Source organism: Microcebus murinus, chromosome 11 (assembly GCF_040939455.1).
Source record: "Microcebus murinus isolate Inina chromosome 11, M.murinus_Inina_mat1.0, whole genome shotgun sequence".
NCBI classification, from domain to species: Eukaryota; Metazoa; Chordata; class Mammalia; order Primates; family Cheirogaleidae; genus Microcebus; species Microcebus murinus.
Window position 1 is genome coordinate 79658012 of NC_134114.1, and position 72089 is coordinate 79730100.

The window sequence follows — 72089 nt, forward strand, 5'->3', positions numbered from 1 at the left end:
TCACTCACCAAACTGAATCATTTATAGCTTTTGATTTAAAGTGAGAGACATGCAACTGTTCTTTTCCCTTGAACACTTAGAGGCCACTTTAGGTTATTAACTGACCTAATTTCATTATTATTCTGTCTCAGGTTTTAGGAAGGATTGGAAAGAGAGACAGTGATAGGGGAACAGCCCAGTGGTGGGGAGTAGTCAGAAAACAAACAACATTTATCAATTCAGTTTGCTGTTTTACATGGATATGATTCATGTCACCCCAAAACAGTTGCAATAGTACCATCAAAGAGCACTAATAATAGATCACCATATTAGATATAATAATAATAAAAGTTTGAAATACTGCAAGAATTACCAAAACGTGACACAGAGACACAAAGTTGAGCACATGCTGTTGAAAAAAATGGTGCCAATAGACTTGCTTGAAGCAGAGTTTCCACAAACCTACAATCTGGAAAAAATACAGTATCTGTGAGGCATGATGACACAAAGCACAATAAATCCTGGTATGCCTTTATGAGGTAACTTGATCGTGGGAGTGACATCTCATGATATTTTCATATTGTACTGCTTAGAAGCTAGGGTCAACACCAGGAGGTGGCAATAATAAGGGCAACTGTAGAATGCATCTTCAACACCATTGAATCTAAGCTTCTAATTTAGAAAATAAGAACAACAAAAGTACAAAGTCTTTCCTACTTTTTCAGTTAGTCTGTTTTATAGTAAGCATATGTATACCATATTTTAGATTGTGTAGTTTTAGAAAAATTCTCTCATTTGGAATATATATAGGTCATTTACCAGTAATCATTCGGGGTGTCATGAACTTTTATATCTTTTCTAATCTTCAAAATTATTACTGGTAGAAGTTGTTAATGACTGCATAGACACTTTTTCGCCAAGTGGCATGTTAAGGAAGTTATCTCTACTTGCAGTCATTTTAAATGTAACATTTCATTTCAAACATCTTGTGAAGAGGCAGTATTTTCCAAAGTCAGCTTAGCAGAGGTAAATTCTTTTTAGACAAGAACTGCTTCAGCATGATGGTTTGAATCCAAAGACATCATCATGATATTGTAACAGAATTGCATGACAAAATGACCTGTGCTTACTAAGGTTTGCCAAAGCACACTCATTATGCTTAGAAGTTACCTTGACAAGGCTAGTTCACTTATGCTCATATTTCAAGTTATTGTAGCTCTGGTACTTACTAAAAAGGCAAATGACAAAAATGTAAGTCAGAATGATTTGGCTAAATTAAGTTCAAGGATAGGTAACTGGCAGTTACTAAAACCTGAATCAGGTATCTATTGATTTCATGTTCTTGAATCACCATAACATTCTTTAAATTGCCTAGTTTGCCATTATTTAACAAAATAGAAATTTTCTGATGAATGTAACTTATGAAGCTTTGCTCTCTTGGTTTAGAAATGTAAGGCAAAAGATACATGATATCTGCAAATTCAGATTCATATGATATTCCATTCATCCTCTCATCCACTTACTAGAAGTAGGTTCAATTTATTAGTCTGAAACTTTATCCTAAATGCATTAAGCATTCATTTAAAAATACATGTAGATTATCCACAATTATTATTTGATAATCTTTCAATATTTATGTTGTTATTTCAAAAACTTTTTTCTGAAACATAAAGTTTATCTTACACATATATTCTTAACACCTTCTTGTTAAAATTTTACTACATTAGTTGGGTCTTTCATATTTAATGACTATTAAATATTAAGTCTTCTTTTATTAATATTTTGAGTATTTTAAAACATTATTTTGAAACATATTATACATCCTTAAAGACTAAAAAGTACTCTAAGAGACCCATGCCTCCTCAATTCAGTTTACACATAATGCTGAAACCACCAACGTCACCCTCCTCCTCTCATCATATTAACCCCTTTTTTTCCTCAAAAGCTTATGTATACAAAACTTGTATTGTTTTATATAAATACCCTTTATAAAATATATCCTCATTTATGGAACATTATATTAATACAACTGTCTTTTTGTTAAATATTACATTTCTGAGATTCACTTGTATTATTATAATAATAAATTATTTTCATTTCTGTATATAGATCCATTATATAAATAACTGTAATTTATGTATTCATTCTTTTTTTTTTTTTTTTTTTTTTTTGAGACAGAGTCTCACTTTGTTGCCCAGGCTAGAGTGAGTGCTGTGGCGTCAGCCTAGCTCACAGCAACCTCAATCTCCGGGGCTCAGCAATCCTACTGCCTCAGCCTCCCAAGTAGCTGGGACTACAGGCATGCGCCACCATGCCCGGCTAATTTTTTTTTGTATATATATTTTTAGTTGGTCAATTAATTTATTTCTATTTTTGGTAGAGACGGGGTCTCGCTCAGGCTGGTTTCGAACTCCTGACCTTGAGCAATCCACCTGCCTCGGCCTCCCAAAGTGCTAGGATTACAGGTGTGAGCCACCACGCCCAGCCTATGTATTCATTCTTTTGCTGACGGAAATTTCAGTTGTTTTCATTGTTCCTTTCCCTATTTAAAAAACACTGCTGAAAAAATATAAATAAATAAATACATAAATAAATAAATAAAAACACTGCTGCTAGAAACAGTCTTACCTATCTATGTCTCTTGGTACAGAAAAGTTAAAGATTTGCTGTGGTCTATAACTTGAGCTAGCATTACGGTGCTATATGGTGAGTACATCTTCAAAGTTGCTAAAAATCCCAAATTGCTCTTCACTTCATACCAATTTTATGATTAGAATTACCAATTTTTAAAGATATTTATTTTTGTATCATCTTATAAAATTCTTCCACTACCAAAGGCATATATTCTATATAGTTTTATTAACTCATTAAAGTTTGTTATTTATGATATGAGGTTGGAATTTTACTGCTTTTAGTATGGGTAACTAATTGCTACAAAACTGTTTTTGTGTAAGATACTTAGTTACTAGAGTTTTATATTACAACTTAATATTTGCTAGAATAAGCCTCACCAGGTTGTTCTTCTACAAAATTTTGTTGGCTGTTCTTAGCCATTTGCTTTTCCTTATAATATCAAGAATTTACTTGCCACATTAAAAATAAATTATTTTGAGAGGTTATGAGGAATTTATGAATTAACATGAAGATAATTGTCATATTTAGGTCATTTATTTTTCCCTGCCATGAATATGCTATATATTTCAATATAGTATTTATTTTTAATGTCCTTCAATAAAGTTTTTAATGTTCTCCATAAACAGTGTTGCATAGCTATTGTTGAAGTTATTGAGACACTTTATAATGATTGTTGCTATTATAAATGGCATTTTATATAGAAGCAAACCTCATTTTATCGAGCTTTGCTTTATTGCCCTTCACAGATACTGTTTTTTACAAATTGAAGATTTGTGGCAACCCTGGGTCAGGCAAGCCTATTGGTGCCATTTTTTCTAACTGCATGTGCTCACTTTGTGTCTCTATGTCACACTTTGCTAATTCTCATAATATTTCAAACATTTGCATTATTATTATATTTTTTATGATTATCTGTGATTAGTGATCTTTGATGCTAATATTATAATTGCTTTGGAGGACCACCAAACATGTCCATATAAGACAATAAATTTAATCAATAAATGTGTGTTCTGACTGTTCAACTGACAGGCTGTTCCCCATCTTTTTCCCTCTCATTGGGCTTCTCTATTCTCTGAGACACAATAATATTAAAATCAGGCCAATTAATAAGCCTACAATGGCTTCTAAGTGCTCAAATGAATGGAAGAGTAGCATGTTCTACATTTTAGTCAAACGCTAGAAATGATTAAGCTTAATGAGGAATACATATAGAGAGGTGAGACAGGCCAAATGCTAGGCATCTTTTATCAAAGAGTTAGCCAAGTTGTGAACACAAAGGAAAAGTTCTTAAAGGAAATGCTACTCCAGTGAATGAATGAATGATCAGTAACCAAAATAACCTTATTGCCAATAGGAAGAAAGTTTGAATGATCTGGATAAAAGACCAAGACAGCCATACATGCCCTAAAGTTAACGTGTAACCAGAGAAAGGTCTTAATTCTATGTAAGCTGAGAGAGGTGAGGAAAAGCTACAGAAGAAAAGTGGGATGCTAGCAGAGATTAGTTCATGAGGCTTAAAGAAAGAAGCTGTCTCCATAACATAAAAGTGCAAGGTAAAGCAGCAAGTTCTAATATAAAAGCTCCAGGAAGCTTTCTGGAAGATCTAATGGAGATCATTGATGAAAGTGGCTACACTAAACAACAGATTTTTAATCTAGACAAAACAGCCTTATATTAGAAGAAGATGCCATCTATGACTTCCATAACTAGAGAGAAGTTGGTGCCTGGTTTCAAACCTTCAGAAGACAGGTTCTCTTGTTAGGGGCTAATGCAGATAGTGACTTCAGTTGAAGCCAATAGTCATTTACCATTCTGGAAAATCCTAGGGCCCTTAAGAATTATGCTAAACTACTCTGCTTATCTTTAGAAATTAAAGAATAAAACCTGGATGACAACATATCTGTTTACAGCATGATTTACTGGATATTTTAAGCCCAGTCTTGAGATCTATTGTTCAGAAAAAAATATTTCTTTCAATATTACTGCACATGGTAATGCATCTGGTCATCTAAGAGCTCTTATGGCGATATACAAAAAGATTAATTTTGTTTTCATGACTGCTAATACAACATTCAATCTGCCGCCCATGGATCGGGAGTAATTCAGAGTTTCAAATCTTACTACTTAAGAAACACATGGTGTAAGGCAGTAAGTGCCATAGATAGTTATTTTTCTGATGGATGCGGTCAAAGTAAATTGAAAATCTTCTGGAAAGGATTCGCTATTCCAAATGTCATTAGGAGCATTTTTGATTCATAAGAAGAACTCAAAATATCTGCATTAACAGGTATTTATAAAATGTTTTATTCCATCCCTCATGGATGACTTTGAGGAGTCGAAGACTTCCATGGAGCAAGGCACTGCAAGTGTAGTGGAAATAGCAAGAGAACTAGACTTAGAAGTAGAGCCTGAAGGTGTGACAGAATTGCTACAATCTCAGGATAAAACTTGAAGGGATGAGGAATTACTTCTTAAGAATAAGCAAAGAAAGTGGTTTCTTCATATGAGATGGAACCTACTCCTGATGAAGATGCTGTGAACAATGCTGGAATGACAACAAAGAATTTAGAATAAAAACAGCGGCAATGTTTGAAAGCACTGATTCCAATTTTGAAGAATTCTACTGTTGGTAAAATGTCATCAAGCAGCATTGAATGCCACAAAGAAATATTTCATGAAAGGAAGAGTCAATTGATGCAGCAAACTTCATCATTGTCTTATTTTAAGGAATTGCCACAGCCACCTCATCCTTCAGCAAGCACCATCCTGATCAGTGAGCAGCCATCAACTTCAAGGTAAGACCTTCCACTGGCAAAAAGGCAAGACATCAATGAAAGCTCAGGCTATTGTTAGTTTTATATAGCAATAAATTATTTTAATCAAGGTATATACATTGTTTTTTGACCATAATGCTATTGAACACTCAATAGGCTACAGTCTAATGTAAACATAACTCTTATATGCACTTGGAAACCGAAAAATTCAGGTGAGTCATCTCATTGAGATATTTACATTATTGCAGTTGTATTAAAATTGAGTAGATTAATAAAATGTGGTGTATGTATACCATGGAGTACTATTCAGCTCTAAGAAACAACAGTTAGAGTTGGAACCCATACTACTAAGTGAAGTATCCCAAGAATGGAAAAACAAGAACCACATATACTCACCAGCAAACTGGTATTAACTGAGCAGCCCCTAAGTGGACACATAGGAACTATAGTAATTGGGTATTGGGCAGGGGGGAGGGGGGAGGGGGGCGAGTATCTGAATACATAATGAGTGAGATGTGCACCGTCTGGGGGATGGTCACACTGGAAGCTCAGACTAGTGGGGGGAGGGGGGAAAGGGCATTATTTGAAACCTTAAAATTTGTAACCCCATAATATGCTGAAATAAAAAATAAAAAAAAATTGAACCCACAAATCTCTAAGGTATCCCTTAAAGATAAAGGGCTTTTGATCACTTATAAAAAGTGTAATTTATTTTTTTAAATTTAGTTTTATTATATTTAGAAAATGTACAGGTTACTCCTATTAATAGGATTAACTTATGTTTTTTATGAAAACTGTAATAATTGTGAATGGCAAAGTTAATTTTTTAGGTATTTTAGGTCTTTGAAAATATTAGGAACAAACAACTACAAATATTCATGGCTTAAAGAAAAAAGTTTGTTTTCTTTTGTTTGGTCTCATACATTCTGCCTTGTCCAAAATAAATCCCCTAAATGGCCCCATTCCACAGAGTAATTCAACAATCCAGACACTCCAATCTTTAGCCCTACATCTCAACACAAGGTGTTCTCCAAGATTGTCACAAAGTGGGAGAGAGAAAGAGAAGTACTTGTAGACTTTCCACTGCCTTATCCTGGAAGTAACACATGAAACTTCCTCTCTGATTTTATTGTTAAGAATGAGTTTGATGGCCCTATTTGCAAGGCGCTGGGAAAGGCAGTTGCCCATGGGCCTGAAGTGGGTGCCATAGCAATTAATGGTGAGCACCAGTCATTTCAGATAAATCCTGACAGCATTTTTAAATGTCATAATATCAATTATGCAATGTAACAAGAGGAATAGACAAGATGAAGTTCAGACTTCCATTCTAAGAATATAGCTAGACTTTCCATTTGTTCATACCTTTCTTTGTATCATTCAGTAATCTTTAAAACATTTTTAATGTAGAATTTGAACATTTGTTGCAAAATTAACTTTCCTCCCCATTTATCTTATTTGTTTCTGATATAAATGGGATGTTTCCTCACCATATTTCTTTTTCTTATGCTGTAATATGCAAAAGTTATGGTTTCATATTACAGAAGGTCCTCAAGTTATGATGATTCAACTTATGATTTTTCAACCTTACTATAGTATAAAAGTAATAGGCATTCAGTAGAAACTGTACTTTGAGTACCCAATCACTCTGTTTTTTGCTTTCAGTATAGCATTTAATAAATTTCACACGATATTCAAAACTTTATTATAAAATAAGCTTTGTGTTAGACGACTTTGCCCAACACTAAGCTAATGTAAGTGTTCTGAGCATGTTTAAGGTGATCTAAGCTAAGGTATAATGTTCAATAGGTCAGGTGTCTTAAATGCAATTTAGACTTACAATATCCTCAATTTATGAGGATTTACTGGGACATAACCCCATTGTAAATCAAGGAGCAATTGTATAAGCTATGTTCTACTACCATAAGTTGTTTTTACTCGATTTTCCAGGTATAAAATTTAATCTTTTGTAAATATTAATAATTAACCTCCTTCAATGTTTTTACCTTTTATATTTCTTTTTTCTAATTTTGTCAGATGGAGGATAGCTATAGCAACTTCTTGAATAATTAAGGTAATATACAATATGCTCTTTTGTGTGTGTTTTGGTTTCTTTCTTTATTTACTTAGAGACGGGGTCTTGCTATGTTGCCCAAATTGGCCTCAAATAACTAAGTAGCTGAGATTACAGGTATACGTCACTGTCTCCATCTTTCTTTTTGCCTTAGTGAAAATGCTTCATGTGTTCCCATTATGAATAATTCTGGCTTTTATGTTGAGATTAACACATTTTATTATGTTAAGAAAAATTTTTATCAATTCCCATTCTGTCTATTTTTGTGCATATTTTTAATAAACCAAGGAATCGAATTTTGTAAAATGAGTTCAACATCTACAGAAATGCTCTGGTGATATTTTGTTATATTGTAATAATATGATAAATAATTTAATAATGTATTTTAATTATGTAAATATATATCTTAATATGGAACCAATTTAGCCCTAGAAACACCACTAATTTCTTGTAGGGAAATAATCTGGTCAACTATAGGGGCCCTTGGAATCCACCTTTAGTCCAGTGGTTAAGGCAGTCTTGATCAATCACTTGATTTGGACTCTAACAGTCTCTTCTCCTCTGTCTCAACATTCTGAGAGGGTTGGTAATTTTTTACCCTTAATTTTACCCTTACATCCCTCATATGTAAGGAATGGTGCATTCAATTCTGCCATTGTCTTGCTGAGTCATACAAGAAGAATCCAAAGGCTTGGACCTCAGTTCCTGATCATGCCAAGGGAAGAGCTGGTACCCCACTCCTTTCCAAATCCAATCACAGTCACTGGTATAATGTTATGGTCAACATATTGGTTTTTGTCCTCAGTTTCATATACACATCCCACATGCATATGTGCTTGTTTATGTATTAGATTTCCTTTGCTAATTTTCTTCTTCAAATAGAAATTCAGTATCCTTACTTATATATTTTTGCCAACTTTATGTTAAATAAACAGAGAGATTAAGTTAAACCCTCCTAATACTATAATGCTTCTTTTCCAATCTCCTGGATCTCTTTTTATATCATTATTTTTGCTTTCTGAATGTTGAGACTACATTATTTGGTTCACAGATATATTAGTTCTTCTTCGCCTGCTTTCTTGTAATTCTCTCCAGTCCTTTTTCATATTTTATTTCTATTTAATTTTGTTTACTTTCTTATTTCTCTTCTCTATCTCCTATTTAAAACACTTCATGCGTTCTGTTCTCTCTTGTGCTCCTGCCAATTTCTTCTTTACTTACATGATTGTTTTATTTTTTACCCTCAATTTACAAGTCCCACAGATTTTTTAATCTCTTTTTGTTATTGTTTTATCCATGATTTCTGACATTCTACTTTGTGTTCTGACTACATGGAGATGATCGCCCCTCCTCCTCCCCCAGCCTCCTCCTCTTCTTTCTCTTGTTATCACTATTACCATTACATTGATTTGTATTAGATAGTAGGACATTACCAACTTAGACATACTTTTAAATGATTGTACTTTCTCCAGGTTCACACTGGCAACATAAATTTGAAGCGGACATACAATTGAAGACAAAATGTGCTTGATCCAAAACCTAGGAGAAGGCAGATAAGAGTTTCCTAAAACAAAAACAGTAGGGCAGACTTTTTTTCTAGTCTATGCTTTTATTAAGGGTGTACTTCTACAAGAAGCTTGTGTTGAATGGGATGGTTCTTAATAACAAATATCCATCTTATTCTGGTGAAGATGTTTTTACTGTCTTCTCAAACATCAAATAAAATACAATTCTTCCTATTAATCACATGAACATGATCCAAATGTCACATGTTGTTATTGGTTCCAATCAGCTCACCACTTTGGAGTCTAGCTCTGTGAGATTTTAGTCCCTTATTCCTAGTAATATTAGATACACATTTAAATGAAAATTTTCTACACTTTCACTATCTTTTCTATGTATTCTGTAAGGAAGTTTTTCATACTATGTAATATTGCTTGAACAATAAATCTCATTATTCTGAAGGCTTTCTTACTTTCCATGTAAACACTACAAACTTGTAGAATATTATTAAAATATATACCAATGCATTTATAGATAATGATACTTAGATCATTTTAAATGCTTTTTAGTTCACTTGAAATGTTATTTCTTTTTTCATGTTAACATCTCGTTGCTTTATAATGGAAGTTTCTAGGACAAGACCAAAGCCTCTTTCACATTAAACATAGTTTTACAGAAAAGCATCAGTACATTTCAAAGTATAAAAATAATTTATACAGGCTGCATGAGTGACCTTGATTTAAAAAAATAAGGAATGTCTAAAGTATAAACAAATGTTGGTGCTTAAAGAAATACTTTCACAAATGATTTAGAAGAAATAAAAAATTAAAATTGTAATTAAATATAATCAAACACCAAAAATAGTTAGAACATTATATATATGAAGATTCATAAAATACAATAAAATGTCACATAGATAAAAATTCATAGCAATAACACTAAGAAAAGTATGAGAAAAAAGGTAATAAAAATATTATTTTTAAAACAGTGAAATTTAGAAAGAAAAAGGTGTTGTAACTTAATATTTAATCTGAGTTAGAAAAAGGAAGAAACTTTCCATTGTTTGAAAATTATTTGAGAACACTGCAAAAAGTCTCCTATATTTATTCAATAAGACATATTATTCACTTTGTATAATTATAAATCTAGTCCATACACAAAATCAAAAGTTTTGTTATCATAGAAGAAAAAATAAACAAAATGTTTTCCCCCTTATAAAAGGTAGTTGGACCGTATTATCTAGTAGTTTCTTAGGAAAAAATATTCCCTGTGTTTTCATATATTCAAAACTGCTTGATTATAGCAACTGTACCTAAAAGACATCTTCATTGGCTATAGAACCCTTAATTCCTGATGCATATTTACTTTCCTTGAGTGTATTACAGGTTCTTCACCCTTTAATCTGGGAGCCACAGCTGATGTGACTTTCTTATTCTGGATGAATTTCGATCAATTCCTCTACATAAAACAGGGTTACGTTCAATAAATGCATTCAATTCTTCTCTCCTCTGAGAAAAGAGTTTCTTGAATTATGGTCTTAAATATCCATTTGTTTCATTGTTTTGCCTTGACCCCTTTGAAGATTCTAGTTATGTATATTTTGAATCATCTTTGCTTATCGTCTATAGAATTTTTTTCTCTAATCATTTATCTCACTTATTCTGCTTGCTTTCCATGGTATCTATCCTCCTCCTTCCTGTTTGTTGGAATTTAGTCTTCATTTCTATACTAGAATTCTGCCATGCTGTTCCACATCCTCTTAAAATCAATCTATCACCTCCTGTTATCTGATTGTGTTTTTCATTTGTTCTGGTACTTTTGTTTTAGAACATTCCTTTGTAGACATAGATGGTTCACTGATGGTTTGTTCTGTTTTTGTTGTTTTTCTTCAAGTTGGTGGTACAATTTTAGTCTGCTTTATGGTAATGTTTTTCTTGTCATTGTCATCATCTGTGCAGAAGTTGTGCTATTTCTCACATACTTTTTACTAGTAATAGTTTTAATGGAAACTTAATTTTTTATTACCCATATTTGAATGAGATATGTTTTTCTCTGGACTAGTAGCAGATCACTGGGGCAGTAATGATATGGTAAGAGGAGGGAAGTTTTCTAGACTTCTTGCTTAAGGGTTCTATTGCCTCTGGCTATAGTAATAAGTTTTTATAAAATATGGTATTTCTGTGTAGCTAGGCCACATGAAACCTGATCTTGCTTGTGACAACTTTTCTTAACAATCCTGTCTCTCTCTTGTCTCTCAACAGACTTCTCTATCTAGCGATTATAGCACTTGTCTTTCTAGGTCCTGCATTCATTTGATCTTGCTCAGAGTTGTTTCTTCTCAGGGTGGGCCTCTCATGTGAGAATGAATATTTGCTGGAGATTTCTGTAGTCCACCACCACCGGTCCCTCCACATTCTCCTCTTCCCTACAGAACCATTATGACTTGCACAGGCTTCCTAGTGGTTCCTTTGGTCTCAGATGCTTTCAGTATTATTCGATGGTAATCGGACTTTTGTGTTTTCTCTAACTTCTCATTGCACTGAAAATGTAGTCAATGGCTTTTTATTGTTATTCTCCTCTGGTTCTCTGAGTCGGGCTTAGCATTTAGAACTTAGTTAGCATTGACATTTATGCTCCTAACCAGAACCAAAAGTCCTGTGTGAATGCTCTAAAATGAGGTATCTCAAAATCAAAAAGCTAATAGAATCATGTCAGGAAAATAATAAATGAAGAAAATTGGCTGGATTTACCAAAATGTTATCTTGACTCTCTGGGCACACATATTGCATATATTAAAAAGTAAGAATATCCATTTCCACTAAAAAGCACTTCTCTCATTTTCCTTAAAACATGAAACCCTGTCTTTCATTTTTCACTTTTGATTGTACAAAGAGAAGAAAAGCAAGCGAGGAAATACTATGCTATGTAGCAACTAAGACTTGACATCAGGGCTAAGGGTAATTACAAGTTGACAAAGATGCTGGCAAGGTAGAAAATGTGCATCATTCCTTGGCTTGGGTCCAATGTGCCAGCTAATCAGATTGTTCAAGAAAACTCAAAATTTTGGATTTGTATGTGAAATCCCTGCATTTTAATTGACAGCATATTTTAAAAACCGTGTTCTAGTCAAACAAATATTTTCTGAGCTGTGTCTGAGCAGCAGACTTTCAGCATATGAAGTCTTACACTTCAGTATTATGGTTACATTTGACATCGTCTTGATTTCTCTGTTTCTGAAAGTGAGCACCTGAATAGCATATTTCATTTTTGACATTTATTTCTAAAACTCTCACTGGAAAGTGTGGGCTTAATTTTCTTTTTAATTAACGGAAAGCACATCGACTTCTGTCAGGAAAATCTCCCAGCCATTTCTCATTTACATACATTTTCATTAAGCTTTATATATTATTTTCCATTCCGTGTTTCAGTTCACTTTAGACCTTGATACATGGAGCATTTTTACTTTTTCTTCTCAGATATTTGTGCTTGATGCTCCTTTTACTATATCAACATAAAGGATAGATTAATGATTTTTCTGGGAGACAAGGACATCCATTCACAATGTCCTCATGGGCATCTCGGGGCTGCATAGTGCTCTAGATAATTACAACAAATACCCAAAGGAAACATCAGAAAATGGCAGAGGGAGAAGAATGAAGTAGAATCAGATTGTGTTACTTTAAAAAAATATTTCTACAAGTCTGAAGATATATGTGTTTAAGATACATTTAAGATAAAAAAAAAAGAAATGGTCTGAGTTTTCTTTTTTGTTGGCTTTTTGTTTTTGTTTTTGCTGGCTTTGTTTTGTTTTGGTTTGATTTTGCTGGACAAGTATGTCTTTCAATAAACTTTCAGTATATAGTAAAGCACCAACCTCTCCTGACTCACAATCAACCTCAGCTTTTTCTACTTTGTAAATTTGAAAATTTGGTAAACTCATTAATAATATCGTTAGTATTTTTTATTGTAACCATCATCTACCAGTACATAGTAGGTACTCAACCAATATTTGTTAGTACAGTAAATTTATGAAGGCGCATTGGTATATCAATGTTTATTCATTCGTTCTAGCCTCATGCTAGAATCCTTACCAGTGTTGTGAAATGTGTTATCCTGATTTTCTGGCAGAGTGAGCAACATGCTAAGTTTTAGATTTTTATAGACTATGACAATTCAGTAGAATCTGTCAAAATTTTTAAAAGTGGATTAATAAAATGTGGTATACATATACCATGGAGAAGTGAGTAGTGCTCACCTCTTGTATTTTCCTGGATAGAGCTGGAACCCATTCTACTAAGTGAAGTATCCTAAGAATGGAAAAACAAGCACCGCATGTACTCACCAGCAAATTGGTTTAACTGATCAACACCTAAGTGCACATATAGGTATAACATTTATCAGGCGTCAAGCAGATGGGAATGGGGGGCAGGGAATGGGTGTATATATACATAATGAGTGCGATACACACCATCTGGGGTATGGTCACGCTTGAAGCTCTGACTTGGGTGGAGGAAGGGCAATATACGTAACCTAAATATTCATACCCCCATAATATGTAGAAATAAAAAAAATGCATCTTGAGGGCACAGTCCTTTTAGTGTCAATTGGCACTTAACGGTAGAGAATTTAGAATTATTATGTTATTTTTGCATCCCCATTTGATCATGATGAATTAATTTTTTAATGTTTCATTGAATTAGGTTTGCTGGTATTTTATTGAGGATTTTTGCATCCATGTTCATCAGATACATTGACCTATAGATTACTTTTTCTGTTGTTTCTTTGTCTGGTTTTGGTATGAGGGTGAGGCAGGCCTTGTAGAATAAGTTTGGGGATATATCCTCCTAACTGATTGTTTGGAATACTTTAAGTAGGATTAGTGTTAATTATTTTTTGAATGCTTGGTAACTCAGCAGTGAAGCTGGAGGGCTATTTGGTCATATCAATTGTAGTTTTTGAGTGTGCATACCCTCTGACCTAGCAATTATTCCTCCAGAAATATATCCTACCTAAGAATACATTTAAGTGCTTAAGAGAACATGCACAACAAGGATGTTCTTTTAGCATTATTAAAGAAATTAAATAATGAAAACAAACCAGGTATTCAACAAGAGAATGAATAAATAAAGGTATACAAATATATTATTTAAAACATATTGTTGTTAATAAATGAAATTAAGAAAAGAGTAAAAGTATATTCCTTTTTTTCTATCTCGTTAATCCCCTCCCCTGTATTACTGAGACTCTCATTGGAAAATATTTTACTTCAATTTGCATCATAGTGTGAAAGAAAAAAATGATTAAAGTTTTAGTGTGTATCCACCAATCCCTAATTCAAGCCAAAGCATTAAGAGTTTTCCTGTTAACTATAGACCTCTCTTGGTCTTCATGGTACTGACCTTCAAGCAATGAACATGAAGCACCTACATGTCTCTGTAATATAGTGTGTTTTTTAGTCACTGTCATTTAAGATTACTTAATGTCCAGGATCCCATCCAATATTTTGGGGCTTCAGTTTTTCTCTCATTCAGGTTATATGCTTTCTTATCCTTATTAATGTAAAAGCAGGCTTTGGATTATACTCCAGCAATGATATTAAATACTCTTCATTAATCCAGTGGCAATTTGGTTATATCTATTGTGTTTCTGTGAGAAATTATGTTCACATATTGTTTATGTGATGTCATCATATTGGATGTTAAGAATTTCTTGAGAAAATAAACAAATCTGTAAAATATTTTTCCATTTTTAATTCTGTGTCTTGGTTTACATGATAGCCTCTTTGCATCTCAGTATATTAACCTATAGAGATGCTATTAAAAATGATCAATGAATAAAAATGAAGGGCTGTGTTTCTAACAAAATATCTAATGAAATGAGTAATAGAAATGTTAAATAACACTTTCAACAACTTTTATCTGACACTGCAAACACTTTGGTAGAATGTTTTATTTAGTGACACTTTATTTCTTGGAAAAAGTTTCTATCAGAAGTGTTGACTCAAGTTGTTATTTTAATGTGAAATTAAGACTTCTGAAATGCAAACATAATTTATTTATCAGAGGTACCTCAAGATCTATGAGCAAAGTACAAGCTCTCAGAAAGTGTAGCCAAACAATTAGATGTCATTGAATGTATACACAGAGAATGAACCTGATTTCATAATTGTTGATTTGTTACCCTAGTCTTACACCTAACATTAATGAATGCATTTTTAAATAAGTGCTGTAATTTATCCAATTTTCCCCTAAATGAGATAATGTATAAGAAAAATGTCCAGCAAACATAAATAATTCAAACAAGAGAAAATAAAAATAATTATTAATATCCCACAATATTTACATATCTCTGAAAAGCTGGCAAAATAATAAAAATAAAACCCAAACATTATTATAGTGACATCAGGCAAAACCTTAGTGTTAACATCATCATTTTGGAGATTAATACTTTCAAAAATCATAGTTTTATACCTTTAAGTAGGTAATCTGATTCCAAATCATTTATTCAAAATAAATAATGCAAGCAAAGCAATATACACTAAGATTTTTCTAGTGGTCATTATATATAACCATTTTTTTAAAAAGTCTAAAAGTCTCATAAACAGTAGAGTATAGTTTAAGTATGGCATATCACCTCAATATAATATGAAGAGGTGACATAAATGATAATATAATATATGTGAAACACAAATCAATGTTTATGAACTAATACTAAGTAAAGAAGTCGTGCACCCAATGCCTGTGCACTATTAATATAAGTGCCATGCACAGAGATTCTGTGCTCGTGCACAGAGATTGAAAAGTTAATACACAAACATGGACTTATCTTTGAGTTAAGAGACCAGGGATAGCTTTAAAAGTCTTTTATTTCATAAATAAATGAATATTTAGAACAGTTCTTAAATCAAAAATCTCTGTTAATTTTTTTGTGTATATTTATTATTTTTGCATATCTGAAGTTGATTGCAAACTTATGTTGTTACTTTTCCAGTACCAATTAATGATTTTAATCTTATTTAAAGATGACATTTGATATTTATTGAATAGATTTGATATCAAAACATGGTACAGTTACAGAAGTTACAGAATCCCATAAACTATGGGTTCCATTTTCAATATTGCTTAGTGTTTGTGAATAAAATGCTAACTTCATTGGCCCTCAGTCATGATAAAATATAATTTTGGTACTTGAGCTGAGCATTCTAAATTACCCTTTCCATTTTCAAAATCTTGTTGCGTTTTCTGAATGAAATGCATTTCCTAAAATGCAGGTGTCAATGAAGTAAAATATAAGTGTTCTTGTTCTTATTCTAACTTCCCATTGTTTGATATTTTAAAATAGCTTACTCTTACCGATGTATAATTCATTTCATTCATTATCAGTACTAGTTCATAGGACTCAGTCAAACTATTCCTTGAATTGGAAATCAGGACACTAGACAAAAGAAGTTATTTTCTCCCCGTTGATGTGTAATTTATCATTCATAAATAATTTTTACAGTTATAAAAATTAAATTCTGCTACTTAAGCTTTTAAATAATTACCTTTGCTGCATATCATTTCATGAATTAAAACTGTGCCATAAATTAGGAGCCTGTAGTTGAATTATACCTATTGCTATTATTACACTTTCACCTTAAAATACATTATCACACAAATTCATACACAGTGATTCACAGTGACAATAATAACACTTGATGAAACTAGCTAAAAGCTAACATTTATTGAGCACTTGCTGTGTGAAACTTAGTTTACATGAACTATTTTATTTAATTAACCCACTCACAATATTTATACATTTTTTAAAATAAGGAAGTTATGCAAGTATACATAGCTGATAAATGGTAAAAGTGGAATTGAATCTTAAGTAGACATACTCTAGAGCTTACATGATTAGCCACTACCCCATACAGCTTCCTGTAAAATTATAAAGATATTTGGTACATCATGAAGGGCTTATAATGTTTAGTGGTAATATTCTCCACGTGTGTGTGTATGTATGTATATGCACATTTATATATTTATCTGTGTGTATATATCGATGTAGAAACACTTACACGTATTAGGTTGGTGCAAAAGGAATTGCTGTTTTGGACCATAAATTTTAAATCATTACAACTAGGCTCAAACACATCTTTATTCATCAAAATAGGAACCATTACAATCAACACCTATTTGCCAATCAGAAATGTTGGTTTATTACTGTAACATAAAAATTAATGCTTTGAGATTTCATGAAATCTTGGAAAGCATTTTCTGCGTCCTGTTAGTTGGTAAAGCATTTTTCCTGCAAAAGTTGTCGAGATGCTGAAGTGGTGGTCGATTGGTGAGAGGGCAGGTGAACATGGTAGATAAGGCAAAACTTTGTAACCCAATTCATTCAGCTTTTGAAGCATTCCTTGGTTGTGCAACATGTGGTGGGGCACTGTCATGGAGAATTGGGCCCTTTCTGTTGACCAATGCTGGCTTCAGGCATTGTGGTTTTAGGTACATCTCGATTTCGCTGGGATTAAGAAAGCTGTAGTGGGTCTGGCAGCAGACCACCAAACAGTGACAGTGACCTTTTATTGGTGCGAGTTTGGCTTTGGGAAGTGCTTTGGAGCTGCTTCTCAGTCCAACTACTGAGCTGGTTGTCACTGGTTATCATATAAAATCCACTTTTTGTCACATGTCACAATTCAATCAAGAAATGGTTCATTGTTGTTGTGTAGTAGAAGAGAAAAATGCCAAATGACCATAGAACGATTGTGGTTGAGTTATTTGGCAACTTCTCTTCTCATGCAGTTGTAAGAGGATCAGCTTTGATGATTGCTCTCAATTGGTCATTGTCAACTTCTAATGGCCAGCAGTGAACTGTATGTTCATTAACAGTTTCTGAGGCGAATGTGTTGTTGATGCTGGGAGTTGTCACCGATGCTTTACAACCCGTTTTGAACCCATTTTGAACTCGAATAAGAAAATCACTCAGTTTGCTTTTTGTGTAACATCATTTCCATAGCCTAAAATAAATATAAAATAAACAGCAAGTAATAAGTCATTAGCAAAAAACATAAAGCAAGAAATGGCATTAAAATGATGTATAACATAACCCCATTTATTTAAGAATGCATTCCAATATCAAACGGCAAATGTCAGCAATGCTAAAACCGCAATTACTTTTGCACCAATCTAATATATATTTATGTCCATATATTTATATATGTAATATATATATGGCATGCATACCTTTCTGTATGCATCATTATATGTATGTGTTCCATAAGTATATAGTTATTCATACTTGTGCAATTATGTAAACATAAAACATATAAGCATGTATGTGCATAGGTGTAAAGGCCTTAGTATAAATATATACACATAAAAGGAGCATTTAAAAAATTTTTTTCTTATGAAAGATAGTTCAAATAGCATGTGCATCAAACTGCTTCCCAGGCAGCCACTTCAGAGTTTGTAATTAAAACAATGCAAAATTCAGTGTCTTGGATACAGCGGTGTTAGTGTCAGTTCACCCTTTCCGAAATTTTTTTAAAAGGAAAAATAAAAAAGTAAAACACACATACTAAAGCATGATTGAACTTAACTCTACACAAAGCCTTCAATTTGAGAATATAGATCAATTTTCATTTGCATAAGTAGGTTCATAGCAATCAGAGTACTAAATGCGAACAGTAGTAAAGTCTGTAGTTGGTTCTGTGATAAATAGGAGAGAAATGGTTTAATAGCAAAAGCCATAATTATCCACAGCTCTCAGTTTACAATTAGTTTTCTTTGACAGTTATAGTCATAAATGCCAGCTTTAATCATGTGTTCAGGTTGAATTAGGCCCTGCCAATGCTGGAAGAGATCTAATCCGCTTTCTTTCCTACTCATAATGAAATAATAATGCAAATTCACTACATTGATGGGACGACCCACGTGAATTTATTATAGGCTTGGAGAAGTCTCTTGAAAGGGATAAATTCTTTCTGGGTACAGACTTGAGGTAATTCATACCAGACAAGAAAAAAAATGGAGCTGTCATCAGAGGCCAGGATATGGAATGGATTTAATTTGTATGAATAGGCTTTTTAATAAGTATAACAGGGCTAAGCTCTAGCTTTAGTTGGAGAATATTACTGCTGTCAGTTTCCAAATCTGGATGCACTAACTTTATTTGGGAGGATAAAGACCTTTTCCAAAACTCATTTCTTATAACAGCACAGGTCACTGTAGTTAAAAGTACACTATGCAGTAGCCCTGGTGAGGTCTAATTATGAGAGTTAAGTCAACAGGACAAATTATTTTCATCAATTGATCGGTGTCAAATGCAGATGACATTTCCAACTGTTGTTTGAATGTATATTTTAGCCTACAGAAGATATGTCAGTGAAATAGAACATATTTAGGTGGTTTGCTTTTTTTTTTGAGGAAGAAGCTTGTTAATTTAATAAATTTAATAGCCTCTAACGGGTAAACAATTCTTTTTCTAAACCAATAGAAGAAAGCATAAGTAAAGCACAGTTTGAAAACAATACTAAAAACATAGCCTTCCATTATATCAACACACAAGGAACCAAAGTTTGACCATTATAAATATTTCAGCCTGCTAAAAATTCATGTTGCTTGGCTTATATATATTTATTTCTTCCCGAGGCTATAAGACAAATTCAACCTGTTTCCTCAATTATCTTAAACAGTGTCAGTATCAGTGAAATAGGGCTATGGAAAAATCCCATTATTTCTACAATTACATTGATTAATTTGACATGACAGTTAATGAATGAGTTGAGGAGAGATTCATGATCAATGCAGCACAAAAAATTAAAAATAAAAATTTAGATATTTCAAGTAAAAAATATTTTTATTTAAACTATTGGTTGGATCCACTGAATACATTGTTTTCTGTTGCATTATCCCAAAATATAATATGTTTTATCAATTTTAAGAGCTTATGTACATAACTTTTAAGTAATACTTTTTATTCATTTTAAGATATCTAAATTTTCATGAACAAAATTTTGAAATTCATTGTTTCATTTGAAATTTCCATATACTATTTTTGATCCTGTTTGAGATATTTATGGTGGATTATGCAGTCCTTATGTAGTGGAAAGTGTTCATTTTTATAGTAATAGAGAGTCCATTGGCATTTTATGCAACACTAAAAAATGAGGTCGCTAAATAGATAATCAAAGAATAAGCCACAAGTTCAATATTTTTTCAGAAACCATTTTGAAGATGACAAGTATATCAGAAGAACTTATTTCTACAGCTTTCTTGTTTTCTCTGTTCATAAAAATGCCTTTGTTATTTGTTGACATTTAATGTTTTCACATTCGGCAAACCTCCAAATCATAGCTATGTACCTACCACACTGAAAGAGTGTATTTTACCCACTGACAGTTGCACTATTCACGTTAAAGTTATGCGTGTAGCAGTGTAAGTAATTACTGCTTTATAAAACAAAGAAATGAGTCTACCCTATCACAAGGGCTCTATGAACAATAGCTAACCTACAGATTATATAGCACAATATGTAATGAGAAATGTGGGAGAATCCAACCAGTGAATGACAGGGCTTTTGTTCATGCCAAGACTGTTTGATTTTCATTAAAAAAAAAATATGTGTTTGATGAGGAAAATGTTAAATACTACAGGGTGAAATTTACAGTAATTACATAACTGATAGGTTAAATGCCATTAGAGAAAAATCAGTAGTAATGCAGAGGTTAGATAAATTTTTCAGAGTGAAAATGCCTCGATTATTGTTTCATGAGTAACAAAAATAATTAGGTTAAAATATAATGCAATCTATATATTCCAGTGGAACTGTTGGGAATGAAAAAACTGAAAACTGAATTATTTAATTCATTTTGTAAAAGCAACAGCAATGTATTCTAAAAATATATGCATCAGAAGCAATGTGACTATCACTAATTAATATGCAGGTACCACATAATTTTTCTATGCTCCCTATAAATAATCAATAGTCACACTAATACATTCCTATTATATTGTAAAGTAAGGCAGATACTACTAGGTGTTTGCAAATGTTATTTCAAGATAACCAAAGTAGTTTGATTTTCATGCCATGGATTAAATAGTATTCATTATAGCTTAATTAATTAATTTAAAGTAAGCATTTTGGCTGGGACCGGTGGCTCAAGCCTGTAATACTAGCACTTTGGGAGGCTGAGGTGAGAGGATTGCTTGAGGCCAGGAGTTTGAAACCAGCCTGCACAAGAGCATGACCCCAGTCTCTACAAAAAATTAGCTCTAGAAAAATTAGCTGGGCATGGTGCGCAGACTTGTAGTCCCAGCTACTCGGGAGGCTAAGGCAGGAGAATTACTTGAGCCCAGGAGTTTGAGGTTGCAGTGAGCTATTATGACAACCCTGCATTCTAGCCCAACAAAGGGAGACCCTGTCTCAAAACAAAAAAATAAAATAAGCACTTGAATATTAGGTTTTTTGTTGTCATTATGTCTATTAGGTAAGTTGGGTAACTCACAAAGCATCATCAGTGTTTAGAGTGTTGAGAATAAATAAGAAATAATTACTGGACTTTATTAATTATGTACAAATAAGATTTATAGAACTAATATAAGTCATATCAACAAAAATTTGTATTGATTCAAGTTATCCTTTTTAAAGATGTGGTCTAAGAATCGATGGAACAGAATGGAACAGAATTTAGCTTTTGCAGTGTGAAAATGAAAACTGTTTTACATAACATTTCATAGTGCTTTCCTTCCACTCACTTTATTTTACTTTCATTGTACACCAAAAGGTCAGAAAGGAGCAGTATTGTGCACCTTATTTTATACTTGAGAAACAGAGATACACAGATATACACGACAGCAATTCACAAATTAATTATTTAATCATAAGATTAGGATTTTAGAGAAAATGTAATATATTCACCCAAATTTATCCCTGAGAAATGGAGGCCCTGAAATGCCAAATGACCTGCTCAAGTTCAAATATATAGATAGTTGCAAACTTAGAATTAGAACCAACTCTTTAAAATGTTTATTGTATTTATCATCACTTCAGGCTTTATTTTAATAAGAAACAGTAGACTTGAATCCAGAGCATTGTTTGTGAATCAGAAGAACTTTGGATTTGCTAGATAAATGAGAAAGGTTAAGAAAAACTTGTTTGTAGTGGCCAATTGTTTTTCTGCCCAGGGTCTATATATCCATCTTCTTCTATTTGAAAACTGTCTTCCAACTCTCACTTCATGCATTAGACAAGACTAATCCTTTTTGTTGCTGTTGTTACTAGTGATGGGCATGAAACCTATCAGCTGGACCAATATATTCACAATTCCTGGCCAAAGTGATTGCTTCTTGAATAACCTGAGCAGGAGAACATACAAATCAATCATAAAAACTTTTGTGAAACTGCAGTATGGGAAAAATGAAGCTCTCTGAGCCAATGTTTGTTATAGTAAACCATGTAAAGACCGTCTTTCCAGAACATGTGAAGAACTTTCCTGAATGATGCCAAAATAAAACAGGGGCAAGCAATACAGTAACTTCTGATAATGTTGTTTGAATCCTTGGATCCAACCGTTCATGATCCACTACTGAAAATTTTAAGTGCGTGTGCCAATAAATTCTCTTTTCCACTTGAGCTAGTTTGAATTGGGTTTTGTTCAGTGACTGAACAAAATTTGTTAAGAATCCTATTAAATCCTGTTTTAGAACAAATACTGGCATGGATAGCTCTCTTCCTCATTGAAGGTGAATCAAATAAGCAAACAACAAAACTGTGTGTGTCCTTAAAGTCTCAAAGGGAAGGGAATGTTGCCATGGAGCTCAGAAGTGCCTATCACTCCAAATGAATTTCTGCAAGGAACAGAACCGCTTTTTGTACGTAACAACTTGTTATCCCCAAAACGATGTAACAGCCTGCAGAATATTGCTGTACACAGAAAATTGGAAGAGAAAATCCAAAATTCAAGGAAACCAAAATAGAGAAAAAGTAAATGGATCTGCAATAAAATATTGGTCAACAAAGGCAATGTAAAAAGTGTTTAATGTGGTGAAGGTTTAACCAGTCTTGTGGAAAGCAGACATGAAAATTCTCTCAACCTGAAGATGGAATACATGGAGCACAAGATACACAAATGAATGATAGAGCTTAGAAAATGACCTGTCACCTAAGAATAAAGGTATGAAGAAATAGTTAATATCCAATTTATTTTTCAGTTAGGGCAATATCGGTATACTTTTGCCCTAACTAAATTGTTTAAGGTAAATTGTACATTAGGCTGTAAATGTTTAGAATTTTGATAAATTTGAAATGCCTGAGCTCTGTATTTGATATAATAATTTCAAAAAGTCTTATAAGTGGTAATATATTTCAAATGATAATATATTTCAAAATTCAAATGTGGGATTATTTTTAATACTTGTTAACAGTCTACATCTTTAAAACATCTTTTTAAAAATTCTCAGGATATTGTATATTATTGCTATTTCTGAGTGTTTACAAATATAGATTTCATTGTAATCATGTAAAGTTAAAATGGCATAATATTTATAAAACTCTAAGAATAAAAAAAAATTGAAATTCTCACCTCTTTAATATTTAGCAGATATTTATTGAGCACCTGCATGGTGTCAGGAAATATTCCAGGTAGTGGGAATATAGGATGAAGAAGACAAACCACAAGGCTCCTGCTCTCAAAAAGAGGAGACACAAATACAAAGATCAATAATATATCATAAAAATTTTAGATGTTGTTAAGTAATATAAAGAAAATAAGCAATTAATATCAGAATAGCTGGGATAAGGGGTTCCAAATAAAAACACTCACACTGATACTTTTTATGATATCAAAATATTTATTTTAATGTCTGTATCAATTTCAATATGACAGCATGTTTTATGACTTTGGAATAAAAGAACCTTGGTTCACAATCTGCGACACACTTCAGTAGTGACATGAACATGCTAATGGAATCATGGCCATGTGAAGATGACAATGGAAATAAAGTTAACTTCTTTTGCAAAAATTAACTTTACTTAACAAAACGTATATATCTAACAAAGGTTTTTGCTGTAGGAATGGACATAATTTATGTAAAGCTGTAGCATGGCCTAAGTCTCATCAAATATTAGCTCTCTCCATAGAAGGGTTTATTGAATAAAACAAAGGTGTCCAAACAAAAGCAAATTGCCAGTATCACTCTTGTAATTCTATTTCAGTCATGTGATAATGGTTCACTAGGTAATTGTTATGATGTGAAATGGAAAGAACTTGGTAAATAAGAGCAAATCTCCCATAACCTTTTTTTTCAGTTTGTGTTTTTCTGGGAAAGTATTTTCAGGATCCTCAGATAATACGTACTGGAGGCTAAAATATTACTACTACTCCCTATTCATATCAAATATGTTGAACAACATCATTCAAAACATTGTCTTGCCTGGTACTGGTTAATTCTTGTCCAAATGACTGAGGCAAAACTGCAAGATACCAGATGAGCTCTTAAAGTAGCCACTTTGAAGGAAGTGGGAGTGCCCAGGAAAGAGATTTTTCTCCTTTGTATGCTATTTTGATTCACACCTGCCACCACTTCAAAAATGGTATTTTCTTATACTGTGGTGGTGTATTAGTCAACTTCCTACATATTCTCTGTCAACCACAGTAATGGAGGCCTTTAAGATAATAATGTTGCTTGTGAAAAATTATTTGCAGAGGAAAAGCTATCGAGGAATTGATCTATCTATTCATCCAGAACCATGAGAGTGGCTGGCTCACCTTCCACTTTAGATTCTGCAACACAATGAATAATACTTAAAATATTTTAGAAATGCAATTTACTAACATGTCAGATTTTCTACATTCATTGCTATGAATCAAAACTGCAATGTTAATTTTTTTTTGTCAAATCGCTATACATATGGGCATAGTAATTTTTAAAAAAATGTATAGCTAAATATACCAAAAGATTTTAAAAGTATATTCATATAAGCACAATAATTTTACATATAAAATATAATAAACACATAATAATCAAATTCAGATTATATTTGTTTTTGAAGCTTATAAATTATTCTTCATTATCTTATGATATAAATGGGTTATAATTACAATTCTATTTCAATTTATATTTAAATAATATGCTTAAAAATATTAATACAGTGAAGAAATGGAGCAATAATTGGGACAGCTTAAAGAAATGAAATATATTACACAGTTCATGTGAAAGTTTCTTTGTCTTGTCATTTCCATTCCATTTTGTTTGCTGACCTAACTTTCATCTAAGAATAAGCAGTACAATCTATAGGATTTTCAGTAGGGACACCATGATCAGTTTTCACAACGGATATTTATTGTCAACGTCATGAAGAGGGATGTATGATAATTGTGACCTCACATCCATACAAGCCAGTTTTACTATCTTGAATTCCCCTATTGTATTAGGCATAGTCCTACAAAACATAATGTCTTAGGTTTTGAAATTTTAGAGATATTGATGTATTCATTGAAATTTAAGATATTCTCAAAAATTTAACGCTTGAACATTGTTTAAACATTCCAGAATAATTTTTATTGAAAATATGAACATAATTCTTTTCATGTTTTTTATTCATCATCTTCATCTTATTTGAATATGGACTTATATTCCAGAACTTCAAATTTTTGTTTTGAGGAAGATTTTTCTATGGTTGTTTTATGACTTACATTTAAAGTTTCTTTTTTTATACATGAGTCATTATAAAATTGTATCCAGTCCTGGAATTTATTTCAGTGTAATGATTTTTTTCAGGGGTTAGGGGTGGGTTGCATACTGAATAGAACTGTAGTGTCACTGATTTATTCATTGTGTGATCACAGACTTTCTTTAATCATGGTTTTCTCATCCCATTTACTTTTCGTAGAAAGCCTCTGAGGTAAAACATGCAATCCTAAAACAACTGTGTGGCATACAGTTTATGCTCATTTTTTACTACCATTTCCTACTTTCATGTATGTACACATAAATATACTCATATAAAGCAGATTATATCATAATATCAATTTGTATTCTGATGTTTAAAAATTTAATACTATGTTATGAACACATTTTTTATGTAGATAAATATATTTTTTCTTTTTGATGACTTCATACTTGAACTCACTTCTAAAAATGAATGTGCTTTAACTACTTCACTTTAATTGCTTGTATCAGGGTCGTCCATTACATCCATGCAACTAAATCCAGCAGGTGTTTTCCAAACACCATCTTCTTTGGAATTTCTGTACCATTTGACATTATTAAGTACTCACCAAAAACAATCTCTGATTCTCCTTATGCCATAATATTTCCTTCATTTTCTATACTGGATATTGTTTTGTGGCCAACTTTTGGTTTCTTCTACCTCATTAAATCTTGGTGAGTTTCACAATTGTTTTAGGGCCTCTCTCATCTCCATTCAGTTTCCTAAATGATCTCACATGTCCAATGCTTCAAACATTATCTTTAGTTTCACAACTCTTATACTTTAAGAGCCAACACGTGCATGACTATTGCTTACCCAACTACCACCAAGGTTTCTCCACTAGGAAGTCTTAGCAGCACCTCAAACACAACATGGACATGACCAAAATTCCCCTGAACTTATTGTTGTCACTCTACCCATCCAAAACAAAACTGCTCCTCTTTATCACTCCATATTTCATACCTGACACACACTCTGTTCATATGTTCAAATCACAATAGCAAAGTCATTCTTGACTCTACCACCCCCTTCCTCATAATGTCACCTCCAGTTAGAAATCCTTTTAATTCTCTTTAAATGGCTCTTTAGTTGTTTACATATTTATTACTAACAATTAGTACAAGCTGCCATTTTTTTCCTCTCTCTCTAAAGCAATAGAACTACTTTTTAGAGAGAGAGCCAGAGTTTCCCTCTGTTTCCCAGACTGGAGTGCAGTATTGCAATTAGGTTCAGTGTAACTGCACACTATTAACCTCAAATTCTTGGGCTCATGTGATCCTCCTGCCTCAACCTCCCGTGTAGCTATTATAGGCATGCACCACCACACCTGGAAAATTTTTATTTTTATTTTTTGTAGAGACAGGGTCTGCTATTGCCCATGCTGGTCTCCAATTCCAGGCCTCAAGTGAGCCTCCTGCCTTGGTCCCGCAGAGTGCTGGCAATAGAGGCATGAGCCACCACACCAAGCCTAAACTCACTTCTTAATTTAACTTTCTTGCATGGACTAGGAAGACCTATTGAAATTACTAACATACAACCATTATTGATGGCAGTTTCATATGGAAAAACCTTATACTAATTCTGTAAAATTCATTTTATATACTTCTCCTAAAGTGTTCTTTCAAAAACACTAAAACATGACTGTCGAAAGAATATTTATTATATGAGTAAATATGTGAGACTATACTTCATATTTTTAACCCACTACTAAATTTTTCTATAGTCTATTTGAAATATTTCACTTGGATGTGTGATAAACATTTTTTCATGCACATCCTATGTACCTGTCTAATTACTTTATCAACAAATATACTAAAGTACAACTCATTGGAAGCCTTCGTTTTGAATTTTTGGCAGACATGTCCAACCTTCATTCTGAGAGTATTTGATTTGTACATGTAGCTCTAAATAAAACCAGAGCAGCACTCAAGATAGTATCTTCAAAAGCCTATAAATTATTGCTTTATTAAGAATCTGCCAAAAAGAGTATCCACATACAAATGAAGTTCACTGGAGATTATTTTAACTAAAACAGCTAATTCAATGCAAATAAGTTGCCTGACAATGCCTTAGAAATTTTCTAAACTTTAAGAATGTATTTATTTAGTTGCAAGTTTAATATTTTAAGAAATCCCCTTTTTCATAGTTTCTGAAAATGTGTACATTGATGTTTCCAGTTTGTCTCTGCTGCTGCAATGTTCTACAATAAAATATTATATCTACTAAACATCTAGCAGAAGATTCCAACAAAAGCCAATATTATGGCTTGTTAAATAAGGATTAGACATTTAAATCTTGATATATATGTTACCTTTATTTTCTATATAAGCTTAACCTTATAGAAAATGATGGCTGGAAAAAGACTAAGATATGGATAGTAATGGAAAGTAGATTTAAAGGATTACCTGAGAATCAAAGAAGTATTAGAGAATTTTATGTGTGTGAAAAACTTTAAATCAAATTGCTGCATATTTAGAAATAGTTATCAATGTATTAAAAACAACATTAAAAACAAAAGTGAGCATTGTGGCGAGCATTGTGGGGGGGAAGGGAATACCTCTAACCCTTCTTAGGGAGAGGCAAAGATATACAATGTAACCAAAATGTCCAAAAAAAACCAAACCACTTTTATTGGATAGTGGGCAGGTGGGAGGGGGAAGGGAGGGGAAGGATGTATACTTACATAATGGGTGAGGTGCACACCACCTGGGCATTGGACAGGCTTCATGCTCTGGCATGGCGAGGTGGGGGAGGGGTGGCAGGGCCAATATATGTAACCCTAACAATATTTGTACCCCCATAATATGATAAAATAAAAGGAAAAATAAAACCAAAAGTGAGGCAGGATAAATCAGAAAACTTATCTGCCAACTTGGGGTATCGTACTGTGTAATCACTTCTGGTAATTTAAAATCTGTGACTCGGTGAATACATAAAGTAGCATATCTACTCTTTCAACCTTTAGTTTTAATTTTAATCTACTGCCTTCTCAAAAGGTACATGTTCAGTCGTCTGTGTTTTAAGTAGAAATTTTATTCAATATGACTTCTTTAATGCACTTCTTTAGTTATGGACTATAAATTTATTTGCCAGCAAAATTTGCTTATCTACATGTACTGTTAATACAGTACTAAATACCATTGTGCTGGATTTGTACATGTATTATCGAACCATTTCAACAACCATGTATGACTGTATGTTTCCTTCAGGTATCAGATACAACGAGATGTGATATCCACACTGGGTTCAGATTTTTTTCCCTAGAGGCAACTCCAATCCAGATATGGCAGAAAAGAGCTAAAGAACAAGGCATCAGACTCCCTGGTCTAAGAAGAGAAAGGTTAGAGTTCAGCTCTGTCAAAGTCACAGAAACTTGGAGAAAATTTCAGAGAGGTGAAAACCACAAGAAAGGAGCCAAAATAAACTATAAACAAATTTTTCTCTTCTTGTTGGTGGACTCTTTAGAAGTATATATGCTAGGAAGCTTCAAAAGAAACAGCTGAAAATAGCAACTGAGAGCCTAAAGAAACAAGTCAAAATTTGAGTAACTATAGAATGTTGAGAAGCAGATTTTGGAGTTAAAATTTTGTCACAAAGTATGAATTTTAGTCAATACCCTAGACAGTTTATTGAAAGCAAAAAACATTTTAAATGCCATGTCATTAAGGTAAGATCCATACCAAGGTATAAGGCTGATGCCTGGGAGTAAAACAACAAACTGAATACATTGTCCTAACAGAGACTTATATCTAACCTTAGCACTAGAACACTAAATGGTCACTGGAATATGATCACCAGCATACTAGATGCTGATAGAAGTAAACTTTACCCAAAGAGAAGAAGAAAACATCATCTGAAGCTTTCATATTTTTCTTTTTACCAACAATGTCCAGCATTCATTCAAAACTTATGAAGAATAGTAAAAAAGAAATTTAAATGGCTGAAAATCAATATAAAACAAGCACAATAGATGAGGAACCACAGATAATTCAAATGTTTCAATTATTAGATGAGGACTTTATGACCAGCATATGAATTATGATAAAATGTGAAGGAAAAGAGAATATAGAAAACAGTTTATAAGGTGAGAATGTTAGCAGAGAATTGGAAATTATAAGAAAATGGATATTCTGAAAAAATAGTATATCTGAAAATAAGAGAAAATAAGAGCATATTGAATGAGATTGGACATTAGATACGAAAGTAGAAAACCAAAAATAGAATATATTCAAACTGAAACATTTAGAAAAACAATAATTAGAAAAAATAAAATAAAACAAAATGGAAGCAGGTAAATGAGACATCATCAAAAGTTCTAACTTATGTGAAATTTGAGTCTCATATAAGAAGGACAGAGAAAATAAAACAGAATCAATATTTGAAGAAATTACAGGAAGTAATTATTTTAAACTGGTGAAAATTTCTCAGTGAATCCCATGATACAAATATTTTGTTGAATTTATGCAGGATAAATATAAATAAAATCATATCTAATCACATCAGAGTGAAATTATTAAAAATGAATGATGAAGAGAAAAATTTGACAGTAGCCAGAGGAACAAAAGATGTATTACTTTCAAAGGAACAATAAGATTGATGGCTGACTTTTCAACAAAAACAATCAAAGCCAGATGGCAGTTTAATGACATATTTAAGTGCTGGAAAAATTTCCAATATACATTCTATACTCAGAAAAAATATTTTTCAAATGTGTAATAACAGGTGTCAGACTTACCCTACCACCATAACTAGCTATAAAACTTGAAACCCTATATGAAGCAATTTTTTTCAGATACTTAAAAACATATAGTACAGGCTATTATCTATGAGCAAAGAGAAATACATTAGGTGAACACCACATTCTCTAAGATTTCTATCTAGGGAATCTTTCTAAACTATAACAGAAGGAAGGGAAGTCCCAAATGAGATAAATAGCCTCTTGCTGAAGAGAAAACGGTTAATTGCAATATGGGACTCCTAAAGCAGCTAAAATTTGGAAAGCAGGTTATGAGAATTTTTTATTTTATTGCAATAATAGAGAGCACCTCCCTTAGAAGTGGGACTCCTTTCATACTAGAGTAAGTGCTACTTCAAAACTTTCCTGATAGTGGATGGTTCAAGATGGCTGATTAGATGCAGCTAATACACTCCTCCTCATTGGAGAGGAGCCAAAATTGCAAGTAGATGTTCACAATATTGAACAAATTGTCTAAGAGAGAATGCATGGATTCAAAAGAGAGGCAATGGGAAGCACATAAGCAAAGAAGGAGAGGGAAGCGAGGCAGCTTGCTAGGCTGGGATTGGATGAGAAGTGGGGAAAATGCCCTGACACAGGGAAAGAATAAGTGAGTGATCCCTAGGGCACCATATTCCTGGCACTGACTTTTACAATCTTAGCTATAGGAGAGCCCTTCAACTCCCACAGGCCTCGAGACTATCATAAGGAATTGCCTAGAGGTTGCAGGGGCATTGCTCTAGAGAAGGATCTGATGCTGAGTCCCACAGGTTTCCAAGTCCTGAGCAGCTGCAGCTTGCCACCTTTCTGGGAACAAATCGCACAAAACACTGCATCCTTCCCTGGGGCCAAAACTGCCACTGCCACCACCAGGCCAAAGAAGGAAAGGGAGGGGAGCGTGGGCACCATCACATACTATAAGGACAAGTCCCAATGCCTACTGCAAGCTGCTGTGGGACTGAGGCACATACAACCTTACTCCCCACAACTATCTGCCTGTGCTACTCCCCGAAGAATGGTCCCACCTTCCCCAGCAGAAGACCTGTAACAGAGGGAACAGCCTGAAAGAAAATGGCAAAAATGTTTTCTGTCTCTTAAAATCTTCCCCACTCTTCTTGGGAACTGAGACCTGCACCCCTACCTCAGGCCACTAGTTGAGAGGGACAGGGGAATGTCTTTTGTTCTTTGTACTGCAGAGGATGGACCAGGAGGCCTGATGCCTGGCTGACAGAGCTATGAGTGGGCTTCCCAGGTGGATAGAGGTCACAGCTTTGTCTTCAGCAGAGATGGGATGAGTATTAATAGAATCATTACCTGTGGTTAAAGGACCATAGCCTAGAACTGAAGGCCCTACCTTTAAAAGCTCTGTATTTCTGTTTATGTACAAGAATTTGGATTTTGAGACAATAGTCTGACATCTTCCTCCTTTGCAGGAAAGTAATAAAGTTTTACTTTTCTTCTCAAATCATTTGTTCTTATTCCACTGATGTGGCCTTGAGGACAAGTTACCACTTTGGTAATAGGCCAATTCTAAAAGCCCAGCCTCCAAAGGTCTGTGTCCTGCTCTGGGGGGCCAGGGCTAATGTTGCCACTACCACCACCAGGCCAAAGAGAAAAAGACAAGGCTAGACACCTTCACATGCCTTGGGGACAAATTCCACCTATCTATTCTATTATTCACTGTGAATGATCTGAATTTCCCACTGAAGAGATGGAAGCTGACTGAATGGATTTAAAAATACAACAAAAATATCTTCTGTCTCCAGGAAACGCATCTAACTCATAAAAAGACTCATATAGACTCGAGGTGAAGGGGTAAAAAAAATACATTACATGCAAATGGAAACCAAAAGAAAGCAGGTGCTGCCATTCTTGTGTCAGATAACATTGACACTTTAAATCAACAATAGTAAAGAAAGATGAAGATGATTCTTATATAATGGTAAAGATAGCAATTCGACAAGAAGACATAGAAATTCTAAATATTTATGCACCTACCACAGGAACAAGTAAATTCATAAAGCAAACCCTACTATATCAAAGCAAAGAGACAAACAACAGTGTTGTAATTGCTGGGGGCTTCAAAACCCCACTGCCGGAACTGGACAGATCATCCATACATAAAATAAATAAAGAAACACTGGACTAAATGGGACTTTAGAATAAATGAGCCTAACAGACATTAACAGAACATTTTCCCAAAAGCCAGTGAATATACATTCTTCTCATCTGCACATGGAATATTCTTCGAGATTGATCACATGTTAGGCCATAAAACATGCCTCAACAAATTCAAAAAAATAGAAATAATGTTATGTATCTCCTCAGACCACAGGGGAGTAAAGCTAGAAATCAACTCCAAGAGAAACAATTCTACACAAAGTCATGGAAGTTAAACAACATACTGAGAAATAATTATTTGTTCAATAATAAAATTAAGATGAAAAACATAAGATCCTCTGTATTGAAAGAAAAATGGGACACAAACTATCAAAATTTATGGAATTCATAGATTTTGAAGCAGTTCTAAGGGGAAAATTCATAGCCTTAAATGTCTACATAAAAAAAGATGGAAAGATCACAAATTAACAATCTAATGACATGTCTCAAGGAATTAGAAAAGGAAGAGCAAACCAAACTCAAACCTAGCAGAGGAAAAGACATAAATAAGATCAGAGCAGAACTAAATGAAATTGAAAACAAAAAAATAAAAATAAAAAAGATCAATGAAACAAAAAGTTGGTTCTTTGAAAAAATAATCAAAATCAATAGACCTTTGCTACATTAACCAGAAATAGAAGAAAAAGTACCCAAATAAGCTCAATCAGAAATGAAAAAGGAGCTATTATATCTGATACCACAGAAATACAAAATATCAACTGTGAATATTATGAAAATCTCTAAGCACTTAATCTTGCAAATGTAGAACAAATGAACAAATTCCTGGAAACACAAATCTCCCAAGACTCAATCAGAAAGAAATAGAACTCTTGAACAGATGAATAATGAGCAAAGAGATTAAAGCAGTAATAAAAAAAAAATCTTCCAACAAAGAAAAGCCCTGGAAAACATGGATTCATAGCCAAATTTTTACCAGACCTACAAAGAGCTAATTTTCATAGAGAAGAAATTGTTCTGTAACACTAAGAAGGAAGAAATTCTCCCCAACTCATTCTATGAACCTAGTACCAACTTGATACTAAAGCCTGGAGAGGACACAACAAAAAAACAAAGCTACAGACCAATATCCTTTATGAATATAGATACAAAAATCATCAATAAAATACTCATAAACCAAATTCAATAGCATATCAAAGAAAAATCCACCATCATCAAGTGGGCTTCATCCCAGAGATGCAAGGATGGCTCAACACATGCAAATAAATAAATGTGATCTATCGCATAAACAGAAAAAACAATGACCATATTATCATCTCTAAAAACCATTCAACAAAATCCAGCACTCTTTCATGATAAAAACTCTCAACAAACTAGGCATAGAAAGAACATATCTCAAAATTATAAAAGGCATATATGACAAACAACAGCCAACATTATAATTAATGGGGAAAACTTAAAAGCATTCCCTCTAAGAACTGGAACAATACCAGGTTGCCCAGTGTCACCACTTCCATTCAAGTATTAGAAGTCCTAGCTAAAGTAATTAGGCAAGAGGAGGAAATAAAAGTATCCACATCAGAAAAGAGGAGGTCAAACTATCACTTTTGCTGATGATATGATCTTATATCTAGAAAACACCACAGACTTCACCAAGAGAGTCATGAAACTGATAAATAAAATCAGCAAAGTCTCAGGTTACAAAATCGGTATACACAAATCAGTAGCATTCCTGTACACCAACAATGGTCAAGCCAAGAGTCAAATCAAAAACTTAATACCTTTCACAATAACTACAAAGAAATTAAAATACCAAAGAGAACTATGAAACACTAAGGAAAGAAATTGAAGATGACACAAACAAATGGAAAAACATATCATGCTCATGGATCAGTAGAATAAACATTGTTAAAATGTCCATACTACACAAAGTGATTTATAGATTCATTGCAATCCCCATCAAAATATCAATGTCTGGCTGGGCGCAGTGGCTCATGCCTGTAATCCTAGCACTCAGGGAGGCCAAGGCAGGAGGATGGCTCAAGGTCAGGAGTTCGAAACGAGCCTGAGTAAGAGCAAGACCCTGTCTCTACTAAAATAGAAAGAAATTAATTGGCCAACTAAAAGTACATGGAAAAAATTATCCAGGCATGGTGGTGCATTCCTGTAGTCCCAGCTACTCGGGGGGCTGAGGCAGTAGGATTGTTTGAGGTTGCTGTGAGCTAGGCTGACACCATGGCACTCACTCTAGCCTGGGTAACAAAGTGAGACTATGTCTCAAAAAAAAAAAAAAAAAAAAAAAAGAATCAATGTCATATTTCACAGATCTAGAAAAAGAATTCTACACTTTGTTGGAACCAAAAAAAGATCACAAATAGCCAGAGCAATCTTTAGCAAAAAAACATGTCTGGAGATGTCACATTACCAACTTCAAACTGTACTGCAAAGCTCTAGTGAACAAAACAGCATGACACTGGCACAAAAATAGAGACATAGACCAATGGAACAGAACAGAGAACCCATATATAAAACCCAGATATAAAGCCATCCACATACAGCCAAGTGATCTTAACAAAGCAGACAACAATAAACATTGGGGAAAAGAAGCCCCATTCAATAAGGGCACTGAGAATCTGGGATAAATACATGCAGAAGAATGAAACAGGATCCATATCTCTCTAATCACTCTCAAAAATTAATTCAAGATGCATAAAGGACTTAAATATAAGCCATGAAACCATTAAGAATTCTATAAGAATATGTCAGAAAAATTCTTCTAGATATTGGCCTAGGCAAAGAATTTATGAAGAAGACCCCGAAGGCAACCATCAACACAACAAATATAAATCAATGGGACTTGATTAAATTAGAAAGCCTCTGCTCAGTTAAGGAAATAATCAACTGAGCAAATACAGAACCTACAAAATAGGAGAAAATATTCACAAGTTATACATCCAATAAAGGGCTAATAACTAGAATCTACAAAGAACTCAAGAAAATAAGCAAGATAAACAAACAACCACATTAAAACACGGGCAAAAGACATGAGCAGAATCTTTTCAAAAGAAAATAGACAATGGCCAATAAACATATAAAAAAATGTTCAATGTCACTAATCATCAGGGAAATGCAAATTAAAACCACAATGAGATTTACCTTACCCCAGTTAGAATGGCTTTTATGAAAAAGTCCAAAAACAGGCCGGGCGCTGTGGCTCACGCCTGTAATCCTAGCTCTTGGGAGGCCGAGGCGGGCGGATTGCTCGAGGTCAGGAGTTCAAAACCAGCCTGAGCGAGACCCCGTCTCTACTATAAATAGAAAGAAATTAATTGGCCAACTGATATATATATATATATATAAAAAAAATTAGCCGGGCATGGTGGCGCATGCCTGTAGTCCCAGCTACCCGGGAGGCTGAGGCAGAAGGATCACTCGAGCCCAGGAGTTTGAGGTTGCTGTGAGCTAGGCTGACGCCATGGCACTCACTCTAGCCTGGGCAACAAAGTGAGACTCTGTCTCAAAAAAAAAAAAAAAAAAAAAAAGTCCAAAAACATTAGATGTTGGCATGGATGCAGAGAGAAAGGAATGCTTATGCACTGTTGATTGTTCTGCAAATTAGTACAACTTCTATGGAAAACAGTATGGAGATTCCTCAAAGAACTAAATGTAGACCTACCATTTGATCCAGCAATCCCACTAGTGGATATTTACCCAAAGAAAAAGAAGTCATTTTATCAAAAAAAAAAAAAACACCTGCACTTGAATGTTTATTGCAGCACAGTTCACAATTGCAAAGATGTGGAATCAACACAAGTGCTTATCAGTTCATGAGTGGATTGACAAAATGTGGTATGTGTATACAGTGGAATACTACTCAGCCACAAAAAGGATGAATCAATGCCCTTTTTAAAACTTTTCATGGAACCATAGACCCTTATCTTAAGTGAAGTATCTAAGGAATGAAAAAAGACATGCCACATGCAGTCACTATTAAATTGGAACTAACCGATGAGCACGTGTGCACAGAGGGAGGTAAAAGTCAGTGAAAATCAAGCAGGGGGAAGGCAGGAGGAGAGGATGGGCAAAAACCTACCTAAAGAGTACAATGAACACTATTTGTTGATGGGCACACTTATAACACTAATTGAAGCATTACAAAAACAATTTATGTAACCAAAAACATTTGTACCTCATACTTTGAAATAATAATAAAAAAAGAAACTTACTCTTGACATTATGCCATGTTTCTGTTCTCCGTTTCTTATTCTGACCATGCTGACTCCATACTGTATCTTAAATGTTAATATATAATCTAAAGTTGATTAATCAGATTCTTTTTGTAAAGAAGTTAAAATTTCCCTTTGGCAAAAAGGTAGTTGTACAACCTCCCCGTAAACAATGGTCTCGGCTATTTTTATTGACTTCTTTTGTCTTACACATGAAAGAGGATATGGGTAGTTTCTTTTATCCTCTAAAAGAACGTTAATATAGTATTCTCTTTGAACTATATTGATAACTAGATTCCTAGTCATTCACTATTTTTTTCAGGTACTCATTGACATTCTTTGAGTGACAGATTATTTGCTAGGTTGAGAATAAGAGAAAGTCTCTTTCCAAAGTTTAGTAGGAAACAATAAGTAAAAATAATAAAAATAAAATGTTATGTCAATATACTCCACCTACACAGAAAGAAATATATCTCAGCACAGCAACCTTTTATAAGACAGGCTCTGTGTTTTCCTTCTTTAAACAACCAAACATTAATTTCATTAGTGGTATTTTTAAGTAGAGTGCAAAATTTCCAATCAAGTATACATACAAATATCTAATTTTCTTCTTGATTCAGAGTTTGAGGAATAACAGAACTGTATAAATTCTGGGAAAAATGGTAGTATTTACACACTTCACAATGATAGCATCATCCAATGCACAGTTAACAATAGAAGAGTTACAGAAAACCATTCACATCATGTTACATGACAATTTGGATAATTGAAAGGAAACAAAACAAGCTAAAATAAAATTTCTAGACCCGGGACACAATGGCCTATCAAAAATTGTGCATATATCATAGATTTTATTAGTATCTACCTGTTTGGAAAAGAACATGCTGAAGACGTAGATGGGCCACAGTAATCTTCTAAGAATCTATTTTACACTTCTGACAAACAATAGTTACAGAACTGAAAGAAAACATGGTAGGCTACGGAATAGTATAACTTCATCTTCAGTCTCAATCTAGAATTCTATAAGGAGAAGTGAAGTATAGAAGCAAGATTCCTTATGACTTCAAAAGCAACATAAGCAGAGAAAGTTACAATGTGAGCCTAATGAGTACAAGTGTTTCATTCTAAATAAAAACTTATCAAAGTGAGAATGTAAATCCAATTTCTGGGGAAAACAACAACAACAACAACTATTATGCAAAGAAATCATTCAGAAATAATCCCCCAATTTTATGAGCTGGTCCCAGATGCAGTCTTTTTAACAAATTCAAAGACTTCTCAACCAATTTCTTAACACTACAGACACAGTGTTATGAGACTCTTGCTTCTTATACTCTAGATTCCCCGTCTTAGTTAGGAAACTGACTACATAAAGTGGTAATTCAGGAGAACAAAAAAGAAGAGCGAGTGGATTAATTTTCTCATTTGACTTGGGAAGACTTAATGATGACTTTTCCACATTTGTTCTGGTTAAACGGAAATACATATCTAAAAGAAAAAAACACTATTTCACATTATAAACATAGCCATCAATAGAAATCAATATTTCTGCAGCCAAATATGGTAGCCACTGGCCACATGGGGTTCCTGACCACTTGAAGTATGGAAAAGGAAATTATTTCTTTTATAGTATTTGAATTTAATTTATTTAAATTTAAATAGCCACATGTGGCTATTAGCTATCCTATAAGAGAGTGCAGGCATAGATACAATAAGAATCCTTATTCATAGATCTTGCTTTATAGTAGTTAAAAAAGAAAACAAATGCGAAATTCGTAATCAATCACATAAAGTAATTTAAAAAAATCAGATTGCAATAAGTGCCACAAACTAAATAAATAGGGTAATGTTTTAGAATGTAATGTGTTTGTGTGTTGGCCATTTCTCTGTGATGGATGATGAGAAAAAGAGCTGTGATTTATTTTTAAATCTAAAAGATAAACTATGAATAGTAGAAATATGACTTTTCAGTTTCTCTTAGCCTAGAATTAGATAACAGTCTATGTTCAGATTTACCTCATTTCTTTGACATGGTCAGAATTTTGCTGATTCTCTCCTACTTATCCTGTGCTCATCATTATAAGTGACATCCGCAACAGAGCTGGTAGCATCCATGTACTGATACTCTTATAATTATACATAATATACTCATTCTCTTACCATCTGCAATTTTTTGGTTTGTTCTTAAAACAGAGTCTTCAATATGGTTCTAAGAAAGTTTGCAGCTTCTAAGCTTGCTTGTTTTCAGCTGGAGTTCTTAATTTTCCAATATTTGCACAGGGCTGGTCGCTTCTTTTCTATTTCCTGTGATGGTGATATCTGCTATGATGAGAAAAAGGAGGATGAGAGTACTCTAATCTTTAGAAGTAATTAATTACATTTGAGTAGAATAGTATTTTCTTTTTCACAGAGACTCCAGAAAATGATTAAACATTGTACTTGACTTCAGATGCAAGAGATATTCATGTGTAATCATTAGATATCCAATACCTTTAGACCTACTTTATATTAATCATAGAAGTTTACTCAAGGAATACTGGATCAAAGAGAAGAGATGAGGATTACTCAACTTTAAAAGATGTAAAAGTTTCCTCAGAGGAAACTGTTAAGGCTTTCTTGAGAGGAATTTAATAAGCAAATGTTGTGAAGAAACAAAAGCACAAAAATTAGGTAAATTTTAAGGAACTGAAAGTAGATTGAGGCTGAGTGTGGTGGCTCACACCTGTAATCCCAGCACTCTGGGAGTCCCAGATGGGAGGATCCCTTGAGGTCAGGAGTTTGAGACCAGCCTGAGCAAGAAAGAGATCCCATCTTTACTAAAAATAGAAAAATTAGCCAGGGTTAGCGGCACGAGCCTGTAGTCTCAGCTACTCAGGGGGCTGACGCAGGAGGATCGCTTGAGCCCAGGAGTTTGAGAATACTATGAGTTAGTCTGATGCCATGGCAATCTACTCAGGGCAACAGAGTGAGACTCTGTCTCAAAAAAAAAAAAAAAAAAAACAAAGAAAAAATAAAAGAAAAAAAAGAAAATAGATTGATATAACTTTTATATATACATAATAAGATGAGAACACTATAATTAAAATTATAGATAATGTGATGCTTTATAAAACAGGTATCTGTAAGGTGAATATAAACTCTTCATATTCTTATATAAGAAAAATTCCATAATAAATTTATATGGAAAATGGCTTCTTAAATCAGTTGGGAGACAAAATTTAATGTTTTACTGTCTGAAAAAATTATATATTGAATCCAAAAGAAATATGCTATTCTATCATAATAAAATTCATGGTTGAATGAAGATGTTTTGTTATTGAATTTACAGTTTACTAATCTGTTAACAAGCCTCATATTGACAATTTGGTACTTTGAAATTTCTCCGATAAAATATAAATCTGTAAATATTTCTTAGAAATATAAAAATCAGCAATCATATATGTTGAAGCTAAGATACAATTTATCGTTTCATACATTGATAAGCTTGTTTAGCCAATAATTCTATTAAGTGATTATATTCTAGTGAAGTGATTATTTTCTTGTGAAAATCGTATCACAAAACACCACGGATGAGTATTGTTTTAATGTAATCAAATGTATGATCAGGAGTTAAAACAATTGAGTTGTTTTGCTAATCTCGTATGGTGGGTGGGAGATTAACTTTTTGAGTAGTTGTTTAATAATTAATCAACACAGTTGCCTTCTCTCAGAGTCTATAGACAGAGGATACAACACAAAAAATCCATCCATTCTTCTTATTGTTAGCTTTATTGTTTTCGCATTTTATTGAATTTTTAAATAATTATATAACAAAGGATCAAACCAAGCAAATCTCATATCGCCCTTTAGCTACAATGCACACTTAATTACAAATAATCAGCATTCTTGTCAAACAACATGTCTAAGGAATGGATTATTTATTACTATCATAAAGCCATTTGTTAAACATGGAAGGGAGGAGCAGCAGTCAACTTGAGCCAAGCAAACAGAGAAAAAAATTGCCTAGGCTGTTTAATTTATAATAAAACTTTTGCCAATAAAATAATTTAAATTATTTAGTCATGTAAATCATATACTTAGCTGTTTGGCTAGTGAATTATTCGTCATCTCATTTTGCCTTGACTCATAAAACTATGAAATAAACAAAAACATTTGAGAGTCATTTAATCTTAAAATACAATTTCTTGCTTCAAAGAAATCTTATCTCTCCAAAATATCAACAGCAAGAAAGATTTTTACATACTGTGTGCAATTTTCTGGTCTGAAGTGTGTCACTACACCATTTACCTTGCTTTTTTGGCTGTCGATTGAAATATGTACATATCTAAATTTAATAAAATATACAAGCATCAAGAGTTCTGAAACATACTTAAGGAAACCCTTAGAATGAATATATTTTTAAAATTTCTGGTATGTATCATTTTAGTAATGTAAATGCCTTCTATGTTAATATTATGGGGAAAAATAGTAGCGCCAATTCAGATTGGCAATTGAGGTCCATATTGTTCTGTGTATTGGTAATACAATTAGTAATCATTATTAAGTATTAAAAATATTTCATGCAATATTCATTACTTAAAAGTAGAGGAATAGACTTAGTGATTAACTGAAATTTTAACTGTAGCATATAGTAACATGCATCTACTGATTGTTCTGGCATTCAGGAGTAGAAACAATATTTGTCCTATATTATCTCTTGTTTAATAAAACTGCATACATGTAGAAATCCAGACTGAATAATCTCTTTATTCTGAAAAACTTATTAAAATTGCATTATAAATCTGGTATAAATTCTATTAACCATTGCTAAAAAATCTTGGTAAACATTATTTATCCATATTCAGTGTAGTAAATGGCAGTTACATGCTTATTAAAAATTTATTTTCACAGCTAGATATTAGGTGAAGTAAACATTTTCTTATCCTAATCACTCTCAAAGTAAGGAAGAGGAAACGTTACTTTTACTGATATGAGTAAGCAGTTTCCATTTTCATTATCAATGAGTTATTACTAAGGAAATAAAATTGCAAATATTTTTATTCAATGTGCTGTATTGTTAAATATATTTCCTTTAAATATATTTCATTTAAGCTAATAGATTCTAAAGTAGAAATATTTATTAATTTCATTAGGAATAAAATGCTATAGGTTGAAATTTAATTACATTAACTCAGTAAACTATGTTCATGGGCATTTAGCTCCCCAGCTATAATACTGGCACCCTGAAATTGGTATCTACTTACATATATGTGTATATCCCTTTAAATAGTAAAAGTTTTGATGGACTGTTGGGAGAAATTTTTTTATAGTGTTTCTTCGTGTCTTGAGACAACTTTTGTCCCCGACTTCCTTTTCAAGAATGTGTGTACAGCAAACAGCCTTGGCAGATAGATTAGGCAGAGAAAAATTTGTTTACAAACCACTACAATAAACAATATCTTCCTCTGGTGCAAAGATTGGGCATGTTTGCTAGCAGCTTCCTTATAAGAGTGGGGGTTTCCTAAACTTGATGTTCCTCTGCAGTGACACAACCCACTGGGTACACAGGATTTATCTGGGCCAACCTCAGGCTCACCCCCCTGGGAATTTCAAGACAAAGAGAGACAATGCAAACATGAAGCTTCTGTTTCTTTCCATTCCATGATACAAGCACAACAAAATTGTCTAAAAAATAAAATATAATAAATTAGCATCAGGCTTCTCAACTGTAGCCAAAAATTCTTATAAATATTAGAGAAATATCTGCAAAGTTTAAGGATAAAAGACTATGCACACTGTCAAACAAATATAAGTGAAGGCAAAATTAAGGACATATTTGAACATTCACAAGACAAAACATTCTTTTGTACTGCCACAAAAGCTTCTTTAAGTAATTTTCCAGATAAAACATAAGTAAACCAGAATAAAAGACTTAAGTTTGGATACCATAGTTCTATATTTTAAGTTAAGAACAATTAAAAAGGTAAATTGGTAAAGAATTTAGAGAATACAATGAAGTATAAAGATCAACAACAAAAGCAAGATGACAGGAAAGATGCCAACTTCACAGATAACCAGAAAAAAAGGTTAAGTGGAATTATACTATTAAAGTTTAACTACACTGTTAAAGGAAAAAAAGATTTTAATTGAGTATAAAAACAATCCTACTGCAGTAAAAATCGTATAATGCAGTATCTCCTAGGCCAGTTATCCTAGAGTTTCAACATTTATTAAATCAAGTTTAACCCTGTGTTCTGGTATCGTTGCTTATAACAATATTATAAGCAAGGATAAAATTGTGATAAGTTTTATAAGTGATTTAGTAGACTGAGTATATCTTTTGCACCAAAGTATCATATAAAACCTAACATGAGTAAGGTTAACCTTGTTGGTTATTGATCACTTGGTGTTTTTTGACTCAATTGACCAACATTTGAGAACCTACCTTTTCCTCATTCTCAGTTGATACCTTTCTAGAAAACCGTGATTCTTGAATTAATTATCATGATTATTTTGTTCCCTGGTCACCATAATTGTATTGGAGTTTGCCATACAATCCAATGACTGTGAAGCTAAGACATTTATTGAAACACTTAGTTTCAATAGATATACCATCTTTGTTGCTGTAAATGAATTTATGTGAAATTTAGCCTATTTGGCTAATAGTCTTCATGTCACTATAAGAAGATAATTTCTTTGGAAATACAACCAACACAGAAAATGGGGAGCAGGAGTATGGATCTAATATTATCCTTTTACCATATGGGTGCCTAGATCTTGTGATCACTAAAGTGAAATGTATCCCTTAACTTTTTAAATATACAATTTAATAAATTTCTTCTATTTCTTTTCTTTAAAGTCTGTTAGAACTAGGTGTTTTTAATATAAATTATAAACAAAGGAGTTGTAACTATTATAATGCAGAATAATAAAAGCTGAAAGTAAATTACCCAGATTATATAACACATTCATCTAATTTGTTAAGTCAAATAGTCATTACAGAACTTACAGCTTCCACTAGGGAGTGAAAAGCTGGAAAGTGCCTCAAATAATCCACAAAATCATAATTTCTTAACCCATTACAAAGCTAAGGTCATAGGGCAAACAATTAGCCTGAGAAATAAGGAAAGATAGACTCTCCTAGGAGAGACAGGGAATGAGTACAAGCTTCCAGGGTGAGGAATAGGACAGGAAGAATTCAGCTAAAATGCTTAGCAAATCACTAAAGGCTAGTAATATAGTATAAAGCCCTTGATAATGCAGACACAGAAGAATTTGTACTCACTTAAGACTCTTTTCCTTAGACTCAGGAAAAAGAAGGAGGGCTGAGAAGGAAACCAGAGGATGCATCCATGGTGGGAAGGACCAGGGCAGGACATATTTGGCATGACACTGTGGAAAAGATACAAAGAACACCTGGATCCTTCTTCCCTACAGAAAAAAAACAAAAACGACTTAAGCTGCTGGACAAAGAGAAGATTAGCCTGTCATGCTCAGATAACTAGGGAGGACCCCACTATGGCTATGGCTAGGGGAAAAGCAAAAAGAAAAAAATAAACAAACAAAACATTTCTATTTTTAAATCAAGTCAGAAAATGATCCTGGGCCCAGTGCATTAGATGCCTGCTGCTGCTGCTGCTGCTTCTTTTAGTCTAGGTGGAGCAGGATCTCTGAGAAAGGCCCAGCAGTGAGACTTAGGAACATAGGGCTGGGCTAAGATTGTGGCTGAACTCATATGACAGAGAATTCACTCCTCTGCCCAGGACCAACAAGCAGGCATTGAAAAATAAGTAACAGCATTCTAAGGTTGGGGAATAGGAAAAAGCATGGAGAGAGATCATCTCTGAAATGCAGATTTAGGGAAGAGAGAAGCTGAGGGTAGTATAAGATTATGAGAGTGAAAAACATTCCTGCAATCCACATACCCCACCTCAAGCAAAAGACAAATATTAAGGAATTTTTTTTATTATTTCGTAGTTTTATAGGGGTACATGCATTTTGGTTATATAATTTGCATTTGTACAGTTTGAGTTGAAGTTGTAAGTGTGCCCTTCAGGCAGTTTGTGTGCATTGTACCCATTAGGTGTGAACTTACCCATCCCCTCACTTACTTGATTTCCCTTGAATTCTACTTCCATATGTGCACATTAGTGTTGATCAATTAGTTCCAATTTAGTATTGAATACATGTGGTGATTATTTTTTCATTCTTGTGATACATTACTTAGAATGACCTCCAGTTCCATCCCAGTTGTTACAAAATACTGGCTCACCACTTTTTTATGCCTTAGTAGTGCTCTATGGTATACATATACCACATCTTATTAATCCACTCATGTATTGATGGGCATTTGGGTTGTTTCCACATCTTTGCGATTGTGAATTGTGCTGCTAAAAACATTCAAACTCAAGTGTCTTTTTTATAAGATATATATTTTTTTCCCCTTTGGGTAAATGCCTAGTAGTGGGATTGCTGGATCAAAGGGTAGGTCTACTTTTAGTTCTTTGAGATATCTCCATAGAGATTGTAGTAGTTTGCAATCCCACCAGTAGTGTGTAAGTGTTCCTTTCTCTCCACATCCTCACCAGCATCTGTTGTTTTGGGACTTTTGATAAAAGCCATTCTCACTAGAGTTAGGTGATATCTCATTGTGGTTTTGATTTGCATTTCCTTGATGATTAGAGATGTTGAGCATTTTTTTCATGTGTTTGTTGCCCATCAATCCATTAATCTATTAATTAATCTAGAAATTAATAATCTATTAATTTCTTTTGAAATTTAGTGTTTATGTCCTTTGTCCACTTTTTAATGGGATTGTTTTATTTTTTCTTGCTGATTTGCTTGAGTTCTTTGTGGCTTCTGGTTATCAGGCCTTTATCGGGATATGTAGTATGCAAATATTTTCTCCCATTCTGTAGGTTGTCTATTTGGTCTGTTGATTGTTTTCTTGGCTGTGCAGATGCTTTTTAATTTGATCAGGTCTCATTTATTTATTTTGTTGCTGTGATTGCTTTTGAGGTCTTTTTCATAAATTCTTTGCCTAGGTCAATATCTATAACAATTTTTCCAACAGTTTCTTCTAGAATTCTTATACTTTCATGCCTTAGGTTTGTGTCTGTTATCCATCATGAATTAATTTTTGTAACAGGTGAGAGGTGTGGATCCTATTTCAGCCATCTACATGTGGCTGTCCAGGTTTCCCAGCACCATTTATTGAGTAGGGATTTTTTACCCTAGTGCATATTTTTGTCTACTTTGTTAAAGACCAGATAGCAATATAAGGATGGATTCATATCTCTGTTCTCTTTTCTAATGAATGGATCTATGTCTCTGTTTTTGTGCCAATATAATGCTGTTTTGGTTACTATAGCCTGATAGTATAGCTTGCAGTCTGATAAAGTGATGCTTCCCTTTTTTTTTTTTTCTTATTTCAGCATATTATGGGGTACAAATGTTAAGGTTACATATATTGCCCATGCCCCTCCTCCCCCCTCAAGCTTCAAGAGTGACCATCCCCCATACGTTGCATATATCACACATTATGTTTGTATATACCCATCCCCTCCTCCCCCCTCCCACTCGCTCGACACCCAATAAATGTTATTCCTATATGTCCACTTAGGTGTTGATCCCTTAATACCAATTTGCTGGTGAGTACATGTGGTGCTTGTCTTTCCATTCTTGAGATACTTCACTTAGTAGAATGGGTTCCAGCTCTATCCAGGAAAATACAAGAGGTGCTATATCACCATTGTTTCTTATAGCTGAATAGTACTCCATGGTATACATATACCACATTTTATTAATCCACTCATGTATTGATGGGCACCTGGGTTGTTTCCACAACTTTGCAATTGTGAACTGTGCTGCTATAAACATGTGAGTAGAGGTGTCTCTTTTGTAGAGTGTCATTTGATCTTTTTGGTAGATGCCCAGTAGTGGAGTTGCTGGATCAAATGGTAGATCTACTTGTATCACTTTAAGGTATCTCCATATTGCTTTCCACAGAGGCTGAACCAGTTGCAGTCCCACCAGCAGTGTAGGAGTGTTTCTCTCTCTCCGCATCCATGCCAACATTTATTGTTTGGGGACTTTTTGATAAAGGCCATTCTTACTGGAGATAAGTGATATCTCATTGCAGTTTTGATTTGCATTTCCCTGATGATTAGAGATGTTAAGCATTATTTCATATGTTTGTTGGCCTTTATTCTGTCTTCTTTTGAAAAAATTCTGTTCATGTCCTTTGCCCACTTTGATTTATTCTTACTATGTAGGATAGCATTAGCTATTTGGAGTCTCTTCTGTAAGGAATTTAGAGCCATGAATTGAGAGTAACCAAATTCCATCTCAACCACTCTCTATTTTAACTCAATACCCAATAACCAGTGGCCTAGCTAACAAAGAGTTATGCCTATTTTAAGGCATTAATATTATTTACATCAATATCTACTGTCCTATACCCTACATACAGCTTCAATCATAAGAAGTATGTAGAAAGCAACAACAAGAACAACAAGAAATAACAACACATTTAACAGACAAATCAACCAAAAAAAAAATCAAATTTGATATTACCCACATGTTGAAACTATAAAGCAAGGAATTTAAAATAATAATTATTACTATGTTAATGGCCTTAATGAGTAAGATAGGGAAAATGTATGAACAAATGAGGAATTTCATAGGGAGATGAAAATATGTCAAGAATAAATGTAAATGCTAAAATATTTTTCACAGACCCATCACTTATTTCAACAATTCTAGCAAAATATTAGTCAACTTAAATATAAATAATTGGAAATTATGTAATCTCTTACATAAACAGACAAAATAGTAAAAGAAAAAAGGGAGAAAGAAACACAGCATCAAACAGACATAATACAATGTAAATGCTCTAATATACATGCCATTAGAATCCCAGAAGGAGAAGTGACAATGGAGAAGATGAAATATTTGAAAATATAATGGCTGAAAAATTTCCAAAAATAATAATAGACACCAAAATACAGGTCTGAGAGGCTCAGAGAACAACTTGAGGAATAAATGCAAAAAAAAAAAAAAGCAAGAAAAGATAAGAGAAAGAAATAACGAAAGAACAAACGAGCAAGCAAGCTAGCCATACCCACTCTAGACAAATCATATTAAAACTAATGAAAATCATGGATGAAGATAGTGTCTTGAAGGCAGTCAGATGAAAAGAGCACATAACATATAAAGGAACAAATAACTAGAGAAGACTTCTTGCTAATGTATCTAAATCAGAAGATACTAGAGTGATCGATTTACAGTGTTAGAGATGGGGGTGAAGGAACTATCCACAGAGAATTCTATAACCTGCGAAAATACCTTTCAAAATAAAAGACAAAGACGTTTTAAGACCAGCAAAAACAGACAAAATTGATTACCAGTAGGCCTGCATTTACACAATATTCCTTCAGCAGAAGGAATCTGATACTAGACAGAAAGTTTAATCTGTACAAAGAAACAAAAAGTACCAAATGAGATAAATGAAGTCACAGTAAACCAAATGAAAACAAAAAACTGAACATCCTTTTCAACACAACAGAACAGTCTATCATCTATACTACTAGAGTACTGTAGACTAGATATAGTGTAGACTAGAGTCTACCATCTACCATCTACACTAAATATTGTATACCATAAAATGGTAAGCAATACAACATGATCCATATCTAATAAGAATTCAGAAGTAATCTACCATATAATTCCAGGGTGATGATGATGATGGAGATTATGATAATAGTTATATGCCAGACAAAATGTTAGGTACCTTACATATATTAAATTCTATAATATTCACATCTAATGAGGTATTTTATAATATTGTCTCCATTTTACTGATAAGAAAACTGACTAGCAAGAGTAAATACTTGACCAAGTTCACACAACCTGTACCTGAGGCATCTGTATCTACTACAACACAATCATCAGCTAATTCTGTCACAACTTTCCATGATGATATTTTGGAAGAAAATCTTCATGCTATTCCTGGGCCTTTGACTCATGATATACCAAAGGAATAATAGAAGAATTGGAAATATTTCTAATTAGTGAATAAGTGAATTGATAAATTAGTGAATCACTAAGTAAACAGATATTTTGACTGTTTAATATAAAAAGAGTTTTAGATGTGAAAAAATATACTGTATTTTGTTCCAAAAGCAATGTTTTTAACAAAATTTCTGTGAACAGAGTACTTTAGTATATAAGCCATTCTGTACTTTATATTCCTGTACTACACTGTATCTGTTCACCTTACAAATAGTCTCTGCAATATTGTTCAGCAAAATATACCACAAGGAATCATGTATTTATAGGCATTAATTATTATATTCTTACTTTGGTTGTTATATTCATAATAAAATGGTGCTTAATTATGCTATTTTAATAGCTATGTTACTTAAACTACTGAACATTTACAGAAAACCCTGTTGAAATGGTACATCATACAATGTAAATTCAGTTACCTTAAAATATCAATAGCACCACCTTGGGGTGTTCAGTATTTCAGAAATACTCTAATATGTTTCAATATAAATTCTGTTCTGCAGACATACCGTGGCAGAAACATAAGTAAATCTAAAATTATGAAACTAAAAAAACAAGTGATTAAATTTGTAACATTTGCACTGAAGTACAGCTTATAGCAAGAAAAAAAAAACAAAACAAAAAAGAAGAAAAAAGAAAATACAGAAAAAATTAAATGTTAATTACTGAAAGATTTATACAATAAATTATGGCCTAAGTACAGTGTGTCTATTTCTGAATCCTCACTGGTTGAACTTCCTAGGGCCCAAGAAGTTTAGCACTACCATGAATTTGATTATAAATTACCTGGGTCATTTCTGGACTGAGAGCTTAAGAGCCCAAATGTGTTTTGCCACACTAACTCTTAGCACTGACATTCAACAAGGTTGCTGCTTGGTTAATCTAAGTCCAGCAGAGAGGAAGACAGAGCCCAAAGGACACCTGCAATGAACATGCATCATAAGAAATTTTTTTAAAATCTTTGTTTTATACCAAAAAGATTTCAATTCTTTATTACTGAACAATTTTCTATCTTTACATATATATTATAATTTCAAACTGGAATAATGTATTTCTGTTTAAAAGTATAGAGTCCATCTTTATATTGATATGAAAAAAAATCTAGACTACACTTAAGCAGGCGGGTATACAATATTACAGATTAGTGTATATAGTATAAACAGTGATGGAGAAAGAAAAGTCAGGATAGATAGAAATGCTTTATTTGGTATGAGGGAAAAAATGTTTTCTGAAAATCAATGTGGTAAATCTGCAAATCACTTACCCTATGGTCACATAGCTTGGATTAGGACAAGTATTTAGCAAAATTATTTAATCTGCTAACTCTAATTTCAAAGTTTTTCACAACCTACCTACCCATAGAGATTGACTAAATGTTCAATATTATCCTATACAATAAAGAATGTCCTCAAATATATACAAATATGAAAATGAGACAGCAGACATTCAGTTTTTTGAGCCTAAATAAAAAGGGTATAAATTATTAATAAGCCACAGTATTTCTTGTTTTGCATGATTTCTAGAACACTAACTTTACGAGGTCAGGCTTTGTTTTCATGGTTTTATAAATAACAATTTTTAAAGTATCTTTATTTTTTTTAAAATAGGCTCTTGATATCTCCAGTAGTGGTCTGTGGAGTAAAACTATTAGCTTGGGATAATTATTATATACTTTAGCTCTCTTTTAAATTTTCAAAAAATCAATTACTAATCTTCAAGCTAGATTACTTGTTAAATATAAATTTCTAAGCATTGCTTTTAGAGACAAAGAATATAAAACAATATTTGCTATTTTAACTCAGAAAAGAATCTGTTATTTTAAACTCACACAAATATGAATAAGACAACTCCCCGGTAAAATGAGAACTGGAAGAATGACTTTAGCTTTGATCATTTTTATGCAAAGGAAAGTCATATTAAAATCATTGATAATTCAATTGATGTTTGTTCAAATATGTATAATCAATATAGTAATAACAAAATATTTAATATATTCTACAAAGAATAAAATTTGTTGTAATATTATGCTGGTGAGATTCAAATATTACTGCAATATACAGCTCATTTAGAAATAATCACATTTGTTTTTGTACTACCTTAAGCAATTTTTTTATTTTATTCAGAATATTACAGGGGTACAAATGCTTTGGTCACACAAATTGCCTTTGTACCACCCAAGTCAAAGCTACATGTGTGCCTATACCCTAGAAAGCAGGCACCTCACCTGATAAGTGTGAATATACCCATCTCTTCTTCTCCCCTCTGACCTGCCTGACACCATATGTGCACATAAGTGTTGATTGATTAGTAACAATCGATTAGTTGATTGATCGTGAGTACATGTGGTGTTTGTTTTTCCATTCATATGATACTTCACTTATAAGAATGTGCTTCAGTTCCATCCAGGTTAATATAAGAGGTATTAGTTCACCATTTTTTATGGTTGAGTAGTACCCCATGGTACACATATACAACATTTTATTAATCCACTCATGTATTGATGGGCACTTGGGTTGTTTCCACATCTTTGCAATTGTGAATTGTGCTGCTATAAAGATTCTAGTGTGGAAGTCTTTTTTATAGAATGACTTTTTTTTCTTTGGCAAGATACCCAGTAGTGGGATTGCTGGATCAAATGGTAGTTGCACTTTTAGTTCTTTGGGGTATCTCCATATTGCTTTCCACAGAGGTTGTACTAGTTTGCAGTTCCACCAGCAGTGTATGTGTGTTTGTATCTCTCTGCATCCACACCAACATTTATTGTTTGGGGACTTTTTGATAAAAGCCATTCTCAAGCAAATTTTTATAGTAGTTTTGCTTATTATTTCCCTATGATCAATAGAACTAATTTTTTTATTTGAATACTTACCTCAAATGAGGTATTTTATACATAAATATGGGTAAGCAAAATGAATCATACTTTGTGAAGTATAAAGTTTCCCAGAGAAATAGACTTAATGGGAAACATTTTCTAATAGAAGGCTGATCAAGATCATATTTCTTTATTCAATGCACAAAGTTAAATTGAAAGCCTGGCTTGTCAGCAAACATTTAGCTTCAGTGAAATTCATGTCTAACTCTAGTACCCTAATTGGAAATTCCAACATAATTGAACTAGAAGATATTCTACACTGTAATATATAGAAGCATTTCATTAAAATTCAATACTCCATATTTTTATTAAATGTTCATTCTGAGTATAAACTTCTTCAGAATACTTTCCCCTCTAAAGGAAAATAAAAAGAAATTTATATTTCAGAAATGAAATCCTAGATTTAATAAGATAAAATATGTATTAGATAAAGAAAGTAAAAACTCATGTTTTACCACCAAATAATGAAGTAGCACCATAAAAACCTACAAAACATAATAAGAATAATAAAAAGAAGTACTTATAAAAAGAATCTTCATCAGCATTAGAGTAAATGGCATCTGAGCAAATCTGAGCTTAATACCACAGCAATGGAAATAAAGAATAAAACTATTACAATAAAGACTTTCTATCTCATAGGTCATATAAAAGCAAAGATAATAATGTGGATTATTGTTATATTGGGGAAAAAAAAAGCAGCTTCTGTTAGGGCTTCTTGATTGTAAAAAAGAGATTAGAGTTTATGTAGTACCTGCTTACCAACTGGTCAGATCTCGCCCAGCATCAGATAGCTAAGTTGTACTGAGGCAAAACGAAAACACAATAGGATAACGCTAAGGATTCCTGGGCCACACACAAATTTTTCAATCATCTGTTCATTCATGCATTCATTCAGTGCAAATTTATTATGCATCTATGAATGTGCTAAAAATTATCCCAAGTCGCAGAAACAAAGATGAATTAAAACAATGTCCCATATCCTCAAAGGATTAAATCTAGTAGAGGCAGAAACATAGATGAACAAATTAATGCAACAGAGCATTGGAGGTGCTCTGATAGAAGTGGCGGAGTCAGTTCTCCCTTGAACTTGAATGACTTCTTGTAAATTCCCCTCCAATTAAGCAAGGCTATCTTTTATATATCCTTAGGATCCTTGTTACATATCTAGACAGAATCTGGGAGATGAATACTAATACTTAAATTACCAGAATATACATAATTAAATGACAAATTATGTGGTACGTACAAAATTTCCTGAAGAAATATATATGAGGAAGAAATAATGAGGACTGGAGAACTAAGACATCATCAAATCAGAGCCAGAACAGAATTTTAAAAGAGACAGGAAAAGAATCTGTAGTTAAAGAAATACATATATTAGATTTATACTGTAGAAAGATAACAGGTTTAAGAGAAACCAATATGTTTCATAACATACCTGCATCCATGCAAAACTTTCTAATCATGTTCCACCATATCTTCTTTTTAAATGGTTCTTCTTTAAATGGTTTTTAAATCAAAACTTAAGGTATTCATTTTTTTGTTCTTTTTTTTTTTTTTTTTTTTTACTCAGTTCCTTCACATTGGTCACCTTTTCCTTGAATCCTTTTTCATATTTATCTTGGTCACTTTGAAGTCCCTATCTGATAGTTTTAATATCTGGGTCTCTCTAAATTCAATTGTTTTGAATATTTGGTTTGTTCCTTTCTTTTTTTTTTTTATTTCTTTTTTTTTGGAGACAGAGTCTCATTCTGTTGCCCGGGCTAGAGTGCCATAGTGTCAGCCTAGCTCACAGCAACCTCAAACTCTTGGGCTCAAGCAATCCTTCTGCCTTAGCCTCCCGAGTAGCTGGGATTACAGGCATGCGCCACCATGCCCAGCTAATTTTATATATATATATATATTTTTTTTTCTTTTTAGTTGTGAAGCTAATTTCTTTCTATTTTTAGGAGAGACATGGTCTCGCTCTTGCTTGGGCTGGTCTTGAACTCCTGAACTCAAACAATCAGCCTACCTCGGCCTCTCAGAGTCCTAGGATTACAGGCGTGAGCCACCACACCTGGCTTGTTTTGTTCCTTTCTATTGGGTTGAGTGTGTGTATGTACGTGCATGTGTCATAATTTTTTATTAAACATTGACCTTGTGTGTTTTGGAACAGAAAAGACCTAGATAAATATTATCTATGCCTGGAAGTAGGCAGCATCATCTTTTTTCAGGCCATTATTGTGGCAGATTAAGTCAAAATAGTCAGAGATTGAGCTGGATTTCCATTTTGTCACCTCCATCCCTTCTATTAGTGGACCACAGGTTTCCATTTCTTCAGGGCCTGCTGTTACCCCGTGCTTACAGTGTGGCTTGCTGTTCTGAATAGTTTTTCTCAGAGTTCCTGCTCCACCTTCAGTTTGTAGCACTCCGTTCACACCTTTGCCCCTGGGGGGTTCCGCCCCACCATCTCAAACCTCCCCCAGTGGTAGACTGCCTTTCTTGTTGGTGGCGGTTGAGGGGGCAAGTAGTTCTGTTCTCTTGGCACAGCTTCAGTTTTGTTAAAAGCTTGTGCAGCTGAGCCTCAGGAATGGTGCTTTCTCAGCCCTCTTACTGCTCTACCAACAGCCACCAATCTCTACCTTGAGTCCGTGGTATTCTTGGGCAGGAGACTTTCCTGAACTCCTCCCAGAAGAAGCAGGCCTCTGCTTCTTGGCAGGTATGAAAGGTTTCTTGATCCTTCTTAAGTGTAGAGGATTTTTGCTTTTACTTTTGCTCCAGAAACAATGAGTCTTAACCTCGACCCTGTACTGGAGACTGTTTTCTGCCCCACCCCAAGGCCCTTAAGCTTTTGCTTCCTCCTGCAGTAGGTACAGAAAAAAAGTGGTGATCAACACCTGTCTCCCAGTGCCAGCTGCACACCTCCTGCCTACTGAGCACCCAAGGTGGACTCTCACCAGCTTCCTGTACTGCCCCCAATCTCTCTTTTAATTACCTGGTGGAGGTCTGGGAAATAGGTTGTGAGCTAATGCATATTCTCCAGCATCTTGGACTCCAGCTTCAAAACTAACATGTTAGCCTACACCAGGGCTTTAAGAATTTGATAATATTTTAGCTGATTTCTTCTTAACCTGATTGTGTGGTGACCACCTCTTCCTCCAGTGACCTGTCAAAGTAAAAGGAATGCTACATCTCATCTTTCCTTGCAGGTGCTATCACTCTTTGTCATTCAATTTACTTAGTTACCTTGCAACTGTAGCTTTCTAATGGCTTCAATAGAAATTACAATTTTTGGAAATTATCTGGGTTGCTTATTCTTGTTGTCAGGTGGTAAGTGACATTCTCTTGCTACTTTCTACATCCTAACCAGAAAAAGAATTCTAATGTTTCATTTTGAACTATCAATTTAAATTTTCTTGGTTTTTCCCTAGTAGGAGACCAAAAAGGATTTGCCTATTGATTATTCAGAACTGTATGCTTCCTTGAAGCTCAGACGAAATTTATTAGACCAAAATTTTTTTGTTAACAATAATACTGGTTTTCTAGAAATGCATATAATAAAATATGCACTGATCTATCATTAAGCTCCAGCCTTGCTTTTTGAGTAAGTATGATCACATCTCAGACCTCTCTGTACAGATAGAGTAATTTTCTCTGATTTTTCTTTCTAGCTATGATGAAATAATGCAGTGATATTCAAACATTTTTTACTTATACAACTCTTTCATCAAATGAAATTTTATGTGTATTCCTAATACATAAATGATATGAAAGTAGGGATGTTCTGTTTAAAGTCAGGCAGAGGGAGATAAAAGAATGCCCTTCTGGTTTTTGTTCTGCATCTGTTCCTTGAGCAGCTTCAGAGTAACCTGGGGATATTTTAGCGAAATAAAAAAAAAAAAAAAACACAAACTCTACCCCAGACTTATTTAATCTGAATTTCTAGACATAAAGTCCAGGAATGTGTATATTAACTTGCTCTTTCATTAATTCTTATAATTTGGGCATCTTGTAGCACAGGATGAAGACCACGGAAAATAGCAGAAAATTACTATTTTTAGTTTGGGTCTATGTAATTTGTTAAAAGTACTATCCATGTAATAATTTAAACAATAATAATCACATTAGGAAGCAAGAATTTTACTAGTATTTCATAAAATCTTACAGCAAAGACCTCTACATTTCCCCTAGTCTTAATTTATTTCTTAGATTATTTTCTAAGAGATGTCTAAAATTAAAAATTGCTACCTATGATAGTATACAAAAATTAGGGAATACGCAGGTGGTAATTATTATAATTAAGCTGGAATTATTTTTTTTTTAGTTTTAATATACCAACTCTTTTTATACACTAGAAATTGAAAGTAAATATTTGCTTTAAAATAAAATAAAAACTCATATTTTAAAAATTGTTATTTTGTAAAACACAGACACAAAGCTCCTGAGATTTTATAACACAGAAATTAGAATTGTAAAAAATTTGAATACTAAAACATATTTAAAGAAAAGTTAAGAAACCAACTTAACATATTTATAATTATTAAATTCTGTCAATTTATCATTTCTTCATGTATAATTAATTGGTGCATGAAGATTTATTGATTCATGGGAGATCTAGAAGTTCAAGTTGTAATTTTGAGTTTTTAACTGATTATTTGTAATATTTTTATAGCAAAGAAGCTAGTGTTTTTCTGGTTCTATTTACTTTACAAACATTATAAAATTGAAATAAAATTGTTAAATGTAAAATATAGAGAAACTATTTATCTAGATGTGTGAATATGAAACATTGTATCCTACTATTGAAATGCCATAAGGAGAAAACCAGTCAAAGAAAACAGCTAACCCAGAAGTGAAACCAAGAACCATAAGCAGAGCAACTGGTGACTTAAAACTCCTGAAGAAAGGGAACCTTAACTTAGACCTATCCTTGAACATATAAATTATGTGAGAAAATATATTTGTTTGTTTAAGCTAAATTGTATTGTGTGGTTCTTTTGTCCTTGCAAATCAAGAATCCTGACACTTTGCCTGTTTCATCAAATGAGCATAAAGTATTTTTATATAATCTTCATTTGTTAGCATAAAATATTTATCAGGATAAGTATCATAGAAATGTGAGATTAGTCTCATAGTCTTAAAAGTTTGTACTTTGAGTTATGCTTCCTTTCTGTATATCCATGCTGTATATTGTTTTAATTTTCTATTTTATTTCTTGATTTGTCATGGGTTTCTATTTTGTGAATGTTTGAAAGCAAATACATTTGTCAGTTATACCACTCTCATATTTTATTATCTCTCCTTTTTAAATATATTTTAATCCTTAAATTTATTAATATTTTTTGTTTCCTTAGCCATATTTGTAGTTATTTTTCCAGTTTATTTTATGCTCATTTTAATAGCTTATTTTTTAAAATAATAACAATTTATTACAGATGATAAAATAATAAAATTAAGTATATGAATTTTAATCTAGACCAGGCATGGTGGCTCACGCCTGTAATCCTAGCACTCTGAGAGGCCAAGGCGGGAGGATTGTTCCAGGTCAGGAGTTCGAGACCAGCCTCAGCAAGAGCGAGACCCCTTCTATACTAAAAATAGAAAGAAATTAACTGGACAACTAAAAATATATAGAAAAAAAATTAGCGGGGCATGGTGGTGCATGCCTGTTTTCCCAGCTACTCGGAGGCTGATGCAGAAGGATTGCTTAAGCCCAGGAGTTTGAAGTTGCTGTGAGCTGGGCTGACGCCCCAGCAACAGAGAGAGATTCTGTCTCTAAAATAAATAAATAATTTTAATCTAAATATGTTTGTCACATTTCATAAATTTTGAGTTGTAACAATTAGATGAAATTAATTTCCAAATAATATCTAATATTCCTTTTGATTTCTTCTCTTGCCCAAGGGTAAGATTTTTGGCTTCAGATGGCTTGGGGCTTTGCTTACTCCTAAATTCTATTCTCATTGCAGGCTCATGATAGAAAATGTTCTATATAACTCTTTTTAGCTGAAATATTTTGAGATATTTTTAATAGTCTGTAGTGGCTTCAATATTTCTAAATATCATTTCACATTCTAAGACAGCCTATTTTTTTTTGTTTGTAGGCTTATAGATCGTTCTATTTGGGGGTTATTTGTTAATAAAAGCCAACTGGTTAAATTAATCTATATCTTATGTAGTGTTTTTTTTTTACATGGTCTATCAAAAGCTGAAAAAATGTGATCTAAAGTCTATAGCTATGATTGTAACTTTGAATTTTTGTCTAATAGAATTTTTAGTATGTACTTTGATATAATATTAACCATTGCTTCTATGTTTCATTTCATGAGACATGGTACCACAAATATATATTTTCTTTTATAGATGTTATGACCAAGTTACAGGAGATATAAAATATTTATAGTCCTCAGAATCCAAAACCATCACCTTATAATTTCATCCTTTTTTTTAACAAAATGGAAACCCCTTGAAAAGACTGCCAGAACCCACACCCCAAATGCCAGACCATATGCTATTCACACTGTTAGTTTGGTACTTTTCTGATTATAGTACCATTAGCTTGAAGAAGAATCAAGTGACCGATCAACCAGGAGTGCTTGTGGCCAATACAATTTTTACTTAGTTGTAGGCTCTACTTGTGGGGGTTCAGCTGAGATAATTTCTCATTATTTTATAGCATGAACACTCAGAATTCCCCTCCTCGTCTTGTTTGTTTCTGTACAATATCTTGCTGACCTTTTATGGTCCTCCTGAATTCAATGATTTAACACATTTGTTTCTTTGTGTGTGGACTTTGTATTGCTATGTAACAAAATATCACAAACTTAACGACTTATAAAAGCAAATAAAGAAACAAACAACAATTAAAAAAAAAACACACTCATTTATTAGCTTACAGATTTGTAGGTCAGAATTCCAGGCATAATGTGCTTGGCTTCTCTACTCAGGAGCATATAAGGCTGAAATCAGACGTCAAATGGATTGCACTTTTTTCTGGGAGCTCTAGAGAAGAACCCATTTCCACACTCATTCAGGTTGTTGGCTGCATTCAGTTGCTTTCAGTTTCAATCCTGAGGTCCCTGGTTCCTTACTGGCTCTTCGCCAGAAGCTGCTCATAACAACTAGTGGCATCCCCTGTGCCTTCCCACGTGGTGAGCAATGGAGAACCTCACTGGTTCCACACTCTCTCAAGCCTTCACTCTCTCCAGAGAAAGCTCAGTTTTTGTTTTTTTTTAAGGGCCAGTCTGATTTGGTCAGAGCCGCCCCAGATTACCTCCATATCTTAAAATTAACTGATTTGAGACCATAATTACTTCTTTACTTTTGCCATATAATTTGCCTTAATCATGGGACTATTATCATATTAACATATTCTGTCCACACTCAAGGAGAGGAGATTACATAAGGCCAGTGGTCACAGGGGGCCATCTTAGAATTTAGCCTCCCACTCTATGCAATACAAAACATGTATCATTTCTTTTGATTAATTCTACCCCAAAATAAATTGTATATCTTACCAATATATAATTGTGTTCCATTTTCCCACCTGTGATTGAAAATCCACATAGACTAGCCATCCATGTTTTGCTTTTTGTTTGTATACACCTGGCACAAAATTACTTATTCTATTTCATCTTTCCCTGTCATTTGGTTTTAGTTTTGTTTCTTCTAAATACATTGGCTTTGTTTTGACCTCTTAGTCCATTCAAGCTACTGTTACAGAATACCATGGACTGACATTTTTATTTCTCACAGTTCTGGAGGCTGGAAGTCCAAAATCAGAGTGCCGGCATGGTTCCATTCTGGTGAAGGCCCTCTTCTGGGTTTCATATTGCTGATTTCTCATTGTGGGAGTGTTCCTCACATGGTGGAGAAAGGAAGCAAGTTCTCTGGGAACTCTAATAAAGACACATCCCATTCAAGAGCACTCCACCCTCATGATCTCATCTCATTCTAATTACTTTCTGAACAACCTGATTCATAATACCATGAACATATGAATTTGGGGGAGGAGATAACTATTCATTCAGTCCATAATAACTTATTCTAGAATCTTTGTAATTTCTTTGATACTTTCCTATAAGTTTTTATTTATTTATTTATTTATTTATTTATTTATTTATTTATTTATTTATTTATTTATTTTGGGGTTTTTCTCTATTGATTTCTATTTTCTTATGTTATATATACATATATATATCTCTGTATTTCATTTCAACATAAAAGAAATAAAATTTCTTTAATTATTACTCTTATAACTTAAGCTAGTTTGATCACACTCCCCACTTACCCTGCTCCCAACACACACATACACACACACACACACACAAACACATGCTCTCAATACTCTCTCAGTATTTTTGGAATTATCTGGACTTTTAGGTTCTGGTTGTTCATTTTCCATTCTTGACTTCTTGACATCAACTTTTTCTCAATTAATTATAATTTTGAAGTTCTTCGTTGAACATTTTGAGACTTTGCCTATTGAAAACAATCTTGTTATTGCCCTCTTCCAGTAAGAATTTTAATTTTATTATTAACTTTTAGATACGTTGAAAATCTTTTCTTTTCCTTTTGTCTTTTACTTGCCTCTTTTACTTCTTATAGTTTTCATTTTTGCTGTGTACAGGTAAAGTGTTCTTCTTAAGGGTATATATTCTTAGGTAATTAACTGGACCTGAAATAATGAATTTCAAAATTATGAATTACCTCTGTGTCTTCTGTGGTATGTTTTTATAAGCTCTAAATTAGTTTCTTGTTTCCCCACTTTACTCATCTTCTAAGCAAGCAAGATCTCTACACACTCTAATGGAATACAGGCATTGTGGACATTCCTTAGCTTCCCTCTCTCACCAATCAAGCGAGACCATATTTCCTGCTTAAGGCTGATTCCACAGTCCCAGGTATGGTTCCATTCCTAGCGTGAATTAAATGGGTGTAGTTCAGCTGTCCTTACGTGATGCTCATCCTACAACTACCTCCCCATTTACAGAGTCTCAGACTCAGCAAACCGCACCAGCAAACCAAATATATACTCCCCAGCATGCATTGCCAACAATTGTCTCCTTCTCCAACTTTTGTCTTTCTTTTTTCTGGAAGTTCAAAATTCTCAAGCGATCTAGAAAGCCATTAGTGTAGAGAGCTCAATTTCCTAGTAACCCAAGAAGCAGCATTTACAGCTAACTTTTTATGGAAAGGAACTAGGTCTTTAAAGTAATAGGCAGAAACTGGAGCAGGTAATCAAATAGGAGGGCTACTCTTTCATGAGACAATGCCCAGTTATCATAAACGATAGAGCTAGCTTCTTTGGATTTGTTTGTTTATTGATATGTTTGTTTGTTTGCTTTTGTGATATAAAATAGTATCATTGACTTAATAATTAGGGCTAACTCTATAATTTTTCAGTAGTTTAGCTCGAGAATTTATGCTCAAATTATTTTCATATCTCTTTCTGTCTTGTATGGATTTTGGTGATAAACTGAGAAAAGGTAAGAATGTTTTACAGGGGTAATTTTAAGCAAGAATAAACTTCATTAAATTTTAAAAATCAAAAAGTTTTATTCCATAATATGATGAGATTAGTATAGGACTCACAGTGAAGTAATAAATGTTCATGGTGAATTGAGAGAGGTTTCACCTTTACATTGGAGAGTGGACTACTACACACATCATCACACTAAGTTGACATGACACTAAAACATTTTTTTTTTTTCAGACAAAGTTGCCCCAGCTAGAGTGCCCTGTCATCAGCCTAGCTCACAGCAACCTCAAACTCTTGGGCTCAAGCAATCCTACTGCCTCAGCCTCCCGAGTAGCTGGGACTACAGGCATGTGCCACCATGCCTGGCTAATTTTTTCTATATTTGGTAGACACGGGTCAGGCTGGTCTCAAACTCCTGAGCTCAAAGGATCCGCCCTCCTCAGCCTCCCAGAGTGCTCGGATTACAGGCGTGAGACACCATGCCTGGCCAATGTTAAAACGTTTTTTCAAGTCACTCTATCAATAAATGTTTTTTGAGTGTATACCATGGCAGGAAAAATGGGGAAAAAATGAGTGTCAGTATCTTAAAGAATTTATGTCTTTGCAAAAACAGAGCTAGCATACACTGGGGCATGAACTCTACTTCCAAATTACTCACCTGGGTAGGGCAGACAATAAGCACTAACAAAATTGAAAAGAGGACAACATCAATATGAAGAACTCTCAATGAATTAGGTAGCCAGGAAATGAAAAACAAATTCAAGTGTGATAAGTTTAGCCCTATACCATACCAGGGCTATTTACATATACAGAGACATTACACACACATATATATGTATCTTAACATATACACACACATATCTCTCTCTTAATATACCTATATACCTATATATGTATTACAATATATATATGTATATATCTTAACATAAATGTAACATATATATGTTAAGGTCTATATTAATATATAAAACGCACATATATAAAAATACACACACATATTTTGTCAAGCTAAAGGAAGAAACAAAGGCACAAAATATAAAGAGTTTACTTGAGCTACTCCTTGGAATGCTGAGACACAAATAACCTTGGATATGAGCTCTTTTGGGCGTTTCTTACAAGCAGATATTTAAAAGCAAAAAAGTGGGGCAGAGAGTGGGCTGATACAAAGTTGTTCGTCAGAAATTCTCATTGGCTTACAAAAATAACATAGATTAATGATTGTCTATAGAGTGCATGAGCTATGGTGTGCAGCGTGCATCATTGGTAGATTAACTTATAGCTACTTGTAGGGGGAGCAAACAGCTTCAAAAGATGATTACTTAGCTCGAGGGGAAAGTGGGATGTGACAGCTGTCTCATTCCTATGCGTCTCTTGGCCTGATAATTTTGAGGAGGTTCGCATTCCTCAGATAAAAGTTTCTCTTCTTTCCCACTGTACAACCCAGAGTGATAAAGTGGCAGGAAAAATTATCTAATTTTGATAACAGAGTACAATGAACATAATTATTGAAGTTTAAATTAATTTTTGAGCCACAAATAACCTAGTAGATATGAACAAATTTGGGAATAGTTATCATGAAAAATTAATTTAACACCCACATTCATTTGCTTCATTTAGTCTGTTCAAAAGAAATTTCATAGTCTTCAGCCCTTTTCACTGTTTACGATAGGCAAAACTTCTGGTAGACAACTTCCCTAACACATTTTCCTCCTTAAAATGATTATGGTCTTATATATTTTTCTGATTTCGAAAATGAGTATGGGGGAAAATATAGAAAAGCATTAAAAAAGGAAATTAAATAATCTAAAATTCTCACATTTAAAGATGACTATGGTGTTTAATCTTGTGTCTTCATTTTACATTTATTGTCTCCCTGATTTTCCCATGTCATTTAACTGAAGATTTAGAAAATAAAATCCCCGTTAGTAGAAATTAGACTTCAACATCTTAATATTGAAATATTGCATGTTCCCTTTAATATCAGTTGTCATTTGGGATATCCATCTTGAAAATGTGTCCATCTTACAGACAAAATAATGTTAGGAAAAAATACAGAATGTGCATTGAATAAATTTTAAAAAAACACTAAGAAATACTACAAATTACCTTTTCTTAAAACAGTAGTGAATTAATCACAATGCTGCGAGATTATTTCAATGCCTATATAGAAACTTAGAAATTATTGTAACAGTTTTATTATTGTATGTAAAGTTCATCAAGAATTTTGCTTCTTATTAAATGCTACTATCCCCACTGCCACTCAGAGTTTCATCTCATGCAGCCTCCGAAGACTCTTTAGTTAATGTGTATTTGAAGTATCATTCTGCTCACAATGAACTGCGCTGAAAAGTACCATCAAGCCTTTAGCATTGAAAGAAATCAATCTAGTCATGGTAAATGGTCTGCGGTCTCACAGGGATAGACTCATCTGTTAAAACTTTAAAGCCATACAAATCAAATATCCTTTCCTTTTGTAGAGTGCTTTATGTGGAATTAATGTATTTTAACCCACACGGCACTAGCATTTTCTATTCTTGTAAGATGTACTGAAAACTCATATCTTAAAGGCACTGTGAAATTTACCATTTCAGTTAGATTCAGTTTTTTTCACTGATTAGGAGGCTAAATGCTGAGACGGTGATCAATAATGAAGAGTGATCTAATTTGTTTTGTTGTTTTGTTATTGTTGCACAGCCACAATTAACTAGATGTGTGCCAATTATTTCCAAAATCTTAATAACAGATGGGTAGACTCTTAAAGACAGCACTGGAAATTGCTTGAAATGATTTCAAAATAGCTGGATCTCATCTAAACCATCCCTATCCCATCTACAATAAAACAAAGCCATACAAATCTATAAACTTTACATATTTGAGACTAGAAGGACACACAAATAATTTTGTTAAAACAATATTGTATTCAGAATTGTGGTCATAAGAGACTTATAATTTTCCCAATGTGCAGCAAAGTCTAAGATGTGGTTCACCTACTTTTCATAGACAAGAAAACATCAATTTTTCATGAAAATTTTAAGACAAATTTACCAAAGTAAATTCATGAATTTAGAAAATGTCATAGATAATTTTTAATCTTAATATGAATAAATAAACATTATTACTAGAGCTTTACATTTTAAAAACCATGTTTAGTCACCAAACTTATAATTGTAATACAATATTAATGACTTGGGAGCATTATACCTTAAAGGCAACAGAAGTCCAGCTACACTAAGAAGCTTTTCCAGATGCCCAGGAAATAAGTAATACCCCAAACAAGTGCTAATAAGCTTAAATTATACTGAGAATTAAGTTAGCTCATAGAGAGAATTTTCTTACCAAGCTACTAAGGAGAATTATTTTGCTAAAAAGAGTTATACAATCTCCATTCCTAGGTTAAAAAAAGATATATTTATTTAGCTTGCTTCATTACACACTACTTTAATAAAGAAAAATAAACTGGGTATTCCTCTCAACCTACCAATTTATGAGATATTTTTTAAGGAATCCTTTAAAGATAAATAAAATTTTGGTTAGCATGATAAATTTTCTAGAAAACAATATAGTATTGCAGATAATCCTTGAGGAGAACCCTTGGCATTTTGAGCATTAGTAAGCTTTTCAACAAACCAAAGTAATTCAGTAAAAACCATTGTATGAACATGAGAGTCTGCACATTTTTTTTTTCCTTTTTCCTCTAAGTATAGAGAAGTATTAAGACAGCTTTCCAGGTAATTCATATTCATACACACACATGCATTTCCTTTTGTAATGTTAGCACTTGCTTCAGCATTTTTGTTGTTGTTTTCCTTTGCTTTTCCAAGGCTTTTAAAGAGTGATAATCTCTCTTTGGGAAACATTAGTAACTAAGAAAGTAGAGCTCTAACACTTGACAAAGGGCTGAAAAAAAATAACTCAGATATCATAAACCTCTTAACTGTGCTTTTCTCCTTACATTGGTTGCTTGAAATCTAGGAATACAATTTTTAGCAGCATTTTCAAATTTTTATCAATCTTACACTTATTTTTATTTTGCCTTACTATAATTCAAGGCTGAGTTTATCACTAACAGTTATATAATATGATTTGATACTGGCTAATGTTCATATAAAAAGGGTTTACTTTGAGTGAATACAGGAGAGAATGGCTAAATTCCTCAGGTGTGAATGAATTCCTCTAAGCTGTGAATGTTAAGATATCCAGTCAATCAATTAAAGAATACTTTGATGATTAATATTAGTTAGTTACCTTATTCTAATGTATGATTAAACCCACTCCCCCCAATTTTGATAATAGATGTAGATAGATAGATGATAGACTAGACATATGAAGTAAAGAAAAACAGAATAAATTAAATCATAAACCAGTACTAAAGGAAATTCTCTGTGTATTAATAATTGGGGAGCATTGTAGTATCTACGTATAAATAATACATGTTATTTATGTATGTTATGTAAACTGTAAAATATTTCAATGTGAGGCAGTGTCCAGAACTATAATATTATGAGGCTAGGATTATTTTATATTAGATTCCTTATGCATTTTAATATAAATCAAAAGCACTTATTGTGTAGGCCATTTTTTTTTTAAGTTGGGTAATAAAAGTAGTGATTCAAAACGTTAAATAGCATTTCTAGCTGTGTCTTGTGGCTCATGCAGAACATTAAATGCCAGCATGCCAACCAATCACAACAACTTGGAGCAGCTCTTAAGATTGTATATAATGAATAACAGACTGCAGCTTGTGGGTTTAGGCATGGTCTAGAATCTTTTTGAAATCTTTTTTAAAAACATGTGAATTGCCTTTAAAGTCTCCCTGTTTGACAGCTACAACTATCTCGACATGGCAATACCACAGTATCACATAGTATGTGGTTATCCAAACTAAGACAAGCTGCTCAACAAGATCACAAAGCAATGGCAAAGGGAGAGTTTATATCTTCTCTTTGTATGCATTAATCACTACAATATCTCCATTCAAAAGGAAATATATCTCTGTCCAAGAATTAATTGCTCATTTTTCCAATTGTTTTTATTTTAAAGAACTTTTACTGTCCAGAAATACAAGAAAAACACAAAAAAATTGCAGTCTGTCAATATAATTCTTACTAGCATTAAAATAACTAAAAGTAATATTTACTTTGGAATAAAAAATACTTGAGCAAAAAATCAAGCAGTGAATCAGCTAATTCACTCATTTGGCAAATGTCTTTTGAACATCTATAATGGCCAGAAAATATTTTAGGTGTTGAAAATATAGCAATAAACACATCAGACAGAGTCATTGTGCCCATAGGGCAGGCAAGGTAGTGCCAGAAATCAAAATAAACAAACTAACACAAAACAATTTTTACTATCTGGAATATGGTATAAGATGTAAAGAAAAAGCAACATATGTGATTAGAGAAGGATGGGAAAAGAAGACTATCTTATAAAGGGTGCTAAGAAAAGGCCCTTTAGAGGGGCTAATATCTGAGCAGAGATCTTAGGAAAGTGAGGCAGGCAAACCAGAGAAGTTGGGAGCTGGAGAAAGTAGAGGGAGAACCGTGAGCACAAATTCCCTGATCAAGACTGAGATGGCTGGTTTAGCTCTCTTAGGCCTTTCTGGGAAGTACATAATTCAGCTAAGATCCTGGTAGTGTAAAGGAGCCAAATACATAGAGATTCAGGGGAAGGACAATACTGTCAGAGGGAAATAGTTTGAAGCGTTTGAGGCAAGGGACAGGAAGAAGTTCAAGGTGACTGATGCACAGTGAATGCTAGGGAGAGGGACAGGAGCAAATTCAGGGAGGTAGACCAGGACCCTCCTGTAAGGTCGCTATAATGATAAAGAAGAGGAGAATGCAACTGAATGTAACAAGCTGGGAAATGTTTGATTTACCCTTTGAAAAACAATCATTTTACTGCTATATTGAAAACTGACTGTAGTGGTCAAGTGTAGAAACAGAAAGAATAATAGGAAACTCCTGTAGTAATCAAGTCAAGAGATAATTCTGTCTTGGATTATTGTGCTACCATTGGAGATGGTGACAAATGACTAGATCTGAATAAGTTTTGGTGGTAGAGCCAACAGCTCTTTTCTGATGGACTGAATTTGGACTGTGGTGTAAACAAAAGAATGAAACCTTGATTCCTCAGATTTATCCTGTGCAACTGAGTAGATGGTGGAGACATCAACTTAGAAAAGAAGGATTAGGAAAATGTCAGATCGATCTTTCATGTCTTTTAATGTTAGTTTTTGCTGGTCGTTTTGTACAGTAGCCCACTACGTAACCTTTTGTGTAACAGCATATTATTATTTCATTTAAAAAACTCTTATAATTCTGAGTTATTGATTTTAATGCCATTAAAGCTTTTTTACTGTTTGCAATATTAATTTTAATCCCTTTGGTCTTGGTTGTATTTAGGTTATTAAGTATGAAATGTCTGATTTCCTTAAGTACCAAGTTTGAGAGTTAATATCTCTGACATTTCACTTTTATACTTCTTGGTTTATTTTTATTGTGAAGATACATCCTCAGTCTTTCAAATGCATGTTTTGGCTTGTCATTATCTTTCAAATTTTTAGAGCAATTTTTGTGAAACTACAGATAAGTCAAAAATCTGTGTTGTTTTCTATTATGAATTCTGTTGTGGAACCAATGCAGTGCAGACAGCTTGAAACATCAATGAAGTGTTTGGTGTTTGGGATGGGTGTGGCTAAGGAATGCACAATATGTGAATGGTTTGAGAAGTTTCTTTCTGGTGATTTTAATGAAAATGAGCCATGTGGGTGACCTGAGACCAAAGTGAATAATGATGAGTTGAATGAAAGCTGTAGTGGAAACAAATCCATCTCAACCTATGTGTGAATTAACAGCAAGGTTTGATGTTCCTATCCCAACAATATCAGACCATTTGAAACAAATTGGCAAGGTAAAGAAGCTGGGTAGATGGGTTCCACATGAATTAAATGAGCATCAGAAGAGAAATCCCTCAAAGCTTGCCATTGTGTGCTGTGACAACATAAAGGTGAACCATTTCTATATGGTATTGTGATGCGTGATGACAAATGTATTCTTTTTGATAATTGCAAGATTTGGATACAAAGGTTGCATAAAGATGAAGTGCCTAAACACAATCCAAAACTGAATATTCATCCCAAAAAGGTAATGGTGTGTGTTTTTGGTCCAGCGCTGGTATTATCCACTGCAGCGTCATGAAACCTGGTCAATCGACTGCAGTGGATGTCTACTGCAACCAGGTGGATGAAATGATGAGGATGCTTGTGATTAAGCAGCTGAGATTGGTCCCTAGGGACAGGCCAATCCTCTTGCAAGACAACACTTGACCACATGTCACACTGCTGCTCAACCTACAGAAGGTGGACTTGGAAAGTCTCTGTCATCCACCATATTCACCAGACCTTGAACCAGCTGACTGCCACTTCTTCCAGGCTTTGGACCATTTCTTGCAAGGAAAGGTATTCAATTCTCAACAAGCTGTGGAAAACACCTTTGGAAATTTCATCATCACTTGCTTTCCAGACTTCTTTGCTGCTGGTATAAACAAGCTACTGTTAGGATGGTAAAATTGTGTTGATGGTTTAAGTGCATCCTTTGATTAATTGAACTGCTTCTTGTTTGAGATATAATAAACTACACTTTTGAGTTGAAATCAGACATTTTATATATAATTAACTAATATAATGGACTGTGTTTAGTATAGTTTTGACTCAAATGTGTAGTGATTCTTGATTGTAGGAATAGTGAGATTCTCTGTTGACCTGTTTATGAATTACACCAACAATGATTGTGAATGAGGAACCTTGCTTCTGGGTAAGGTGGATCAATATCTGGTCTCCTAGAAATGAGGATTCCTGGAATTTCCAAACAACTTGAGACACTGCCCTGAATTGTGTTAACTATTGTCCCACTTGATATTTCTGCCTGTGGGCAGTTGCTTCTGCTGCTTATAACCTGATCTAATCATCTCAGGTTTTGATTTTGTTTTCCAACAATATTAGTTGTTTTCTCTGAGTCTGGCATAACCTACTGTATACTGTCCAACTCTCATCTTTCTGTTTGTTGTGACCTCAGCGCAACTGTGGACTTTCTTCTATTGAATCTGTTTTTGAGCACGTTGCTTTATAAATGCAAAACAAAACCAGAAAGATTTAACACTATATGGAGTCCATCTATTCTTTATTCCCTCATTATCCTCTAGTTCATGCCATAAAGGTCTTCTCTCTCTAAGTTACAAGTTGCAAGTGGAGATATGACTGAAATACTGAGATTGCTCTACTCAATTGTCAAAAACCTGTGGCAATATCTTTGTCATCCTTTAGTCTTGCACTTGAAGTTCAGGACATATGGATGTAGGCGATCTTGCCTCAACTCTAGCACTCACTCAGATTTTTCCCTATTTGGTTATTTGGGTCTTCTTAGAGAAGGAGCAGAACAGGGAGCAATAACACTTTGTCCCCTGGATCATTGTATAGGGATGGTACATATGATATTTAAGAATCTCATGCTTGGGAAAATTTCTCCCTTCACATTTTAAAGTTGTATTCTTTTCTTCTTTGGGATAATTTTTAAATACATAGAATTCTTACCTTGAGAGCTCTGAATTTGCTTTGGAAAGCTCCCTCTTGAGTTTCATGACAAAATTATTTCTTTGTTACCCACAGTTTTTAACATAATAAACTTATTGTCATATAAAACTTATTTATTTATAACTATGAAATGTATTCTAATTACAAAATGCTTAAAGAATATATTACATATTATAGTATAGAACTATAAAACATAAACTAATTAGAAAATGCTTAGAGATTATATATATACACACACATATATTCCACAATATCAATTACTTAGAAAGTCAAAAGTACTGGAAATTCTAATAACCCAGTCACTTTTTTCCTACTTTATTTATTTTGTTCTGCTTATTTAATAGAAATGATAATTTGTCTCAGAATTAAAATATTAACAAAATAAAAATAAAATTTTCTGGAGTTTCATAATAATATTTTAACTTATGCCTGTTATATGGTTCATGAGCATATTCAATTCTTACACATTTAAAATATTATTACTGTTAGAAGTTTACCATTTATGTTTCCAATTGAATTATGCCGTGTGTATTTATTCCAATTTGTTTTGCTTGTCTTTATCTTCCTGTACCCTGTCTCTTTTCTCTTCTTCCAGTGAAATCAATATTAATAGTCTGGTGCATATTACACCTGTAATTTTTCAAATCTTTTTTTAAAGAGTTTATAAATATGGAAGCATACATTTCTCTGCACTCTGCAATTTGCTTTTCCTTGTAAAAATACATCACATCCCTAAATCTGTATTGATACACACAATTCTAACTTATTCTTTTTAATAGCTGCAGAAAAATACCTGGTACATGTGTATGTGTCTATGGATTTTATCCTTCCCTTATTTATGACCAATCAGACAATGCTATAATAAATATCATTGCACAGATAAGCTGATACTTCATTTCCAAGAACAGATTCCCAGAAGTGGGTGGCTAGATCAAAGTATAAGTGCATTGAAAATATATTACTAAATATTTCCTGTTTATTTTTTCAGTCCATCCAACATCTCTCTATATCCCTACCAGTACTTTAAAATTTTTCACAACCTAATACAAAAGGTTATATCCCATTTGTTTCCTTTCACACTGAATATTAAAGGAAGCAGGATTTTCTTTGTTTAGTATTCATTTGTAATTCCGTTTTGGATTTTTTTCCTTATACTTTTGTTCATTTATTTTATTATGCTGGTTATATAAATGTTCTTTGTATATTTCTGTTATAAAAATTTTGTAAATTATGTTTTATGTCAGCCAGACTTCCTTTTACCAAAAAGTTAAAATCATATATACTATTTATAACATGTTTTTGTTACTTAGGATTATGACTATAATTTGTTAATTAAGGACAATTAGATATTTGGAAAATGCCATATTAAATGGCAGCATAATAATTGTTAATGTAGCTTCACCATCATTTATGTTCCTATTTGCCTTATATTGGCCATAAAGATTATTAAATCTTTTTACTATAAAAAATAATGCTTGTCTTAAAGCATTTACTGTTTTAATCATAATATTTTTAGTTTAGGATCCTAGAATGGGAATTAGTAGACTCAAGGAATAAACATTTTCAGCCCCCTAATTGACATTCCTAATAAATATAAGTTGTTAATATTTCTTTTTACTTTTGTCTTTTGTTGTTTTAGCACTGGAAATAATATAATTGGGAAATTAATATTTTAAAATATTATAGAGCTTTAAAATAAATTTATTTCACTTGATCTTTGCACAAAATTAAGCATTCTTTTGCTTCATGGATTACTTCCTCTATATTTCCAATAGCTGTTATATTCATGTTACTTTTTCTCTTCTGAAGGATAACTCCCCATATACTAATTTTATAACAATAATGCCCTAAGCTTAATAAATCCTCAGCTTAGAAGGTTAAAAAAGAGATATATTTACATTCACATACTAAATATTTAAGTGTATAATATAAAGATAATTCTCCAAGGTAACTCATATCACTGTTAGAAATAATATCATTTATAGGACCCTTGCTTTTGTTTGTTTCCCACAGCTTTGAATTATAATTTGAATGACAGAAAGGCAAGAAAACAACTTTATTTCATACCCAATTTCCAATCCCCAACTTCTAGAATAGAACCTAGAGTAAACTAAACAATTTAAAACTTTTTTGATAAATTCAGGAAATGAATGAATTTTTGGAAACTTTACTAGTGAGAAACAGTAACTTGTTGAAGAGAATGATACTATATTAAATAAAAACATTTATTTTTATTATATTCAGGAAATGTTCACATTCTTTGCATATTTTTATTTGACATTTGTCACTTTCTTATTGATTTTTATGAATTATTTAATAAAACTTTAATAGACTGATGAAAAAAATGTTCATTTCCTTATTAAACTTCTTTTTACTTGTGAAAT